Source organism: Mesoplodon densirostris, chromosome 3 (assembly GCF_025265405.1).
Source record: "Mesoplodon densirostris isolate mMesDen1 chromosome 3, mMesDen1 primary haplotype, whole genome shotgun sequence".
Classification (NCBI taxonomy): Eukaryota; Metazoa; Chordata; class Mammalia; order Artiodactyla; family Ziphiidae; genus Mesoplodon; species Mesoplodon densirostris.
This window is the reverse complement of record NC_082663.1, coordinates 161,501,306-161,562,526: the sequence shown is the minus strand read 5'-3', so window position 1 is coordinate 161,562,526 and position 61,221 is coordinate 161,501,306. Positions and strand designations below refer to the sequence as shown.

The 61,221-nt window shown below is 47.8% G+C and overlaps 1 protein-coding gene and 2 pseudogenes across 1 annotated transcript; 2 read left to right on the top strand and 1 right to left on the bottom strand.

The window, feature by feature from the left end:
- The first annotated feature begins 5,060 nt into the window (after window positions 1–5,060).
- On the top strand, window positions 5,061–5,314 carry LOC132486999 (small ribosomal subunit protein eS27-like; annotated as a pseudogene).
- Window positions 5,315–31,655: 26,341 nt separating this feature from the next.
- Window positions 31,656–34,199, bottom strand: NKX2-5 (NK2 homeobox 5). Its single transcript, XM_060092521.1, has 2 exons — window positions 33,869–34,199; window positions 31,656–32,296 (listed from the first exon to the last, which is right to left on the bottom strand). The coding sequence occupies exons 1-2, from the start codon at window positions 34,197–34,199 to the stop codon at window positions 31,656–31,658; spliced, it is 972 nt and encodes a 323-aa protein (XP_059948504.1).
- A 3,672-nt stretch (window positions 34,200–37,871) lies between these two features.
- LOC132486997 (uncharacterized) lies at window positions 37,872–56,972 on the top strand (annotated as a pseudogene).
- Window positions 56,973–61,221: the final 4,249 nt, after the last annotated feature.

The window sequence follows — 61,221 nt, the reverse complement described above, 5'->3', positions numbered from 1 at the left end:
TTTCTCCACACCCTCTCCAGCATTTATTCTTTGTAGATTTTTTGATGATGGCCATTCTGACTGGTCTGAGGTGATACCTCATTGTAGTTTTGATTTGCCTATCTCTAATGATTAGTGATGTTGAGTATCCTTTCATGTGTTTGTTGGCAATCTGTATATCTTCTTTGGAGAAATGTTTATTTAGGTCTTCTGCCCATTTTTGGATTGGGTTGTTTTTTGATATTGAGCTGCATGAGTTGTTTGTATATTTTGGAGATTAATCCTTTGTCAGTTGCTTCATTTGCAAGTATTTCCTCCCATTCTGAGGGTTGTCTTTTTTTCTTGTTTATGGTTTCCTTTGCTGTGCAAAAGCTTTGAAGTTTCATTAGGTCCCATTTTTTAATTTTTGTTTTTATTTCCATTTCTCTTGGAGGTGGGTCAAAATGGATCTTGCTGTGATTTATGTCATGGAGTGTTCTGCCTGTGTTTTCCTCTAAGAGTTTTATAGTATCTGGCCTTACATTTAGGTCTTTAATCCAGTTTGAGTTTATTTTTGTGTATGGTATTAAGGAGTGTTCTAATTTCATTCTTTTACATGTAGCTGTCCAGTTTTCCCAGCACCATTTATTGAAGAGGCTGTCTTTTTCTCCATTGTATATTCTTGCCTCCTTTATCAAAAGTAAGGTGAGCATATGTGTGTGGGTTTCTCTCTGGGCTTTCTATCCTGTTCCATTGATCTATATTTCTGTTTTTGTGCCAGTACCATACTGTCTTGATGACTGTAGCTTTGTAGTATAGTCTGAAGTCAGGGAGCCTGATTCCTTCAGCTCCGTTTTTCTTTCTCAAGATAGCTTTGGCTATTCGGGGTCTTTTGTGAAATCTGGATTCTGAGTCGTGGACTTCAGAGAGCAATGGGCTGTGCCATCCTTGATCTGAATGGGAAAGACCGTCCCGCATCTCCAGTCCATCCAGAAATCCCGACCGATTTCCCCAAACATCATTGCAAATATACACTCTTAGGCACTGATCCTCACAACTCATCAGGCATTTTGGGATCATCAGACATTTCGGCATAATATCTGGCATTTAAACAACTGTTTCACACATAAAGTGAGTATGTTTGTGTTCAACACAAAATAATGCCATACAATATCCAGTACACATGACCCTTCCTGATTTGTTTTGGTATTCATTTATTACTCATTGTCACAACTTCTCTCCTAGGTTTCTTAGGCATACAGTTTCTTCAGAAACTATTCTGCTTTTTAAGAAGTCGTTTCCACTCAGTTGGACGGGGTGTTGGATAGGCTAATGAGCGTGAACTATGACACTGAAACATTAAGGCGACTTCCAGGCTCTCCATTCTCTTCCTGGTTCCCTGCAGAGCTTTGATGTCATTGCTGGTACTGCATGCAGGTTCATCAGAGCCAGTTTTGACTCAGCTCGTGAGCTTGGGGTACACATTTTTACACGCCACCACAGCAGATCTTCAGTGAGTGACAGCTGCCATCCTCCTTCTCCTCTAGGCGAGGCTAAGCTGACACAGCCTCTGAGAAGGGCACTCTCGGCCCCAGGACCCTGCTCCTGCCACTTCCCTTCTCTGCGCTTCTCTAGAAAGGCTTTGTCTTTCAGCCTCCTCATGGCAGGATACAGGCCCACTTGCTGCTCGGGGATTTAAGAGGACAGAGGGAACTCTGTCTTACATATTTAGTAGGAAAGATACCAGGATACATGGGACGCCAAAGCCGGAAACTTCAAAGTCATGTTCAAAAAACTCCCTGTACCATCACCTCTGAGGGAATGGCCATTCTATTTCCAAAGGAGACTTTCCTTTGGTTGACCCTTTCCTGCCTTTGCCCACCACCCTGATCTGACCTGGGCTGGCTGATTGCAATAACTTTCTGTATGGTTCCCTCCCCCAGGCTCTGAGGGACTGGCTTATTTAAGGTGAAGAAACTGAGCACATTCCAAGAATGTGAAGGAAAAGGGAGAGAAAGGATGGACCAATAGGTTGGGTGAGGTCATGGAGGGGGTGAGGGGAGGGGTCACCTTGGGAAGGGGGTTCAGATTCAGCCCTAAGAATAGGTATGTGTGGGGACATCTACTGTCTCTGGTTTCCCTTTCATAAGGGGACAAGGTCTTCTGCTGAGAACAGAGGGTCCAAGGTGGGGTTTAGTGATGCTGAGAAGACAGGTAAGACAGGGACTCATGGGGTCGTGGGTAGGATGGCTGCTAGGGTTGGAGGACTACAGAGGTTCTTGGGAGCTGTGTTTCAGGAAAGCACGGTGCAATCCCTTTTTTAACTGTTTGCATATTTCTTGACATTCCTCCCATCATAATGTGGAGTCTGAGTCCCCTCCCCTTGAATATGGGCTAACTTTCGTGACTTTTGCTTCTAATAAGACTGCAGTGGAAGTGTCACTGTGTGACATCGGAGGCTAGCTCATAAGGCAATGTAGAATCCATCCGGCTCTTTCTTTCAGGACACTTGCCATTGGAACCCACCACTATGCTGTGAGGAAGCCCAGGCCACACATGAAACCCACTTGTTAGTGTTCTAGCCCAGCTGAGGTCCCAGCAACAGCCAGTCTCCAATGCCAGACATGTGAGTGAGGAAGCCTTCAAAACGACTCCAGCACCATCCACCATCTGAATGCAAATGCATGTGAGTCGCTGAGGAAGAAATGCCTGGCTGAGCCCCAACAACCCCCAGAACCACGAGAGAATTTAACAATGAATGAATGTTGTTGGATTTTGCCACTACGTTTGGAGTGATTTGTTACACAGCAGCAGGTAACTGGTGCATGCTGCCAGACTGGTCTCAGAGCAGAAGTTCCTTTTGTTGATTTTGTTCTTATTGAATGATCACTGATTTTTTCTGGTGATAAAAGCGATACAGGCTCATTTGAGAAAATTTGGAAAACACTGACGAATTCTACAGAAGAAAAAAAAATCACCGGCAAACTTCCTACCCGGAGATAATCACTGGCACATAAAAGGCACTCAATAAATATTTATTGAGTAAGTGAATGGACCTGATGGTTTGACCCACCTCCATTCCTTTTTGGGCATTTAGGTGGTTTGCAGGTTTCTAGACCGGTAGGGTCTTGACTTCTAACGTTTGCTGTGCTGAGGAAGGTGGAAACAGGGCACGCCATTCTAAAGTTTGCTCCCATCACACGTGTTTTTCCCAGGTAGGAAAGCATTTCATGGAAACTTCAGCTCCCTCCCAGCTGGGGGCACTGACTCATTCCCAGTTGGAAAAGAGATTGCAGACATCTTCCTTCTGGAAAATGGATTTACACCGGAAGGTGAGCTTTCAGGGATAATATTTACATCCATCTTTCAGTCCTGCTGCTCGTTACTCCATATCATGCTAACTTCAAACACTTCTATCCAGCAAGTTATAGGTGTTGCCATCAACTATTCTCAGGAACAAAGGTGGTTGTGTAATCCCAGGGCCTAGGAGGAATGTGGCAGCAGCTGAAACCAAATTGCTAATCATTTTCTAAACCAAAATCCTGGAAAGCAAATAGCAGAGGTACTTTTGAGCAGATAACATTAGGGATCCAGAATTTTCTCAATCCTCTGACCTAAATACATCCAGTCCCTTCTGACTTGCAAGCCTCCACTCACAAGGTTAATGTTTTTCCTCGTGTACTTTAACCTTCTCAAAATTGCTTTCTTCCCTAGTTCTTTTTTGCAGTGACATAAAATAGGTGTGAGCCGAGTCAAGGGCGGGGGGGCTCGCGGGCTACCCACAGTTATAATACTTGCCCTCTTTCTTTAAGGGTAGGGAAAGTGGGTCTAGCTGAGCACAGAGGAGGTTATTTGGTTGTGGTAGGAGATGGTCTGGGAGAAATTCCCACACTCCTTTCCCTTGGGCAGGGAAGGGAGGTCCCCCTTCCTCTGGCCTCAGGTTTGAGAGGCAAATGCCCCGTGGTAGCATCTGCTGTGTCTGCCTTCATCTGGGGATTTTCCTTTGTGGAAACACTCTTGCCCACTCTCTGGATCCAACCAGTCCTGAAACCGGATGTATCTCTGGTCTTCCTATTTAGGTCAGCCAAAAATTAACTTCTACTCTGGGTTTCTGTCGCTTGCAACTCCAAGTGTCCTTAATGGTACAGCCCCTGTGTATTGGAGGTGGCTGAGATTAAGAGGGTGAGACTGGCAGGCCAACCCCCTCCCCAGCAAGGCTTTCAGAGAAGAGCCCTCTGCATCAGTGTGGCCCCAAAGCAAAAGACCTCCCCCTGCAAAGACCCCAGGCCCCAGCGCAACCCGTTGGCCCTTGCAGCTTACTTTTCCTCTTACCACCACTTGTCCAGTTGACTGTGAACTGGTCTTACCCAGAGCTGGGATTAACATTGCCCAAAAGCCTGGGATTTGTCTCTTCTTGACATTAAGCCTGATCCTCGGCCTCATCACTGGACCCCACCTGACCACAGAAGGTGGATGAGGGATGCCTGCTTAAATGGGACCAGTAACTGAGGATAAAAAAGCTGGGTGTCAAAACCTTTACCAACTCCATTGTTGCTCACTTTGGTTGCAACTTAATCCCCAACTGGAAGCCTCCCCCATCCTCCCTGGCCCCCAGTGCCTGGGCCAGAAATTCAACCTGTTTCCTGTCTCTTTCATCTTCATCTCTTCTCCCTGGTCAGACACTAAGGCCTCCACTTCTACATTCAGCCTCTGCCTGGCTCAGGCCTCCTCATTAAATCAGTGCCACACATCAGCCCCTCTCTTTCAGAAGCTCATGCCATGCCTTCCTCAAAACCCTCAAAGCCCATGGCAGGGGTCATAACACAAACATCTTCAGGCCCAAGGGACCTGGGCCCAGTGATGTCACCTTTTTAGGTTTTCCTAGAAAAGCCAGGTACTTGAATTTTTTGTAAGTCTCTTGATTTATAGATGTTAGCTGCTAATTAAGAAAAAACAAACAAGCAAGCCAAAACCCAAAAGACAGACAAACAAAAACACCCTGCAGGGATCCTGGAAGTTGATGCTGCGCTCTGGGTTGCATGCTGCTCTCTATGGGTGTCGCCTTAAAGATCTGGATGGACTGGGCTTGAGAAAGGATCAACATGCCTTTGGCTAGAGATTTACTGCATCCATCCTTGGAAGAGGAGAAGAAAAAGCAAAATGAAGCGCTGGTTCAAAGTCCAAGTTCTTACCTTATGGATGAAAAATGTCCAGGTTGCTCAAGATTACCACGGTTTTCAGCCATGCTCAGACGGTGGTGCTTTGTGTAGGTTGTTCAACAGTGTTGTGCCAGCGGACAGGAGAAAAGGCCAGACTCACAGTAAGGTGTTCATGTAGAAGAAAGCACCACCAATGATCCACACGACTGCCTGGATTTGTGTTCTGTCACAGAAAGACTTATCAGTTCAATAATTCTAATTAGTCTACCAAGATAATATAATTACGTTTAATTTTTAAGGTATACACAACAACACTCTCCTATTTTGGTGTCAGTTTTTCAAAAAAGTTTTGATTATGGGCAAAACAAAAACAAACAAAAAACCCCTGCATGGGCCAAACAGAATATATCTCTGCACCAGACTGACACGCAGTCCATCATTTTGCAACTTCTGTGCTCCCAGAATAGAGTCCAAAATGTCCTGGGGTATCTTCCCTGGGGAGGAGACACCTGAGCTGAGCAGTGAGAGTAGATAGAAGTCACCCAGATGAGCATGGGGTGCTCCATGCAGAGGGATGAGCTGTTAACATTCCAGGAAGTGCTTCTTAACTTTTGTATGCTGAATTGCATCAGTTCCAAGATGCACATGGTTTTACTGTGAGCATCTCTGAACTCAGGATGTCTTACAGTCAACCACATGTTGTAGTTTAAATGGCAGCACATTTTCTTTCTTTGTGGTACATAAAACAGTGGTGGTCTTACAATCTAGGGCATCTTAGATTTGATGAGATATGGTGAGTTGTTTTCTTTCTTAAATGAAACAAGGTCCTCCTATACATTCTGCTCTGGGGCAGGCAGCTTCTGCGAATACGGATGGAATACAGCCAAAGGGATGGGTTACAAAAGATCATGGCTTCCGTCTTGCTAGTTCTTTTTCTCTGGCTGTCACTCTTCATGGGCCACAGGAGCCCCTGGTCTGTGAGTCAACTTTAGGGAGCCCAGATGTGTGTGCAGCCCTGATGGTGGCCCACAGTGGCCTCTGTGGTGCCCCAGAGGCCACCATGAGCCTCAGTGGCCTAGATGAGCTAGATGCTGGTCTGGGCTAGATGCTGGCTGCAGCCAAGACGGTGCTATCACCTGGACGCCAGACCATAGCTAGTCGCAGAGTGCCCACTGCATCAGATGGGAAAGGGCCACGGGGCTGGAGGGGCTTATGTTCTGAGTGCACAGAAGCAGCGGCTACAGCCACAGTGGGGCCCCCAGGCTTGGGAGGGAAGGAGGGAGGCGGGTGCCTGGGCAGGCTCAGCCCAGGCTGCTGGCTTGAGGCCGTGTCTTTACACAGACACTTCTGCCAGTGTGGCTGATGTGTCCCCTTTAGGGGCAACTGTGCCATTAAACCCATGGGTGGTCCATTAGGACAGTTCAGGGCTGGCAGAATGAAAAACAAAACCAAATCAACCACTGGTTTCCATGTCATCCTAAGTGGAATGGCAGTAGAATGCCTGTCTCTTCTCTATTTTTCAAATTGGTTATGAGAATAAATGATTACCTCTTGGATAAAAAGAACATATTAATATTCTTTCATACTCAAATTCTATATAGAAGAAGCCCCATTTACAAAACCCGTGTGAGAACAAGATGATTTCCCTTTAGAAAAATGACTAACTGCCCGGTCCTTTAAAACACAAAATCTAAAGTCTTTGCATATATAACGCCTTAGCAGACGTGTGCTAGATAATAGAGGAGCTTAAAACTAAACATTCCCTTGGCTGTTTATCTCAGAGAAATGAAAACTTACGTCCACAAAGAAACCTGTAGGCGAATGTTCAAAGCAGTTTTAATAGCCCCAAACTGGAAACAACTCAAATGTCCTTCAATGGGTTAAACAAAATCTAGGACATCCTTACAATAGAATACTACTCAGCAACACAAGAGATCAAACTATTGATACATGCAACCACCTGCATGGATCTCAGGGGAGCGGTGCATAGTGAAGAAAGCCAGTCTCAAAAGGTTGCATGCTCTGTCAGTCCACTTATATAATGTTCTCAGAATGATGAAATTAGTGAGATGGAGAACAGATTAGAGGTTGTCAGGGGACAGGGGTGTGGGGACCTGTGATTATGAAGGGAACCCGGGAGTCCATGAGGAAGTCCCTATGTGGGGATGGATCTGGTCTGTGCCTTGATTTCGATGGTAGTGACACCAGTCTGTCCCTGGGATAAAATTACATAGAAACGCACACAAAAATGAACACATGTAAAAAACTGGCGAGAATGGAATAATGTGGGTGGTCTCATTCACAGTAGTATTTCCAGGTTGGTCTCCTTTAGATGTTGGACTACTGCTCTATAAGATGTCACCACTGGGGGACGCTGGGTGAAGGGTCCACGAATCCTCTGTACTATTTTTGCGACTTCTTGTGAGTCTATAATGATTTCGAAATAAAAAGTTTTAAAAACGTCTAAATATTAGGAGTTACTGCAGACGAATATAAATCAAGAAAGGAGACTTCACACTGGTTGCTGGTGTTCATTTTACTCACTCCTGACTCACACTAAGTGCTGTTCAGAGGCAGGAGTCCAAGTGCAGAATGTCACTTAGTTTATATACTTGTGAATTTTTTTTTTTTTTTTTTTTTTTGGTACGCGGGCCTCTCACTGTTGTGGTCTCTCCCGTTGCGGAGCACAGGCTCCGGACGCGCAGGCTCAGCGGCCATGGCTCACGGGCCCAGCCGCTCCGCGGCATGTGGGATCTTCCCGGACAGGGGCACGAACCCGTGTCCCCTGCATCGGCAGGCGGACTCTCAACCACTGCGCCACCAGGGAAGCCCTATACTTGTGAATTTGACTCGTCTGATCCCCCTAGAATTCATTCTTGTTTAGGACACCAAGGACCTTCAAACAACACACCACGGAATGCAGGCAATTCAGGGTGGTGGGTAGCATGAACAGCCCCTCTTAAAACGTCTAAATGGTATCAGAATCCGGTCTTGCATCTTTATTTTTCAGAGTCCCACTAAGAAATTCACTGGAGACCAAAAGTACTTTCATAGCTGGGCAGGGGAGTGGGGGGCACAGAACAATTAAAAAACAGCAACATTTCCTGAGCCCCTGCCATGTGCCCTTTTCCCAAGTAAGGTCTCATTCACAGGTTCTATGGATTTGATGTGGACTTATCCTTGAGGGGCCACCGTTCAGCCCACCACACCCAGGGAGACTCGGCTAGCAAGTGGCAGGGCTGGGACATGAACTTAGGCTGGTCTGATGATCTGGAAGCTGGGGCGGGCGGGGTGTCCTGGCCACCTGGTAACCTCCAGTGCTGAGGCCAGCAGGGCCACGTCCACGGTGAGCTCTCAGTGACTATGTGTTCAATGATGGAAGGAACAAATGAATGAGTGAATGAATGAAGGGGGAAGGAAGGGAAGAACTCCTGCTTCCAAAGAACGAGGGTCCTTTTCCTTCTAGCATCACTGTCCACCAGGAAAAGGTCAGGGTGCAACTTGTCAACTGAAATGAGAAGTGTCTTTGTCCCTAGACTCTCAGTCCCCTTTGATTCCACGGTCATCATTTTGTTGGGGACCAGAGGTCACTGAGAGCAGAAGTACATTCCTCCTGTCTCTCTTCTCGCCTCCCACCAATGGCCATGGGTGCTTCTAACAGAGTAGCCCTTCCAGGTGTGGCCCCGGTGGCCTCTCTCCCCGTCTCTGGGTGTGGTGGCCACTCGGGGGGCCATTCAGCTCTCCACTGCCGCTTTCAAAGGCGGCCCTTTCAAGGGCACAGACAGGGCTCAGTAGTCCTGTGAGTAGTTATGAATTTGGGCGGGAACTCTAGAGAATCGCAAGCAGCTCCAATTCCCGTGCTTAGGGCCACTCAATCCCCCCGGCTTTGAAGCCCCAGCTGGGAATCTGTGTCGCTTCCAGGGGGGCAGAATTCAGGGAAGGAAGACAGATGGCTGAGTCGCTAGTGGAGGGTGAGGGACATCACCCTCAGGCTGAGGATCCAGAGCTCAGGTGGGTTTCTGTGTCCCCTTGGGGAGCTCGGAGCCTCTGGAAGAATAATCCCAGGAGCCGTGGTCTCGATGGCACCTCTGAGGGTCACGGATCCACAGGCCCATGCTGGGCAGTGGGCGGCACCCTTGTGTGAGAGCATTTGGCCAGTTCAGGGAGAGCTCAGAGGGCCAGAGGAGGATGCTAGAATGCAGGCTGGGACAGGCTATGAAGGACCTTGCTTTTCAGGCCAAGGGGCTTGGACCTCATCCTGTACTTGAGGGGAGGGCCAGGAGCTGTCAGTCAAGTGAGGTGTCCCTTGATCTGAGGGAAGTCTGGCTTCCTATCTAGTGGATGTCATTGACTGGTGGTTTTGAAACATGGCGGCAGATTGTCTGACACTTGTCCTCTGCGGGAGGGGTCTGTGTCTATGTCTACAGGCTCCACGTCCTTCCTCTTGAATCTCTGAGGGCTTGGGACTGCTTTGACCGATGGAGTACAGCAGAGGTGATTCTGTATGACTTCTGAGGTTAGGTGAGAAAAGAGAGAGAGTGAGCGGCCATGTAAAAAGTTCAACTACCCTGAGGCCACCATGCTGTGAGGAAGCCCAATCCACATGGAGAAACTAGTGTAGATGCTTGGATTGTCAGTTGCAGATGAGGCCAGCCTTGGAGTCGTCCCAGCCCAGGCACCAGATGATTCCAGCCCAGCCATTCCAGTCTCCCAGCTGGGGGCTCCAGACATCATGGAGCAGAGACAAATCATCCACACTGTGCCTTGTCTGAATTCTTGAACCACAGAAGAGTTGAATGGTGGTTACTTGATGCCACTGAGTGTGGGATAGTTTGTTCCACAGCAATAGATAACTGGAACATTATCGATAATCTGAGGAAGCCAGGGATCTTAACCTCAGATGCTTTTACTAGGGCAAGGCATGCAGTTAAAATGTGAGAATAGGGCCTAGTGATGGGACTGAGGCAAACTCACTGTGTCTTGCAAACAGAACGCCAACGCGATGGCCTTGGGTGAGCCCTGTGTGACATCTGGGTTAAACTAGTGACATCTTCATAAATGTGAATGGAGAGTTTTGGGAATGCCCCAAACTCCAACCAATGTCATCTGGGGGCAATCTCAGGGAGGCCTAACTATTGGATGGGACTGTAGTTCTTGAAGCAGAAGCCTCATCTACTGTGTTGTGTCCATTGAGAGAAATAACCTGGTGATCACCACAGCCCAGAGGATAGGAAAGGGCTGACCCAGAAGTAATCTCACAGTCCCCCCAGCTCTGCCCATCAGCGAGAATGGGTCCTCGCCTTCCCTGCCTCTGGCTCCAGTCTCACCCACAAACCCCTTTCCATGACGGTGCCCTGGTCCTGCCACCTCTGCCCCAGGTCCTTCACCAGCTTACCTCCCACCTCGGGCTCCAGGCCTCCTGATGTGTCCCTAGTATCTAGCACAGTGTCTGCACATAATAATTGCTCAATAAGGACTTGGTGCATGAGCAGGTGGCTTAAAACAACAGAGAATTATTGTCTCGAAGTTCTGGAGGCTGGAAGTCTGAAATCAAGGTGTCAGCAGGACCATCTCCCTCTAACGGCTCTACGGGAGAATCCTTCCTTGCCTCTTCTGGCCTCTGGTGGTTACTGGCCATCTTTGACATTCCTTGGCTGGTAGATGCATCCCTCTAGTCTTGCCTACTTTGCTACATGGCTGTCCTCTCCCTGTATGTCTTCACATCATTTTCCCTTGTGTACGCCCGTCTCTGTGTCCAGTTTCCCCTTCTCATAAGGGGAAGATGATAAGGACACCAGTCATATTGGACTGGAGCCCACCCTAATGACCCCATCTTAACTAAATACACCAGAAATGACCCTATTTTCAAACAAGGTCAAATTCCGAGGTACTGGAGGTTAGGACTTTGACATATCTTTAATGGGGACACAATTCAACCCATAACAGCTTAGGCAGCCTCTGAAATAAGGATCTGCTCCTGGGATGCTGATAAACCAGAATGACCATCATTAAAAACTCTACAAATGGACTTCCCTGGTGGCGCAGTGGTTAAGAATCCACCTGCCAGTGCAGGGGACACGGGTTTGAGCCCTGGTCCGGGAGGATCCCACATGCCGTGGAGCAACTAAGCCCGTGAGCCACAACTACTGAAGCCTGTGCTCCTAGAGCCTGTGCTCCTCAATAAAAAAAAAAAAAACACCACCTCAGTGAGAAGCCCGTGCACTGCAATGAAGAGTAGCCCCTGCTGGCCGCAACTAGAGAAAGCCCATGCGCAGCAATGAAGACCCAACGCAGCCAAAAATAAATAAATAAATAACAAAAAAAAATCTACAAATAACAAATGCTGGAGAAGGTGTGGAGAAAAGAGAACACTCTTACACTGTTGGTGGGAATATAAGTTGGTGCAGCCACTATGGAAAACAGTATACAGGTTCCTCAGAAAACTAAAAATAGAGTTACCATATGGCCCAACAATCCCACCTCCTGGGCTTATATCCGGACAAAACTCTAATTCAAAAAGATACATACACCCCTATGTTCATAGCAGCACTATTCACAATAGCCAAGTCATGGAAACAACCTAAATGTCCATCAGCAGATGAACGGATAAAGATGTGGTACATATATACAATGGAATATTACTCAGCCATAAAGAAGAATGAAATAATGCCATTAGCAGCAACATGGATGCAACTAGAGATGATCATAGTAAGCGAAGTAAGTTAGAAAGAGAAAGACAAATACCATATGATATCACTTATGTGTGGAATCTAAAATATGGCACAAATGAACCTATCTACAAAATAGAAACAGACTCACAGCCATAGAGATCAGACTTGTGGTTGCCAAAGAGGAGGCGGGTAGGGGAGGAAGGACTGGGAGTTTGGGGTTAGCAGGTGCAAACTATTATATACAGGATGGATAAACAACAAGGTCCTACTGTATAGCACAGGGAACTATATTCAATATCCTGTGATAAACCATCATGGAAAAGAATATGAAAAAGAATGTGTGTATGTGTTAACGAGTCACTTTGCTGTACAGCAGAAATTAACACAACATTGTAAATCAACTCTACTTCAATAAAGAATAAATTTAAAAAAGAGCTTCTGAGCCAGCAAGAAGTGGGTGGAGAACCAAGACTAGGGGGATTCACCAAGTTACTAGTGGAGCACCCACACTACTCCCCCGGGAGGGCCTCTGGGAGACCCCAAAGCATCAGCTACATTGTGAGCTTACCACTCCACCCAAAGGCGATCCCCCGTTGAATATTTTTCTGCTGTCTCTTCATAGAGGAGCACTCACTACCCTGTCATTATTTTGTTCACTGTAAGCTCCAGGAGGGGCAGTGTCCTTATATACTTCTTATTAGCGCTTATATCCCTAGCCCCCAACACAATGTCTCAATAAACATTGATTGAGTACATGGGTGAATGAATGAATGAATGAATGAATGATGACTTGTTGGAGGGGTTAAAGGTTTCCCAAAGCTCCTTTGAACCACTCTGGAGGGGCAGAGACCAAAGTAGAGGGGACCAGGGAGGTGACCACAGCCACAGGCTGTCACATAGAAAGCATCCGATATTGATTTGAGGAGGTTTCAACCTGAAAGCAAATTGCCGCCTGAGCCTTCCAGGAGATAAGGTGTCTGTGTCCAATGATAACAGTGCCCCTGGGAGCCAGGGAGGCGCTGGGCAGGGATTAGCACACACCCGGTCCCACAGACAGGCCAATGGGGGGTAAATATAGAACAATACGAAAGCAGTGCTCCCAGCCCCTTCCTTTCTAACTGTGTGATGGTCAGATATGACCAAGCGAGGGTTGTTAACTCGCCCCTTTCCAGGCCTATCGTGCCTATTCTGAATGCGGCCAAGGTGACCAGGGACAGCAGAGTGGATATGTGTCCTTGACAATCCCTCTTGCAAGAAACAGTCAGACCAGCTGGTTCCTGGCCAGTGATCAGACACAGGAAACACTGTGTCTTTCCGTTCAAACCACATTATAATAATCCACTTCAAGGATTCCCAAATCCTTTAACAACCACCATTCAGTGAGTGCTTCCATGTCCCAGTGTCCACTCACAGCATCTCCATGAGGTAGGACAGCATTATCCCAACGATGCATAAGAACCCAAGGTGCAGCAGGGGTGAAGTGTCTTGGCCAAGGTCATGCAACTGGTAAGCAGTGCTCAGGGCTGTCTGTGGCCAAAGCCTGTGTTCTAACCACACTATTCCTCACCTCCAATTCTACTGGCCTGGGATTGTCTGTGGGGAATCTCAGCTTTAGAATCTCAGACTGAAACTGCCTTAGGCCCAGCTTCCTGCTTGAGACAGAGACTCATGGACAGTGGGGAAGGAAAGTAACATTTTTTGAGAACCTGCATTATTAGTCCCATATTACAGTCAAGAAAATCAAGGCTCAGCAAGGTGGAGCAATCTGCCCAAAGGTTTCATGATGGCAAAGCTGGGATAATAACGTAGGTCAGTGGGTGCTGAAACCAATGCTTTTTCTACCATCCCCTGGCCCCTTCCAGAAAAAGACCTCCCTGCCCTTCCCCCACCCCCCGTGCTTCCCCAGACAAATCCTTGTATGTCCCACAGGACTTCTTGTTTCAGGACTGGTCAGTTACATGCTCTGCTTGCCTGTGGCCATAGGATGTGGCTGGTCCTCCCACCCAGGTCTGGGCTCTGTGGCAATAAGAGGATGGGCACAGCTGGGCTGGGCTGGCTGGGCAGCTTTTAGGGGCGGAAATAACCCCCATGCTGGCCAAGCCCAGCTGGAGAGAGACCAGGTGACCACAGTCCTCAGGAACATTTCCTATAGGCTCAAGGTAAGGCTGCTCTGCAGATAACCAATAAAGATTGAAAATCCCTGGGGTGAGACCACCACCACCAAAATCACCACCACCACCACCAACACTACCTGACCATGACCATCACCACCATCACCATGACCATCACCACCATCACTACCATCACCACCACCACCACCACCACCATCACCATCACCACCAACACCATCACACCATCACCACCACCACCATTACCACCACCACCATTACCACCATCACCATTACCACCATCACCATAACCACCATCGCTACCACCACCATCACTACCATCACCACCACCATCACCATGACCATCACCACCACCATCACCACCACCACCATCACCACCACTACCACCACCACCATCCTCATCATCACCAGCACCATCACCACTCCACCGCAGTTATCAAAACCACCATTCCTATAGGAATGAGCAAACAGCAAAATTACCTGGATATGGAAAGAAGTGAATAGATCAAAAGAAAGGGCCTACCTGGAGGAATTAAAGCAAATATCTCCTGGGCTGGCAGTCCAGTGGTTAGAACTCAGCACTCCAGCACTTTCACTGCCGTGGCCTGGGTTCAATCCCTGGTTGGGGAACTAAGATCCTGCAAGCTGTGCAACATGACCAAAAAGAAAAAATTAATAAATTAAAGCAACTATCTCCCTTCAAACATAATTACTAGAAAAAACAGAAAGAAATGGGTGTGGGGAGCAGGGGAAACACTCTCATTTATCTTCTAATAAGATTTGAGAAGATACAGCCTCTGGAAAGCAAAACTAAGCAGTCATGAAAAGGAATCTGAGAATCAGGAAAATATTCCTGGGGGTGAAAATTATGATGATCAGAAATTTAAAATGTCATGGAGGAAGTGACAGGAATATGGATCCTACAAAATATCGAATTGAGGAATTAAAGAGAAGTGCTCCCAAAACACAGAGAAAAAGATTGAAGGAAGGACATGAGTGGGAGAGAGCACAGGAAACATGGTGAAGACCCCCAGAGACCCATCATCCACCAGTTTATATGCACTGGAAGGAGAAGCAAGCATAAAAGAAAAGTTGGAACAGAAGCAGGAATCAATGAGATAACAGAATGCTACTTCTCACCTGAAAAATACTTCACTTATCAAAGGTCAAAAACTATGAAAAAAAGAAAATTAGGGCAAATCAATCAGCGTCTGAATATACCCTGGTGAAGTTTTTAAATTTAAAGGATCCCGCCCATTAGCCATTGAAAAAATTTGGTTCTTAGGAGGGAAAACTGGGGTCGGTGTCAGACTGCTTCCTTAGAAAACAGTGAGCAATGTTTACAGAACATTGAAAGGAAAATATTATAGCCCAAGAATCGCATATTCAGTCAAGCAATTTTTCAAATTCAAGGGCAACATAGAGTCACTTTCAGACATGCAGGAACTCAGAAAGTATCCTCTTTGTCTGAGTTGTATATTGATATTCTGTTTGATGTTTCACAAGCTGGCAGAGCTTTCATAATTAAAAACCAATTTAAGTATATCATCTACATACCCTTCCTGAAACAAAATTACACGAGATATTCCATTTTTAATTCTGTCATTTAATGAGTATATAAAATAGAGGACACAAAAACTAGGAAAATATGGTGTAAAGCAAATGGCAGTCAGCAGTAAAATTGAAATTAAATCTAAATACTTGTTGATAATGTAATCTTGATGTTAAGTGCAAATGTCAAATGTAATTCTTGAATAATGAGAAGAAAAGACTAAATAAGAGTACACTCAATTTCTTACCCTCCATAGATTAGAATCAATAAATCTGTTTCATTCTGGGCATTAATAGAGAAAAATAAGTTCGTGTGTCATGTTTGTGAATTTGATATAATGTACCTACTTAGCAAAGTGTGGATATAATGTGTAACTTCCAGATCACCAGAGAGACTGATCAGAATATTAAAAGACAGGAAAACAATTTAAATAAGTTAGATTCTCTAAAGAAAAACAGAGATTCAGATTAGGTTAAAAAACATTTGGGTCATTTATTTATTTTAGATCAGCCCCTTATAAATAATAAACAGTATGACAGATCTAAAATCAAATGACGTGGAAAGTTGAAAATAGAGATGGCTGACAAGGTGTATCAGACTTCTCATACGCCTCACCTGTCTTCAGGTCACCCCAGTCACACCTCTGTGAGCTCCACCCAAATTCCTGTGGGCACAACCCGACAGTGCAGCCTCATGCCCACACTGTGTGCCTCTCACCTCGGGTCCTGGGATTTCCCTGTTGCTGCTGAGGTGTGAGATGCTCGAGGACCACTTGGTCCCTATGCAGGCAAAGCTGAAAAAGCAGGGAGCTGATACTCTATGGACCATCCCTCCATCAATGAGAGACCAGAGCTGGCAAATCATTCTCTTCCCTTCCCCATGTGGTGTCCGGAGGTGCAGTTGTGCTTACAACCTCTGGAAGACAATCCCACGAGGTCAATTGATCAACTGTGCTGGTTACCAGATGGTGACCAGCTTGGAAACCACGTTCCCATGACCTCACCCTCCTTCCTGACCTCACCTCCTTTGCCCCACTCCAGCTGGTCTCCTATTGCATTGCAAAGTAGTAAGCTTTGACCTCAGCTCTGCTTTCTGAGGAACCAGGCTAAAACCTGAGGGAAATGCAAGGAAAAACAACATCAATATCAGACAAAGTAGATTCAGGCATTGAGGAGTAAATGGTACAAATTCATTCATGTTGGAAAATTCTACCCATCACAATGAGGAGCAGTTGAGTATAGTTGTTAAGTGGTAGACTCTGGAGCCAGAACTGCTTGGGTTCAAATTCCAGCTTTGCTACTTCTCTCCTGTGTGACCATGGTCAGTTACTTAACCTCTCTGTGCACTTCATTTGTGAATTGGGACATTAATTAAACAATATATTAGAATACTGTGTGGCACATAGGAAGCGGAGATATATGAGTATGTAACATTTATGAATCTTTGTATGCCAAAGAACAAGCCATTAAATATACAACACAAGAACTCTCAAAAATACAAGAATTTGGCAAAAATCACAATTTTTGTGAAAGACTTTAACAAAACTTTCTTAGGGGTTGTTTAACAAAGTAGATAAAAAATATAGAGGATTTGAGTCATACAGTTAACATGCTAAAAAATAATATTACATGCTTCCAATTCAAGGAGAAGAAAAAAAAACTTAAAGCACGTAAGAAGCAGAAATTAATAACAAAAAATTCATAAGTTAATCAAAGTCCAAAGGAGGTTATTGGCAGTAAAAAAGACAGAGGGAATGGATGAAAAATGTACAGGCACTCCTTTTTTTATTGCATGTGCTTTATTGTGCTTTGCAGATATTGTGTTTTTTCACAAATTGAACATTTGTGGCAGCCCTGCATTGTCAGAGGATGGTTAGCATTTTCTAGCAATAAAGTATTTTTGAATTAAGGTATGTAGTTTTTTTTAGACATAATGCTATTGCACACTTAATAGACTACAGTATAGAGTAAATATAACTTTTTAAAAACATCTTTATTGGAGTATAATTGCTTTACAATGGTGTGTTAGTTTCTGCTTTATAACAAAGTGAATCAGCTATACATATACATATATCCCCATATCTCCTCCCTCTTGCGTCTCCCTCCCACCCTCCCTATCCCACCCCTCTAGGTGGTCACAAAGCACTGAGCTGACCTCCCTGTGCTATGCAGCTGCTTCCCACTAGCTATCTATTTTACGTTTGATAGTGTATATATGTCCATGCCACTCTCTCACTTTGTCCCAGCTTACCCTTCCCCCTCCCCATGTCCTTAAGTCCATTCTCTATGTCTGCATCTTTATTCCTCTCCTGCCCCTAGGTTCTTCAGAACCTTTTTTTTTTATGCATGGGGAAACCAAAACACTCCAATGACTCACTTCATTGCCATATTCATTTTATTGCAATAGTCTAGAACTAAACCCACAATATCTCTGAGGTCTCTGTACTGTATGTATCAGTTAGCTGTTGCTGCATAACAACTATCCCTCCCCAACCCCAAGAATGGCTGCGAACAATAAACATGTATTATGCTCTTGAGTTTATTGGTCAACTGGGCGGTTTTTCTGGTCTGGGTAGGGCCCACTCAGGCATATGCAGCCAGCTACATGTCATCTAGATGAGCTCTGCCAATCTTGGCTAGCCTTGCTCACGTGTTTGGGGCCCCACTGGCTGTGGGATGGTTTGAGATGGCCTCAGCTGGATAAATGGGCTCTCTTCACAGAGTCTCTCATCCTCCAGCTGGCTACCTCTGGCTCTCTCTAATGACAGTGTCAGGATTCCGACAGGGCAAGCAGATCTCCTGAGGACAAGGTCAAAACTGGCACACTGCCACTTCCACGAGATTCTAAACAGGCTGCAAAGCGAGCCCAGATTCTAGGGGTAAAGAAATAGACTCTACTGCTTGATGGGAGGAGCAGCAAAGTCACATTGTAAGGGACATGGGTATGGGGAGAGGTGGATAATCGGGGCTATTTTACAATCACTCTACTACAGACATCAAGGATGTAAACACAGAAGTTTGTAACCCTTAATGTGTTCACTGCTGGGGCTGAGGAGGAGAACAATGTCAAGGGTGATCCTGTAGTTCATTTGTTGGGAGGACAATTCTTTCTTTTTGTTTTATTGTGGTAAGATATACATAACATAAACTTTACCATTTTAACCATTTTTATTTTATTATTATTATTATTATTTTTCGGCAGTACGCGGGCCTCTCACTGTTGTGGCCCCTCCCATTGCGAAGCACAGGCTCCGGATGCGCAGGTTCAGCGGCCATGGCTCACGGGCCCAGCCGCTCCGCGGCATGTGGGATCATCCCGGACCAGGGCTCGAACCCATGTCCCCTGCTGTGGCAGGCGGATTCTTAACCACTGTGCCACCAGGGAAGTCCTTGATGGTGCCCTTTGATGCACAAATGTTTTTAATTTGGATGAAGTCCCATTTACCTATTTTTTTTCTCTTGTTGCAACAATTATCTCTTAACCTGTTGTTTAGGCGTCTTCTGTTAACGCTGCCCATTCCTCTAGTGGTGGTGTTTCTGGAACTTGTTAATTCAGAGTGGGGGCCATTCTCCAAGGGGATCTTGGTGTTGAAAACACCTGACTTCCCAGTGCCCTCTGTAGAGGGTGATGCTCCCAAACAGCTCAGAACAAAATCCAGAGTGTTTCTGGTAAAAAGATTCGGAACATAAAAAGGAGTAAGTGTCTGGGCATGGGAGCTAATTGTTGGCGAGGCCTCACCTGTGGCAGCCTCTGCGGCCCACCCTACACTTGACTCCGGACCACAGGCCCCAGAGGCTGCGGATGAAAGAGCAGAGAGGATGAATTCCGGCATCTTCATGTCAGCCCCCAGCTTGGACAGCTGTGAGGGGCAGGCCCCTTGTTCCACCAGGGGAAGATGGCCCAGCCATGTGGCTGGCGGGAGTCAGGGGAATGATTAGCTTTCTTCGAAAGGCAGTGCTTAAACCACGTTCTCTGGCGTTGAATATGATTCCTGCAGGACCAAACAGTGCATTTCTTTGAGGGAACACGCTGTCAGATTCGAAGGCCATCATTCTCCAGTGAGGCTGGGTGGCTCTCTCTCTGTCTGTAAACACTTTTAAGGAGGGGCTTGGTTTCAGTTCTAACAAGATGAAACTCCTTGAGCTTTACACTTAAAAAGATTTTTTTTTAAATTGAAGTATAGTTGATTTACAATGTTGTGTTAGTTTCTGCTGTGCAGCAAAGTGATTCAGTTATATATGTATGTATATGTATATACCTATACATATATATATCTACATATATATATTCTTTTCTATGTTCTTTTCCATTATGGTTTATTGCAGGATTACACCTTTTTAAAAAATTAAACTATAGGGGGCTTCCCTGGTGGCGCAGTGGTTGAGGGTCCGCCTGCCGATGCAGGGGACACAGGTTCGTGCCCCGGTCCGGGAAGATCCCACGTGCCGCGGAGCGGCTGGGCCCGTGAGCCACGGCCGCTGAGCCTGCGCGTCCGGAGCCTGTGCTCCGCAACGGGAGAGGCCACAGCAGTGAGAGGCCTGCATACCGCAAAAAAAAAAAAAAAAAAAAAAATTAAACTATAGTTGACTTACAATATTACGTTAGTTTCAGGTATACTACATAGTGATTTGACATTTGTGAGCTTTACACTTAATGGAGACAAGGTGGCACAGGGGATTTGGACCATAGATGCCTCCAAGTAGTTTGGCGTTGTCAGCTTTTGCTTTTCATCTGTGTGTTTTCTTTTAATCAGTGCAGCTGTGTTCTGTCCAGCATTCCTACTCTTTTAATAAGGGCACAGGGCTTCCCTGGTGGCGCAGTGGTTGAGAGTCCACCTGCTGATGCAGGGTACACGGGCTCCTACCCCGGTCCGGGAGGATCCCACATGCCGCGGAGCGGCTGGGCCCGTGAGCCATGGCCGCTGAGCCTGCGCGTCCGGAGCCTGTGCTCTGCAATGGGAGAGGCCACAACAGTGAGAGGCCTGCGTACCACAAAAAAAAAAAATAATAAGGGCACATACATTCTCAGCCCTGGGATGCACCTCTAGATAACAGTCATTCATTTGCCACGTATTTATTGGGCACCTACTGCGTGTCAGGTAGTGATGAATCAAACAAAAGTAGTAGAGTCCAGTGAATTAAAGAATGGGCTGTGGACCAGCCTGTCTGGGTGCTGAGTTCAGTCCTGGCTCTGCCCCTTGCTCCTGGTGTCCTGTGCACTAAGACTCTGGGCCTTATCTATGAAACAAAGATAAGGATGGTGTCCAGCTACAGAATTATTGTGAGGATTCAGTGTGATGTTGCAAGTGCATCCTGACACTTTGTAATTGCTCAGTAAGTACTGGCTGTGATTGCAGAGTCCCTGCCCTCATGGTGTTTACAGTCTAGAAGGGAAGGCAGTACACAATGTACCTGCAAACGTGTAGCAACAGACTGTAAAGGCCGCTAAAATAGAGGACACGGGACCACCCAGTTTAGACTGGGACTCAGAAAGTTCTTCTCTGGGAAAGCTGCATTCAGGCCGAGTCCTGTGGGAAGAGGAGGAGATACAGGCTACAAGTGAAGCGAGGGGCAGAAGGAAGAGATCTGTAGGAAAAGCCAATGTGGCAGGAGCTGGTGACCAGGAGTGAGCGACAGGACCGGAGCGGTGGGCAAGGCCAGTTGCCCAGGCAAGGAGTTCGGAATCCCCTACAAGCAAGGGGGATGGACCCCTGGAGGGCCTTGTGCAGGGAAGGGACAGCATCCGGTTTCTGGTCTTTGATAGATCACGCTGGCTGCCGAGTGGAGAACAGACTGTAGGGAAGTACATTTGTTTTCTATTACCATAAACTTAGGGGCTTAAAACAGTACAAATTTATTATCCCACAGGAACGGAGTCGGATGTCCTAAAGTCGAGGTGTTGGCAGAGCTGCATTCCTTCTGGGAACTCCAGGGAGAACCTGTTCCTTACTTCTTCTAGTTTCTAGAGGTTGCCTGCATTCGTTGGCTCCTGGCTGCATCGCTGCAACCTCTGCTACTATCGTCACATCTCCTCTGACTCTCGCTGTCTGGCCTCTTATAAGGACCCTCGTGATTACGTGATTACATGGGGCCCACCCAGAGAATCGAGGATACCCTCCCCGTCTCAAGACCTTTAACTTAATCACATCTGCAAGGGTTTTTGCTTTTTGTTGTCGTTTTTTTTTTGTTTTTTGTTTTTGTTTTTGCACATTCACAGGTTCTGGGGATTAGGACGTGGACATCGTTGGGGGCCATTATTCTGTTTAACACAGGGAACAAGAGTGAAAAGGAGGAGACCAGCTGGAGGTCACTGTGGTCACCCAGGTGAGACATATGGTAGCCTGGACCAAGCTGGGAGCAGTGGAAGTGTAGCGAAGTCTGGGGAATTAGACGAGATTTACTGGTTGCCCTGACAGAGGAAGAATGACAGATGGATCAGTATTCTGGCTCCTAAAGCTTTTCATCTGGAAGTGACATGTTAATACTGCTTCTGCTCACAAGTCACATGGCCACGCTAACTTTAAGGTAGTGGGGAAATGCAGTCACGTTCTGTGTCCCACAGGAGGACAAATAGAGTGAGTGAACTGCCCTCATGGCTGCCCACCTGCCGCCATCTATGGGCCGTGGAAGGAAGCATCCCCAGCTGGCTTCTCATTACCCTTGAACTACACTCCCACCTCCTGCCATGGCCTTCTATTAGTTAACTGCATCCACAATAATGCTGTGAAACAACCCTGCCCACCAGTGCAATGGCGTGAAAACATCAGCTTTTCTTGTTCACACATCTTTGGGTTGGCTGGAGTTTGGCAGAGGTTGGGGGCTCGGCCCATAGGTCACGTCCAGGTGTCTCTCTTCCTCCTTGGACCAGCGGGCTGGCAGAGCAGTTTCTTCCCATGGTGATGGCAGAAACACAAGAGAGCAAAGCACATGTCAGCCTCTGCCTGTGTCACATCTGCTAACATCCATTCATCAAAGCAATTCCCATGGACAAGTCCAAAGTCAAGAGTCAGAGAAGTTTGGGTATGGGTGGAAATACTATACAGGGGAATGGAGACTTATAACCGATAAATCAATCGGTCCCATGCCTATGAAGCTGACCTCTCTGACCCCACGTCATATTCCTCCACCCACCCACTTAACCACCCAAGTGCTCACTAAGCTCTGACCACACTTGTTGTTTCTTGAACATGCCAAGGTCATTCCTACCTCAGGGCCTTTGCACAAGCTGCTCCCTCTGCCTTGAACTCCCTTCACCAGATCTTCCCATGGCTGCTGCATCTAAACCTTCAAAACTTAAACATTGCCTTCAATGTGTGGCTTTGCCAGACCACAGAGTCTAAAACACCTCTCCCCCCTCCCCCTCAGCTACCCCTCCAGCCCCCTCTGTCATATCACCCAGCTGAATTTCCTTCTCAGTACTGATGACAATCTCAAATGGTCTTACATATGTATTTATCTGTTTATTGTCTGTCCCCCACCAGAACTGAAACTCATGATGGCAGGGATCTTACTGTCTGGCGGGCTCCCCAGTGCCTTGCACATTATTTAATACGTATGTATTGAATGAATTTCACGGCTGCCAGGGAGGAGCAGAGGAAGGGGGTTGGAGAAGGTGACAAGTAATTGCAAACGGGCGTATTGTAAAATTCTGTTTCCAGAAGTGCATTTCTTTACCTTGAAAATCAAAATAAATAAATCTGTTCATTCAGGCAGTGCACATTTATTACCTGCCTGCTATGATCAGCTTCTGTGCAGGGTGAGCACACAAACCGTCTTTCCCACATGGAGCCCACCGTTTACCAGTGGAGAGAGAATTACAACAGGACTTACAAATGCCGTGACTGTTACAGAAAAGAAGTACAGGAGATGATGAATCTGTGGGTGTACTGCTTCCCACCTGCAGGCTTTATTCATTCACTTATTCAATCATTCATTTGTCAGATGAGAGCACCTACTATGTAGCATGTTCTTTGTTAAGCACTGTGGGCATAGAGATGAATCAGATACAACAGTGATTACCAAGTTATAAAGTTAATTCTCTAATAGTGGGGGATGCTCTCAGAAAGGGGGGGCCATATGACATGGGTCTTGATGGATGAGTAGGAGTTCACCAGATAGAAAGGAGGAACTTCAAATACAAGACTATAAGAGAATGTTCTGTCCTAAGACAAAACAGGGGATGATCATTTTCTAAAGAAAACTCATGCCAGAAAAAAAGGCTATTTAAAATAGGGTACAAAATGTGAAAACAAATTATAGAAAAAAAAAAAGGAAAAATTAGTTTGGGACTTTGTCTTGAAGAAAATGAAATGAAAAATTAGGAAAATAAATTCATCTTATAGTCAATAAATATTGTATCTACAGTTGTTTTAATTCTTTTTTTTTAATTGAAATAGAGTTGATTTACAATGTTGTGTTAGTTTCAGGCATACAGCAAAGTGATTGTTATACATATACATATATCCATTCTTTTTCAGATTCATTTCCACTATAGTTTATTACAAGGTCTTAAATATAGTTCCCTGTGCTATACAGTAGGTCCTTGTTTTTTTATCTATTTTATATATAGTAGTATATATATGTTAATCCCAAATGCTTAATTTATTTCTCCCATCCTGCCCCGCAGCTAGCCCTTTTGGTGACCATAAGTTTGTTTTCTGTGTCTGTGAGTCTATTTCTGTTTTGTAAATAAGTTTATTTGTATCATTTTTTTAGATTCCACATATAAGTGATATCATATGGTATTTGTCTTTCTCTGTCTGACTTACCTCCCTTCGTATGATAATCTCTAGGCCCATCCATGTTGCTGCAAATGACATTATTTCATTCTTTTTTACGACTGAATAATATTTCATTATATATATATATATATATATATATATATATATATATATTTTTTTTTTAGGTTGCTTCCAAGTCTTGGCTATTGTAAATAGTGCTGCTACAAACATTGGGGTGCATGTATCTTTTTGACTTAGAGTTGTCTTTTCTGGATATATGCCCAGGAGTGAGATTGTAGGATCACATGGCAACTTTATTTTTAGTTTTTTGAGGAAACTCTATACTGTTCTCCATAGTGGCTGCATCAATTTCCATTCCCACCAGTGGTGTACGAGGGTTCCCTTTTCTCCACAGGGGATGCAATTTTCTTTTCTTTTTTTTTTTTTTTTTTTTGCGGTATGCGGGCCTCTCACTGTTGTGGCCTCTCCCGTTGCGGAGCACAGGCTCCGGATGCGCAGGCCCAGCGGCCATGGCTCATGGGCCCAGCCGCTCCACGGCATATGGGATCCTCCCAGACCGGGGCACGAACCCGTATCCCCTGCATCGGCAGGCGGACTCTGAACCACTGCGCCACCAGGGAGGCCCAGGGGATGCAATTTTAAATAGGAGCCTCATGATAAGGTGACATTTGAGTAAAGACTTGAAACAGATGAAGCATCAGCCAGGCAGATATCTGGGGGAGGTCATTCCAAGAAAAGGGAGCAGCCAGTGCAAAGACCCTGAGGCAGGAATGTGCCAGCCTTGTGTGACAAACTTCCCCTAAGAAGCTGAGGACAAAGGAAACTTCTTTGGGGCGAGTGGCAGAGTTAATGTGAGCCAGAGCAGCAAGTGAGATTTCTGTAGGCTGGAGTTTGGGTGGGGTAGGGTTAGTTGGGGTGTGCCGGAAAGAAGAGGGTTTGGTTTTAGAATTCAGCTTGGCTGCTTCTTAAGTGTGGAACAGGGTAAATGACAAAAACCTTTTAAGTCTCCTGTGGACAGAGGGCCACATGGAAAGCTTGGCACCCTGTAAACCCCTATGGAGGTTGGTTTGCCCCTACTCACCTTCCTGTGGGGCTCCACGGGGGAGCTTAGGATCTGGGCAGAACAGATAGACTGTCTCTGAAGAGTCCCCCCAAATTCATCTTCTCTCCTATGCAGTGCTGGCAGGTACTGGGCTGCATAAGCCACAGGGGTGGTTTTGTGGTCTGGGCCAAAACAAGTGTGTCCCAGAGTACCTCTCCTAACCTCCCCCCTCCTCTTTCCCTCCCTCTGCCCCTCTCCGCCCTCCCAGGGTCCCCAGGCTGCTGGGTTTGTGCTGTAGCCACTGGATTCCAGCAACCACACAGAGACCCTGAGATGAACAAGCAGGGCCTGGAGAGGGGAAATCTGACTCCAGTTTCTCCCAGGCCACCAGGAGAGGAGCCTGAAGGATCTGGGGCCTCTGGGAAAGATGTAGTTCTCCAACTTGCCAGATGATGAGGATCACCTGTTTACAAATGTGGTTTTGCAGGCAATGTCCCCAGGGAGGCCAATCCAAGGGAGCTGGGGCAGGCATGGGGTTGGGTTTGTCCCAGCCTCCAGCAGTTTATGTCTTCAGGCAAGTTTGGGAACTGCTGAGAGTGGTTCAAAGAGCCCGGGCTCGGGCTTCCCTGGTGGCACAGTGGTTAAGAAACTGCCTGCCAATGCAGGGGACACGGGTTCGAGCCCTGGTCCGGGAAGATCCCACATGCCATGGAGCAACTAAGCCTGTGCGCCACAACTTCTGAGCCTGTGCTCTAGAGCCCACAAGCCACAACTACTGAGCCCATGTGCCACAACTACTGAAACCCGTGCACCTAGAGCCCGTGCTCCACAGCAAGAGAAGCCACCTCAACGAGAAGCCCGCACACCGCAACGAAGAGTAGCCTCCGCTCGCCACAACTAGAGAAAAGCCCACGCTCAGCCCAAGATCCAATGCAACCAAAAATAAATAATAAATAAATAAATATTAAAAAAAAAAAAAAGAGCCAGGGCTTCTAGTGGAGCCATCTAGATTCCCATCTAGGATTCCCCAGGCCACACTACCAGAGTGACCTTTGGTAGTCAATGTCCTTAACCCCTTTGGGTTTCAATTTCCTCCTTGGGAAGTGACAGAACGAGATTTGCAGGTTCAGCACTTAGCCTTGTGCCTGGCACAAGGGAAGCAAGAACAGATATTAGGCAATCGTGCCCACTGTTACCTTCGGCAGCTGTGGGTTGGAGCAGGGTGGGTGGTGGCTCTGGGTGACCGGCCTACCAGGCCTGCTCACTTCCTACCCGCCTCTGCAGTAAGCTCTCCTGAGAAGCAGCAGAGTGGTGCAAGGGGGACAGATGGGCCCCCTGGAATCCCAGCTGCCTTGCTTCCCCACTGTGAGCTCTGGGGTGGGCCACTTCTACATGCCTCAGTCTCCTCTTCTGCCCTCAGTGAGAAATAATCATGCTTACCTCATATGCTTGATATGCCTGGCACCTAGAAATCTTTGAAGAATTGTTAGCTAATATTATTACTGTACCCTGTAATCAATTGACAGACATTTTTTAAAACATCTTTATTGGAGTATAATTGCTTTACAATGGTTAGTTTCCGCCGTATAACAAAGTGAATCAGTTGTATCCCCATATCCACGCCCTCTTGCGTATCCCTCCCTCCCACCCTCCCTATCCCACCCCTCTAGGTGGTCACAAAGCACCGAGCTGATCTCCCTGTGCTATGCAGCTGCTTCCCACTAGCTCTCTATTTTACATTTGGTAGTGTATATATGTCCATGCCACTCTCTTTGTCCCAGCTTACCCTTCCTCCTCCCCGTGTCCTCAAGTCCGTTCTCTAGTAGGTCTGTGTCTTTATTCCCATCTTGCCCCTAGGCTGTTCATGACCTTTTTTTTCCCCTTAGATTCCATATATGTGTTAGCATACAGTATTTGTTTTTCTTTTTCTTACTTCAGTCTGTATGACAGACTCTAGGTCCATCCACCTCACCACAAATAACTCAATTTCGTTTCTTTTTATGGCTGAGTAATATTCCGTTGTATATATGTGCCACATTTTCTTTATCCATTCATCTGTTGATGGACACAGGTAGTTTCCCTGTCCTGGCTATTGTAAATAGAGCTGCAATGAACATTATGATACATGTCTCTTTTTGAATTATGGTTTTCTCAGGGTATATGCCCAGTAGTGGGATTGCTGACAGACATTTCTGTGCCTCCTCTTTGAACTGGGGATGAGATGTTACCTTGCTCTTGGGCTCCAGAATCAGACTGCCTGGGTTTGAAACCAAGCTCTGGCACTAATGAGCTGTGTGACCTTGGACAAGCTACTCCTCCTCTTTGGGCCTAAGATTCATTTTTCATCTATTTCCTCAGCAGAACTCAGAGGTGTAAAATAGGACTAGATGGGTTTATTGTGTTTTTTGGGTCTTCGTTGCTGCTTGCGGGCTTGCTCTAGTTGCGACGAGCAGGGGCTACTCTGTTGTGGTGTGCTCTCGTTGCGGTGGCTTCTCTTGTTGCAGAGCAGGGGCTGTAGGCGCGCGGGCTTCAGTAGTTGTGGCCCAGAGGCTTACTTGCTCTGCGGCATGTGGGATCTTCCTGGACCAGGGATCCAACCTGTGTCCCCTGCATTGACAGGCAGATTCTTAACCACTGCGCCATCAGGGAAGTCCCGGGTTTATTGTAAAGAGCTAGGATAGTGTTCATACCGCAGTAAGCTCCATGAGTTATAAATGAAATCTAAGCCACTGGCCGCTTTTTCCAGGAGCCCAGTCTAGCAGGGAGGTCAGCAAGACCCGGAGCTGCTGGGCCGTTGGCTCCCGCAGTGGAGCGTGCGCGGCCTGAGCCGGGAATACCTCCCAGAGGAAGCAAGGGGCAGGCCCACGAAGGGCGTGCCTGCCAAGGAGCAGCCAGGGTTCCCGGCTGCTGTCAAGTCGTAAAGTTCCAGGGAACCCTGCATGTTCTGCGCATGCGTTTAGATACAGGTATTGAAATATGCCACATGACATCGATTTAATGGGGAATCTATACAAAATAAAATGGGAGCTATTCTGATTTGGCCAAACCTGTGTCTGTTCGCTGGGAATAACGCTAGGAAGCTAGAGGACTTCTGGGCAAGAGCTCGGTGGAAAGGGGAGAGGCGCGGTGGCCCAGCCTCTGTGCTGGGGACCCTCAGCCGGGGCTCTCGTCCGCCGGCTGGTGCAGGGCGGCGCTGGGCTTGAGGGAACCACTCCACCTCAGCCTGCGGAGCCAGCTTCTTTCTTTTTAATGTCACGGTTTATCATCTCATTAATTTTTAACCGCGGCGGGTGGCTGATTTTTAAAAAAATTATTAAGTATAACTATTTCCCTAGGTGAGCCCCTGGCACCCCGAGCATGCAGAGTCCGCCCGTACCGCACTAATCTCCGTGGCCTTTGCCACCTCGGAGGTCCCCAGCATTTCTCACTTTTCTGTCCTGGTTGAATATTCTCACTCTGCATGCTTCGTTTATAGAATACTTGAAAAACAAAACGAATACTGCCGGTTTGATTTGTGAAGGGATCGCTATGGGAAGGCGGGCGTCATTAGTTTAAGATAGTAATGACCCTTAGACACTCGTCCCCCTGGCCCCCGGACCCAACACCCTCGGCTGGCGAGAGCCTTGTGCCGCTTCCCAGGGTTCTGCGCACTCCATAATGAGCCTGGATACCGAGCCTGAGATCCTCACCCCACTGGTGAGAGCGTAGGCTCGCTCGGGGCGGGGAGCAGCGGCCCGCTGCATCTTGAAGAGCGACGTGAACGGGCTCTCGGTTCTTAAACACGCCCACCCCCACCCCCGCCCTTCAGTATCTGCCCGGTGGGTTTCCCAGTTCCGCGCTTAGGGAATATATGACCTTGACCATTACCGTAACCTTTGGTCCTCAGCTTCCTGGCTTGCAAATTAAGATGGATTAGATTAGAGAACCCCGGTAAGCATTTAGCCCGGAGTCCTGGCTTTCGGTGAGCCCAAAGCCAACCAGCCATTGTTATCCGTTTGTGAGAGACCTTGGGGTCACTCAGCTGGTCCCTGAAGGATGACAAAGAGGGAGACGGAGGCATCATAGAAAAACCATAGCAGTATAACGTTGTGAAAAAAATTTTTTTCTCTCTAACGTTACTGTAGACGAGTGTAAGATGAGAAAGGCCCACGGACATGCAGGACCCCGGGGTGGGGGGCGGCTGGACACTAATTAAGGGTGAGAATGTGGGTGAGCTCCAGGTCGAAGGATTCCCTGGTTGTGTGAGTTAGGCCGCCTGCTGGGGCTGCCTGGTAGGAAAGGGCTGTCTGAATTAAGAGCTGGTCTGGTGGTCTGGCACAGTCTCCGGGTGCCCTTCCATGAGATGGGACCGCGGTGTGCATCTCGGAGACGGGCAGAGAGCGCTGAAAGCTCGAAGTAGGGTCGTAGGCTCAGGAGGCGGTGTGCAAGTGCTGAGCTGAACACTTCCCCTCCCCGCAGTCCTCGGCTTGGACTTTACAGCAGAGAGATTCAAGTCCGAGGGCCCTGAGCCAAGTTCTGAGGCAGCCTTTCCCACTTCCTTACAGAGCACAGCCCATAACCCTGCAATGGTCGATTGCATACACCCCAGCATCCCTCTATCACAAGCTGCGTCCAGCTCAGCTCTTAGCACTTAGAATCTCCTGGCATCTCCCCCTATCCCCAAAGGCAGTGGGGTGAGCCTGAGGGATAGAGGACGGTACAGGCACTGGCAGAGCTGCCTGCTCCCTGGCTTGACAGAAGGATGGCCCCAGGCCCGGCTTGGGGACTCTTCTCCAGCCTAAGAGGCTCACTGAATTAGGATATGCCAGGAGCAATGTTTTGTCTTCCACCAAGAGCTCTGGGACCAGGCAGCCAGGCCTGTACTTTCCAGGCAAAATTCAGAAAAACCCACATTCCACAGGAACACAAAGTCCCTGACTCCCTCCCTTTTAAAGAATTGAATTAGCTCCTCTTGACTTTGGAGGCTGGCGGTAGATGAGCCGGAGGTAGAGGAGCTTGGAAGTCAGGTCCGAGCCCCTGAGGACTGGCGGGATCTGAGTATTTTTGTTATTTTTATTTTACTGATGAAAAAACAGGGGAAGGCAGCAAGAAACTCCCACAGTGAGCAGGTTTTTAGCTGGATTTCCCTGAGCCTCAATTTTCTCCTCTGTAAAATCTGTACAACAGCATTCGTTGGTGAGGACTAGTGCAAAATTCGTTAAATGCTGAGAGGCGGTCAAATGGGGGAGAAGGGTTCCCTGACTAGTGAATTCATGGGGCCTAGCCACAGAAGGAGGTGAGCACGGTCCTCCAGACGCCTCTTTGTGGTCCAGGCTCTGCACTCTACCCAGCCAAGCAGCTGGTGAGACCGGGCCACTGGACCCCAGTGGCACTTCCATTTGGAGTGTCTGAGTATCGCTGGGCTGGGGAGTTCTGAGGAGCTTGACAAGGGTTTTGGTTCTGGGCTTTTCCATCTATAAAATGGGCTGCAGCATTTTTCTAAGCAGGATGAGTTCTGGTGCCTTCCAATCTCATAGGGCCTAGGTGCCTTTGCCCTCCATTTAATGCCCAGTACCTGGAACAGTGCCTGGTACATAGTAGGGTTAAGGAGGTGAGGTTGGGACCTCTGGGTCAGTGTCCTCAGTCTCTGAAGTGAGACCCAGAAGCAAACCTCATTTCTACCAGTACTGGCTATTTACTCACAGGCAAGTCATTAAACCTCTCCAGGCCTCAGTCTGCTAAACTTTAAAACAGGACCTCCCTTTGTCGAATTATTGAAGGTTACATGAGCAATCCCAGAAAGCACCTAACATGGGACCCAGCATAGGTTAGTCTTTATCTATCATTGTGATCAACTTGCTCAGTGAATACCCATCCCTACAACTCAAGGCCGGCTGCCTCTGCCCTCCAGCATTCAGTTTCTGAAGCGCCGCAAGCTGAATGAAGCACACAGGAGGATCAGCGCACTCTCTTTAATGGGAAGGAGATTCTCATTTCTTACAGAAACAGGTAAAAACATAAATACAGGGGGTGGGGGCAGCGGCAAGGCAGCAAGGGCCCGGGCGCCCGGCCCAGGTTCGAGGAAACGCGGCCGGATGTTAGGCCTGCCGCACCCGGGCTCCCAGTCCCAATTGGCCGTTCGGCAGACTGGGGATGCCCGTGGGCTCTCGGAGGGCACTCCCGGGGCGACGGCTAAGGCACCAGGCTGCGGGATCACTCACCGCAAGCTCCGTAAACCCGACCACAAACTCTCCCTCGCGTGGGGACAAAGGCGCACGGGGCAGGTATAGCTCCGAGGCCTCCGTGGGAGTGAATGTGACATCCGAGGGACGCAGGATCGTGTCGGGAGCCCTCCCTCTCCTCGAGAGTCAGTGCCCCCCTTTAGAGGTGGGACCGGTCGGGGGCGTCCCAGACCGGTCCCTTTCCTACCAGGCTCGGATACCGTGCAGCGTGGACACTCCTGAGTTGCCCTGCGGAATCCCGGGGCTCTGCACGGCGTTCAAGTCCCCGACGCCGAAGTTCACGAAGTTGTTGTTGGCGGCCGCCGTAGCCGACTGCGCCGGTGGCGGCCCGGCGGGGTAAGCAGCGGTGCAGCTGTAGCCAGGGCTGCAGGCCGCGCCACCGTAACCCGGGTAGGCGGGGTAGGCGTTATAGCCGTAGGCGTTGAGGCCCACGCCATAGGCTGGCGCGTAGGGCGCCGAGTCCCCGAGGCAAGGCTTGCCATCGCGCACCAACACTGGCACCGCGATCCTGCGCGCTGGCGGCGGCGGTGGCGGGGGCAGCCCCACCAGCTCCAGAGTCTGGTCCTGCCGTTGCCGCTTGCACTTGTAGCGCCGGTTCTGGAACCAGATCTTGACCTGCGTAGACGTCAGTTTCAGCACGCTGGCCAGCTGGTCGCGCTCCGGAGCCGACAGGTACCTCTGCTGCTTGAAGCGCCGCTCCAGCTCGTAGACCTGAGCCTGCGAGAAGAGCACGCGCGGCTTCCTCCGCCGTCGCGCCCGGGGTCGCTCGGCGCTGTCCGCCTCAGGCTTCTCCAGCTCCACCGCCTTCTGCAGCGCGCACAGCTCTGAGGGGGAACAGAGAGGCAGAGAGACGCTGGGTCACAGCGACCCGACCCCCGAGCTCCTGCCGGGTGATGAGCCCCAGTGGGTGCCACCCCGTCCTGCCTGGAGCCCCCAGCTTGACTGCGGCTCACTCTGCCGGCTGCACTGGGCGCCGCGACTGCTCGGTTTCCGCTCGACAGTCAACATTTGTTGATTGCCTACTATGTGCCAGGCACGGCTCTAGGCACAGGAGAACAAAACAAGACAGATCCCTGCCCTCGGGTTGGTTCACATTCTGGTGAAAGATATGGACAGTGACTTAACGACTTCAGGTTCCAAAGAAAATAAAGCCAAGTGATGCGCTGGGGTGAATTAGATTAGGACTACTTTGATTTGAGAAGTTAAATGAAGGAGACCTAGGCCTCACCCCAGGGTCGGTCACACTCTCAAAATTACGGGAACCGAAGAAACAGAAGGCCAAGAGTTGTTGGTTTGGTGATCTATCAAAGGCTCCCGTGCAACTGCTGTGGAGATTGTGCAGCGCCCAAAAAGCAGCGGGTAGGCAGGTGGCCTTGGATTCCAATTGAATTCGAATCGGTAGCGACCAATTCAAGCTGCCGTGCCCTCCGGCAGCTGTTCCTGGGGCCTTCCCTCTGCAACTAAACAAACTTTTGTAGGATCACAGAAAGCCCCTCTGGGCTCTCGGCGGTCCTTCAGCCAGTGTCCTCGGCCTTCCCGGGTTTATGTGGACCCCGCGTTGGGCCACCGTCTCCCCGACGCGCCCTTTCCACCGGCGGGCAAGCCTCCCCCCGGACCTCGGGATGCGCGCGGCGATCCGTCCGACTTCCCCCAGTCACCTCCTCCATTGCCCCACGCCTTTCGTCGCGCGGCATTTTCTAACTTTTTCCAGGAGAGAACCTCTCGGCCCTGGCCGCGTGGGAAAATTGTTATGGAAAAATAAAGCTGCTAAGTCAGATTCTTGAGAGTCCGGAGTATCCCATTTTAAATTCAAGATCCTTGTTCTCAAACATTCCACTCTCAGGGCACAAAGGAGGAAAGGCCCCAGCCACCCCGGGTAACGGGTGGGCTATAGAAGGACCTGGACCTGCTCCAATTGTGTGCAAAAGTATGTCTGGCGTGCAGCATTTTGATTTCTGTTTAGCGGTTTTCGTCAGATCCTCAAAAAGACCCTCAAGAGATTTTAAAAAAAACCGATATACAGAATCTCTCTCTCTCCCTCTGTTCTGTCTACCACAAACGGATCGCTCAACTTCAACTTCATAACAAATCCAGGAGCAGGGCTGCCGCCGCCTGGGGCTTTGTTAGGCCGCAAGAAAGTATATATATATTTCTCTCCTGTCTCTTGTTTCTGATCGTCACGATCCAGCATTTCCTCTAAACCTCCGACTGGAAGCGTGGGGCGGTGGGGGGGGGGACCCTGGCGACAACCTCGCTTCTCATATTCGGAGCCCCCTTTGCTCGACCATCCGCCCAGGCACTCGCCTCGCCTCTACCCAAGCCAGAGTTTCTTGGCCGCGAGGTTTGGGGACGAAAGCAACCCCAGAGGGGAGAAGGAGCTTGTGTTTCTTCCTCACCTTTCTTATCGGCTCGAGGGTCCTTGGCAGGGTCAGGGTCGCCATAGGCACGCGGATAGAAGGCGGGGGCGGCTGAGAAGGCAGGCAAGCACTTGGCGGGCGAGGGCGCGGGGCCCAGCTCGGCGCGCAGCTCGGGGAGGCCGGGCGCTGCGGCCTCCGGCCCCGCGTAGGCCTCGGGCTTGAAGGCGGCCAGCATGCAGGAGGCGGGCGCCAGGGTGGCCTCCAGGCGCGCGGAGAGCTCCCCGGCGGCCAGGCTGCGCTGCTGCTGCTCCAGATTCAGGATGTCTTTGACCGAGAACGGCGTGGGCGTGAGCGCGGGGCTGGGGAACATGGTGGCAGCGCGCGTCTCACAGCGCCAGGTGGGCGGCAGAGAGCAGCGCTGCCCACGGCCCCCGGCAGCCTCCCTGCATGGTGCCCGTCGCGCGCCCGCGCACCCGCCTTCCAGCGCTGGATGTGGCCGGGCGGCAGGTAGTGCGGGGCGCAAGGGGCAGGAGAGGCGGGACCAGGCCGGAGGAGGGGGGCTCAGCCTGCCATTGGGCCGGGGGCCTCGTTGACAGGAACGATGAGCACTTTCGGGTCACCTAATATAGTCATACGGCTCAAAAAAAAAAAAAAAAATCCCGCTCAGCTTTTTAAAGGGCCCGCAACGCGTTCGGAAGACTCCTTTCGCTCGTGCAGCCTGAGATTTGTCCAAAACATTAGCCTGAAAATCCTACCAGGATGGATGCTCAGGAAAGGACCCGATTATTCTCCGAATCCGGCCTTTAGGCTGGGTTGGGTGTATCTGGGATTTGAAGAAATGTTCCTCAGCACCTGAAACAGAATAGGGAAGTGAAGGACTGGGTGAGGGCTGGGGGGACTGAGTTATTTCCAGGAGTCGGAAAGGCTTTATTTATTACTAACGGTATGGTGTGTCCGACTTGGAAGAGTCTGAATAAGAAGAGAAGCACTGGGGAAAGGGTTTGCTCTGGGGCGATGGCAGGAGGGGGCCATTCTGGACAATTTTGGGATTCTGTGTAGTACCCCCTTTGCCAGGAGGCCAGGCTCTGGGGGCTCCTGGGTGAGTCAAGCTGAAAAGCAAGGTGGGTGGTTTTAGGAAGGAGGGGCACCGCCTACAGTAGTGTAAGTGTACAAACACAACTCCAGGGGGCACCAGTCTCTGCCAGTCTCTTCCCAGAGAGATGACCCTCCCCTTAATAATGAAACAAATCCAGAATCCCAGCAGAGAAACTCAGCTTCCCAGAAGAGAGCTGTCTTCTAGGGCATCCTAGCTCCCAGTGGCCTTTTCTCCTATTCTTGAGGGCCCGTCATTCCGGCCTCCCTCTTTCCCCTGCCCTCCCTTCCTAGCAGCGAGGCCCCTAGGCCTTTGTCAGCACAAGGGTCTCAGGTCCCAGCTCAGGTTTAGGTCTCAGGCAGGCGGGGCTCCTCTGAACTCAACGTGGCCAAGATGTCTCTGGGCCGTCTCCGAGTGGGGCGCCGCGGCGGCGGCCGGGCCAGGCGCATGGCGGGTAGGGGCCGGGGTGTTAATTTTTAGCCCAGGGTCAGTAAAGTAGGGATCTTCTGTCAGACAAACATGTAAGTGTTTTCCTGGAGCAAGCTACCCGGTCAGATCCTGCGCTAGCCCGCCTCATCCCTCTGGGTCCCTTGGGAGAGCTGATGAAAGCTTGGGGGGCTTTCCCTTCACCCCCAGAAAACTGTAGAGAGGCGCTCTATTTTGTGTACAATTTCAGGGAGGATCCGGGCAGACAGAATGGCCCCAGGTTATGGTCTCCGCCTTATCCTATCTCTAGCGATGGCGAGGCTTGTCAGGGGAAAAACGTCGACTTCCCACGACCCTAGCTTCTGCGGGGAAGTCCGGGTGGAGTGCGCGGACTTTCTGAGAATGGAGACTTGTAGGGCTCGGCTCCTTGCGGAGGGCGAGTTGGGGACCAGGGAAGAAGCGTTTGAACCAGAAGAAAGGCACACAGGGCCAAAGGCAACCTAAGGACAGGGCTCAGGGCCTTAGATTCCAGAATGCGCCTTCAAAGGCGCCCAGGAAATGCACGAAGCAGGTCCAGAACGTGAATCTTAGGGTGCTCAAGCCTGACGGTGAACCGTCGGTTAGGGCCACCGGGAAGGGCGCCAGTGGAGTCAAGCGTAGGCCTAATGTTGGAACTTTGCCAACCCCTCATCAAATCCACACTCCCGGGACCTGTGGCCTCCGGGCTAGGGCGAAGGAGAGCGGAGCCCCGCGCGGCTGTCGCGGAGGCTCGGAGCACTCCGACCCGGCTTCCAGGCGCCAGCCGCCGCTGCCAGGCCTCCACCACCGCGGCGGAATCTCGCTTTAAGTCTTCGAGCCGGGGACCACGGCCGGTTCTGGGACTGTTAGCTTGGTCTGCGTAGAGATGCCTTTTTTCAAATGTGGGAAGTTCGCAAGCCCCAGGAACCCTCCGCACCCGCCCACTTCCCAACCTCCCAACCCGAGTTCTCCCTCGACGGAGCTGCAGATCAGTGGCCTCTCTTCGGCTCTACTCACCACGGCTTTTGGCCAATGTTATAGTAATTGCCTTCAACTAACCTAGCTTGGGGGCCCGCCTCGCCTTTCAAGAATGTTTTTGGGGAATGGGAGAGGATGCCTATCGCCGAGGCGGTGACGTCTGGCAAACGAGCCACATCCGATTCAATTAAACGTCTCGCTGAAAAGAGCTCGGAGCGAGGGTCCTGGGAGCGCTGTTAAGTGAATGGGCTGGCCGGGCGGCTCGCGATGACAGTTTGAAAGATTAGTGTGAGCCGACGCCTGAAATATTACCGTTTAATGGGGGACATCGAGGCTGCATCCGGGATCTCTGTTTTTAGTGTGTGTGTGTGTGTGTGTGTGTGTGTGTGTGTGTGTGTGTGTTTTAAGAGAGTTCTGGAGGAAGAGAATAATTCAGCATTTCCTCTGCAAATCAAAGCGGTGAAGATTTATCACTTATTTTCGGGTGTGGGTGTTCCTAGGGCTGACAGATTTGTGGGTCAGGTGTCATGAAAAGGGGAGGAAAGAAAACCCTCCATATTTGGATAAAATCAGTAAGTTTTCAATTGCCCACACCCTCTGTGAATCCGGTAATAATTTCTCTTGGATCTAAAACAGGCCTTAGTGTTGCCAAAAAGAGGAAAACCGGATAAATACGAGCAAAATCAAAATTGGGGTGACCCATGCTGGTCTCTACAGAGAAATGTCCAAGAGCAATTTCTAATTTTCTTTGCAGTCCTCACAATTTCTGAGTCAGTAAAAGCATTTTTGTTTTCTTTAAGTGAAGTTGCAGTGGTTGGGGGTAGGGAGGGAGGAAACTTGATTCTCCAGCCCCACCAGGGATGCATCTTCCTTCCCAAGGGCGACTGACCTAACCTGGCCGCCTCTCTAAGCCGCACTTTGGCCAAACTAGCAGGACAAACAAACAACCTTCAGTCCAGAGAAAGGCAGAGAGAGGGAGAAAGACAAAGGAGCAGAGAGGAGAGATCGAAAATCTATCTCTTTCCTTGCCTTTTAAAGAGTCGGTACTTTAAGATGAGCCAAATTCCAGGATGACTTGAGAGCATTCTACGCACATAAAATATTATTAATTGAAAGCGATCGGAGCGGCCCGAGCCGGCCCCCACTTTCCTGCAATCAGCAGGGTCGGCCGCAAAAGGTATATATGATTAATTGAAAGATAAGCTGGAACTATCACCGGGAATGTCATTAATGCGCCGGGGAGACGTCCATTGGAGACAGGCGGCGTTATCCTCGGCTTTATCTTCAACAACGCCTCGCTCTCGGCCCGCGCCGGGGAAACAGATGGGGGTTTCTGTCTGGGACGCTCGCCCCGTGTTTATATTTTGGGAAGAATCGCAACTCGTGGGAGTCCCCGGCAGGCCCCCTGATAAATGAACATTAGCACTTTTTCGGACTACTGTATCAACAAAGGGGCTACGGCGCGGCAATAATTGGCGAGAAAGCAAACAGAGGGCCGAGAGCGCGCCTCTGCTCTTCGTCCGGCTGATGGATGAGCAGCGGCGGCTGCGGCCCGGCTCCCGGCCCTCGCCCCGGCTCTCCGGCCTGGCCGCGGGGCCCCTCAGCCGTCCTGCCTTCCTTCAGGGCCGGGGCTTGAGAGTGGGGGGCGACTCTTGGGGCTGCCGCTCTCGCCCTGGGCTCCGGAAGAGCCCAGGCAGCCTCCGCGGCACCGGCTTTTTCCTGTCCGGGACTCGCCTTATTCGGGTTGGCTCAGCAGGTACCAATTTCTTGCTCTCCCACGGCATGAGTCACACGCCCTCGAACGTCTTCGCGCACCCGCTTATCTCGATGGCTTCACAGAAGAGAAAGAGGCTCAGGAAGGTGAAGTGACTTGCTCAAGGTCACACAGACGGAAAGTGACAGTTTCAGGATTCGAACACAGGACTGACTGCAGAGCTGTGAATATTTTCTTTTCTTGCATGTCGCTGAGTTCTAGAGTCATACCAGCTGGAGAGGAAGCAAGACACACACTTCCCCCAACACACACTCCACGCAGCTAGAGAAGAGGACCAGGTTGTTGGACTGGGGATGCTGGGTTCACCAAAACCTTCATCGACACGGGGGCTTCTGGCATATAGTTCGTCTGAGTGAGAGAGAGAAAGAGAGGGAGAAATGTAAGATTCCACCACCCCCTCTTCCTCCACTTCCTCCATAATCTCTTCCATTCCGTCCTCTTCCTCCTCCGACCCCTCCTTCATCTCCTCCTGTCCGCCCCCCCCTTCTTCTTTGGTAACAACTTTATTATTCATCCATTTAAAGTATACAATTCCATGACTTTTAGTAGATTCACAGAGTTGTAATCATGACAAGATGAATTCTAGGACATTTTCATCAGCTCCAAAGGAAACCTGTAGGCTTCAGCCATCAACCCCACACCCTCCCCCATCTCCCACCTCCCGAGCTCGAGGTAACCACTAATTAATCTACTTTCTGACTCTGTAGATTTACCTATTTTGAACATTTCATACAAATGGAATCATATAATATGTGGCCTTTTGTAACTGGCTTTTTTCACGTAGCATAATGTTTTCAAGGTTCATCCATGTTCATCAGTACTTTGTTCCTTTTTATGGCAGAATGATACCCTATTGTATGGGTATACCATATTTTGTTTCTACATTCAACAGCCGATGGACATTTGGGTTGTTTCCACCTTTTGGCTGTTATGAATAATCCCCCAGTCCACTTCTACCCTAAAAACTGAGCCTTTAGAGGTCTGGGGAGGATGCTTCTCCCACCTCCCGCTATAAGTAACCCTATCCTTCCCTGAAGCCTGGCTTCATGGGTATGCCAACTGTGTAGCTTCACGGGGCCTGAGCTTACAAGGGGCTTGTGTTCTGTTGTTGCTGTCTGGAAATTCTTAATAAGTTTTGAACAAGAGGCTCCACATTTCATTCATTTTGCACTGGGCTCCACAAATTATAAAGCTGGTCCTGCTTTCTGGGCACTTTGAGCAGAGCCCTGGAAATACTATCTTCATGTCCCCAAGGCTCCTGTAATCTGCCAGGCTTGTGGCTTCCTTTGCCCCAGGGTCTAGCCTCCTCTAGCCAGCTGGGACAGGCAGGAAGTCCCCTGAACTGCTTTAAAGGCTGTCTATCCAAAGTTGCTCAGCCATAAGAAGGGCCTGGAGCCCGCATAAGTGGAAAACAGCAGGCAGATCCACCTGGCTGGTGGATTTGTGTGTATATATATATGAGTGTGCGTGTGTGTGGTGGGGTGGGGGAGTGAGGGGAAAGGCTTAGAAGAGTGGGCCAGAACTCTCCCCCAGCCTCCAGGTGACTCATAGCCTAGTCACTACTGGATACTTGGCCTGATTTCTGCATCTGTTTACCCACATTGACTGGGTGTCCACCTTGCATCAGGTGTTGGTGTTTCACAGCCCAAGACACATAGACCCTGAAGGAGGCAGAGCCGTACCAGAATGAGGACTAGACTGTGAGCCAGTACTAACTAGTACTAGTACTAGGTTCTTGTCTTGCTTCCCACTGATTGGCTGATCTCAAGCACATCCTTTTTCCTTTCTGGTCACTGGTTTCACATTTGTCTCCCAGGTGGTTTTAGGTGTACCTAAGGTACCTTCCCAGCTGTGCTATTCTGGGAAACATCCCATGTTGTTACCTGGACTCGCCTGGGCAGTGGGGAGGGGTGGAGAGTCATGTTGGAGGTTGTCTAACCTACAAAATGAAACTGGATAAGATGGGAAATAAGGTCCCTACCAATTGTGATATTATGCTCTTTTGGGGAATGTGGTCCATACAACAACACATATTCCAAATAAAGTGAATATGTGTTACCCCACATACATTTAATTCCAGATAGCTTAAAATTTTAAACTTAAGAAATGAAACAGAACAGTACTATAGATGACTAGGACAATAATTTTAGAGTGTTCATAATTTGGAAGGGTGAATAAGGAGAACTACAGATGTAGAAACGATAAAAGATGAATTGTATTACCTGATGGCATAAAAATAATTTGTGTACAGCAAAACAAAACCAGAATAGAATCAAAGAGAAAATGGCACACAGTTTAAGTGCTAGAAATAATGACCAAAACACTAATTTCCACAATATGGAAAGACCTTCCATGAATCAATAAGAAAATGACTCAACAAAACAATTGACAAATTGGCCAAGACTAGCAGAACTTTGCTGGTAGGAAGGAAGGAAGGAAGGAAGGGAGGAAGGAAAAACAAAAGAAAGAAAAAGAAGGAAAAAAGAAAGGAAGAAAAAAATTAAAAACCATGAGGCAAAGGTTTTCACTCATCAGATTGACAAAGATCACAAAATTTGATAATTACTCTGCCTATTCACTCTTTCACGTTGTTGATTGGAATTGTAAACTGGGAAACCTCTTCAGCAATTTAGTACTGTTGCAATTAAAAATGCATAAGCCCTTTGAACAAGTATTTCCACTTCTAGGATGATTCTACACACACATATATGTTTAGTAAAGTATTTTCATTGCAGTTTTAAATATTTTTAAAGAATCAAAACGCTAAAAAAAAAAAACCCAATATATCTATCTTGGAAGCCTGGTTAAAAAAATTATATAGCCCATGGAACAGAATACTAGCAGCCATGAGAAAGAATTAGTTACATTTATATGTATTCTTAGGGATACTTTTTGAGACACATTAAATATCAAATCAAGATGTAGAGTTTGTGTTTTAAGAATGGGCATATGTACATATATGTAGGTCTATGAAAAGTTTTTGAAGAGTAAACAAAAGGTAACGAAAACTTCTGGGGAAAAGTACTGGGGGAGGGGGGAATCAGGAATAAAACATGACACTTTAGTACATTTTTTAGGATGATTTCCTTTTTGTTGTTGTTGCTGTTCTTACCATATGCACGTATATTGCCATAAATAGATTTTTAAAAAAACACGATCAAGATAAACTGCAAATATAGTGAATCAAGTTATGCCTTTAAAGACGGGGAAGAGAATCCTGAGCTGTGGAAGCATCTAGGCCAGAATTCCCTGGAGTACATGTTAAAAATGGATATTTATGGGCCTCACCCCTCATCTTGGAGTTTACAATTCAGTGGTGTGTAAGGCTTGAAACTTCAATGAAATCTCCAGTCTCCGAGAAAGAACTGGAGCTAAGCCATCAGTGGTAGGAAGACTGAGGAGGGTGGTCAGTGGTGCTTCAGAGAGAGGGGAGTGGGGTGGCCAGCACTCGTCCAGCACTATCCAGGGACAGGACTTCAGTGGTCCTGATTACCACTCAGCAAATTGACCCTCATGATTTCCCCCTGACTTGTGCTTTGGTCCAGGGCTAGAGCCCAGTTCTGGGGTCACTGGGAATGCAGCTCCCTACATTAATCAGTGCCTTGGCTTGCTGCTTGAAGGTGCTGTGGGTCTGGTGGCTGTGAGTGGGGCAGTAGATGAGGCTGGTGGGAAGGCCTGGTAACCCCACCCAGGTCCTGTCCTCAGGCCAGCAGAGGAGTCTGGCAGGTCCTAGTTTTCCTGGCCCCTGGCCTTGGACCCACTGTCCCTCTGTCTCTTGAAGGTCAGCCTCCAAAACTCTCTCTGAAATAGCTCTGAGTCGGAACCAGATCTGGAATCTGTCTTAACAAGGCCAAAGTGACTCTTCCCTATCTTGCAGGGTGATACATGGAGGTATGTCATATCTGGTTCCCCCAAACAGAGGTGGGACCCTTGTAGTTACTGGTCTCCATAGGGAGATGGGCCGGGCTCTGGGGCCTCTCTGGGCTCCAGGGATCCTGTTGGCCTGCTTAGCCTCTGGGAGGCCCTGCTTCCACCTCTGGGAGGGATATCGGGTTGTCGAGCACTCCAAGTTCTGGCCTTCTCCAGGAAGTGCAAGGAGCCACCGCATCTTTGCTCCAAGCGGGATAGCTCTCATGGGAGCTGGACACGACGGCCAGGAAAGCCTCCTGTGGCCTTGCATGGAATTCTCCTGTGGCTGGCCTGCCCTGGGAGTCCTTCAGTCCTCAAGGAGATGACAACCACCCACACCCACGTAACACCAGAAAAGTTTTAGGTCCTCATTTTTCGTTGGTGTCTGAAACATAGGAGCAAAAGAACAAATGAAACAAATATGAACATTAAAGATATTTCCCCTTCCCAAATATTTTCTGTGCTTGGACAGTGCACAATTTTTCTTGTCCCTACAAGGGGGTGTATGAGCATCTTCTGTTCTTGTTTTTGTTGGTTTCCTTAACAATTGTTTTGTATTCACATCACTGAATATCCTAATTATACATTTTGAGTAAGTAATACACTGTAAAAACAAAACAACAATAAAAACCCAAAATAAACATGTAAAAAGGGAAATACAATGTAAAGTATTCCAGGCCTCTCCCCAGCCACCCAGTTCCCTTCCCTAAAGACAAAGTTGTTTCCAGGTTTATTTATTTTTAAAATCAACTTTATTGAGGCATAATGTACCTAGAACAAAATGAACACAGTTTAAGTGTACAGTTCGATGAATCTTGACACATGAATAAACCCGTGCAAGGACCACCACAATCAAGCTACAAAAACATTTTTAAAAAATACAAAAACATTTGCATAACCTTAAAAGGTTTCCTTCGGCCCCGTCTCAGTTTATTCCCACCACCAGCCAGCTTAAAAAAAAATATCCTTCTGGGGACATTTCCTGCAAATTTAAGTCTTATTTATTATACATTTGTTTTTGTTTTTCTGAGAGGAACTACCTTCCGCTGACTCCTTTGCATTTTTTCCCGTCCCCTCCTTTGCACTTTTGACTTGACAGTTTTTGTTAATAGTATCTTTGTGTAAGCCACTTTCTCATGCTTTGTGGTGTATGTTTCTATAACCGAATTTATCCTGGGTCCCTAGATGTCACCCGCTTTAAAACACGTGCTAAGGTTTGCCAGATCGCTTTTAAACTTCCGTTGTCGTTTGGTGTTAATTTCGTGCTTTCTCCTCTGTCCCAAAGTCCGCCCCCGGCTGCAAACTGCTCCAGCGAAAACAGCGAGGAGAGGCGGAGAGAAACAAGACGCTGCAACTTGTCCCTCAGGATCCCGTCGCTGAAGGTCACAGCTAGAAAAGTCAGGTGACATTCGAGTCGGATAGACAACGATTCGGAAAACGGTGAAGAGGAAAATGGATTTTCTAGGGCCGGTGAACACCTGCCCGGTGGGTGTACAGCTCGGGAGCCACGGCTGTGGCAGAGCCCTTGGCGTGAACGCGAAGCTTTGGGAAAAGCCGAGCTGGGCAAACGGACGCCTGTTTTTGCCCAAAGCGCGGGGGGCTCGCGGGGTCTGCAGTGCTGCAGCTTGGGCTGGGGTCGTCGGCCGTGGCTTTCCGGAGAGAGCTTCAAGAGTCGCGCCCAGATCTGTGCGGCCTCCCTGGCTCGGGCCGACACCGCGGCCCCCGGAGCTTCTACCCGGGATCGCTGCGGCCTGGTCAGTGTCGAATTGAAGCTGGCAATGGGCGATCGAAACTTCCTAGGCCCGCCACCTTTCCTTCTTCCGCAACTTCCTTCCTTGTCTCATCTTCCAGCCTGCTCTGCGAAATATAGCGACGTTTCCACAGCCCGGCGGAACGCACTGAGAATGCCTAGGGTGCAAACTGTTGCATAGAAAAAAACCATTCGATTCCGTGCAATTTGGTTCAGTCGATATTTCTTAGGAGCCTCCCCGGGGCATGGCGCAGGAGACCCGGAGGTCAACAAGCTTCGGGATTCCGGAGCAAATTCGGTGTCCGTAGCGGGATATCGCTGATGGCATTCAGCGCTCCCAACAGATTGGCGAAATGAGGGAATGCAGGCACGAAATGAGCGCACTCTAAAGGGCCGTGTTGACGCCTCCCCATACTTAAGTGTACACATGACAGTTGCAGACATTCAAGCACTTAAAAGGAGCACAATGGAGCGTTCACTTTTGGGGCGTGTGTCTGTGGAATACGTTCACAGAGACCAGTAACCCGCTTCGAATGCGCTTACTGGTGCGCTTTATGTTTGCTGAAACGACACGGGTACACATACACGTACTTTAAGTGCATAGTCACTTTATTGGTGTGTGCTTTAAGTGCACACGGTCAAAAAATACTTCAAGGGGTAGCAAATCATGCTGTGAAATTCCGCTTGCCCTCCTCTCCGCTCTTGCCCTCCAGAGCCGTTCTTGGCACACACGAGGGTATGCCCTCTGCGGTGTAAATGTGTCCCTGCGCCCTAACTGGGCGTCGCCTGTGCGGACCCTCCGTTGTGTGTGGAGAGCTGTGGCCTTGTATCTCTAGGTAGGGAACATCTTTTGTCTCTCTGCAAGAAGCTTTCCTCCGGGAAAGATAAAGTAATCGATAGGGTCTTTTAAATAGCTCCGCGTTTCCTGTCGGGAGAGGAGTATCAGCGCGCGCACCAAATCTGCTCTGGTATGTCACCTTATCTCCCGTCCCCGCTGTTGTCCCCAAACGCCGCCTGTCAAGGGAGACGCCACCCGCATTAGGACCCAGACTGGGGCCCTTCCGCTCGGGGTCACGCGCAGCGCCCTCTGCTAGGCCCCGCCGCCCCTTCGGGGGTCCCGGAGGGTGGGGTGAAGAGGCGGGGGCCAGGATGAAGGTGCGGGGGGCCTAGAACTCCCACTCGGGCCCAGGAGGAAATTAACAGGCTGAAATCGACCCGTCTGGGGGAAGCCTTGTGGTGCAAATCACTCGCGGGGGAGGGGACGGTTTCTTTTTTCTTTTCTTTTCTTCCAAGGAAATAGTTGTGGAGAGCAGCGCAAAAAGCGACCCTGTGGGCAACCTTGCTTGCCGGCGTCCGGAGGAAAATCGGCTTTGTCATTTGGAGAGGGCCGCCAGGGCTTCAGGAAGCGCCTGCCCGGCGCCAGGTTACCTTTCGCACTGCGGTAGAGTGAGGTTTCGCCAGCCTCCGGGTGACCTGTGCGGGGAGAGGAGAGAACTCCCAAGCCCTGAGGGTCGGTGGGACCTCCAGATCCGGCCACTGGTCTAGCCTCTGGCGGGGTCACCTGTCCAGCTTGTTGCAAGTTGGAATCGGAGCTGCTTGCAGCCGGGCCTGAGGACAGGGCGCAGAGGAAAGATGCAACCCAGGCTGGTCTTCCAGCCTTCGCAAAGGCCCTGTGGCTGGCCTCGGCTTTCCCTTCCCGTGGTGAACACTCAGCAGAGATCTGCAGGCCAGGCTCCGCGCCGAAATGTTTTTTTTTGTTTGTTTGTTTTTTTTCGGTACGCGGGCCTCTCACTGTTGTGGCCTCTCCCGTTGCGGAGCACAGGCTCCGGACGCGCAGGCTCAGTGGCCATGGCTCACGGGCCCAGCCGCTCCGCGGCCTGTGGGATCTTCCCGGACCGGGGCACGAACCCGTGTTCCCTGCATCGGCAGGCGGACTCTCAACCACTGCGCCACCAGGGAGGCCCCCGAAATGTTTTTGGATGTGGTAATCTGCCGGTAGGCCCTGGGCCTTCTTGGATGTCTAAGCACTGCTAACCTAGTCTCCTCATTTTTCTTTATGTATCAAAGTAGGTTTTATCCAGATTTTTTTTAAAGAAATATAATCCGATAACAATAACAAACACATTTCAATCCCCTTAAGGATGCACACAGCCACCAACCATCTAGGAAGGTGGGATTCAGACTCCCTTTATTTCCAGCCTCATAATTCCTTACAGGGTTCCTTTTTTTCTGGGAAGCTGGAGGGGGCGGGGGCAGGGGGGATTTCTTCTTGGCTTCAATACAGACTTGCTCCCTTCCAACTTGCCCAGGATCATCAGGATTACTCCACCTGCTGAGAGAGGACCACCCACCAAACCCATACAGAGGAAAATGCAGGCCTTGGGAAAATTTGGGTTCTCATTTATCAGGGTTTACTTATTCAAATACAAATTATTATGGAGAAATTAAGTAGGGGAAAACATCACCTTTCTCCGTCTTGGAGAGGAGCAGGCATTTCTGAATCTTCCCATTCTTTCAGAACTCGGTCTAGGTCTTCCTACTTCCTGCAGGCCTTTCCATTTTATTTTATGTGTAATTTAAAAAAATACTGAATTTGATTATTATGAAATTGGTTGTGGCAGTGGAGGGGAGACTCTAGCTGTGTGTCTTGCAGGGTGGGTCATATGTGCCATGTGCTATGTTGGAACTAGTAGAATGTGAACTGGACACCGCCATGCCGTCTGTTTGAGTTACACTGGTGAGCTAGTTATTCAGCCCTGGGTAGATCTGGAGATGGCCCACTTGGAAGGGGAGAGCTGCTTCCCCCCACTCTTCCAGGGCAGTGGCCCTCACAAAAAGCTACTCTGAATGAACACTTCTGTAGAAGTAATCCAGGGTGCTTTGTTTCTCTTCTTCTAACAGAATGTGTGGGGTGAGAGTTGGGGAGTTGGGACATTTAGAGCGAGGAGTGGTGAGAACAGCCAAGGGTAGATCAGGTGTGGACCCTCAGTACCCCGCTGTCTCCCTAGATGTGGCCGTCATCTTCTAGAAGCTCTAGGTACTTTTCTTTAGGGGAAGCTGTACTGCTTGTCCATGAGAAGTGGTGAGAGGGGATGTGGGACCAGGCGGCCCTGGGAACAGTTCTCTGCCAGTTCCTGGGTCCTGAGCAGTGATCCTGGGCAGTGACTTTGGGAGATGCTCCTTGGGTTAAGGGAGTGAGCTTTCTTTGTTCCTGTGACAAACCCTGGGGTGTCCTACGCCCTGACCCAGTCCAGCAGTGCACTTGCTCCCCCTCGCTGAGCACGTATGTGGCTCTGAAGCCTTCCCAGTTTTCGGAAACTTTTTATTCCAGCATCACATGGAAGTGAACAAAGTAAAAGTGAACAGCCCTGTCAGTTTTCACAAACCGAACACGGTTGTGTAATTAGTACCCAATTCAAGAAATGGGACATTACCAGTACCTAGAAGCCCCTTCCCCTTTCCTCCAGGATAATTACTATGCTGACTTCTAACAACATAGATTAGGTTTGCCTATTTTTGAACTTCACATATATCTAATCATATAATATAGACTCTTTGTCTGGCAATTTTTACTCAATATATGTTTGTGAGATTCATCTACATTGTTTGTAGTTGTAGTTAGCTCCATTTAATTTGTAACACCTCATTGTATGAAAATACTACTACTGACCCATTCTCTCTCTTTTAGTTGAAATATAGTTGGTTTACAATATTGTGTTAGTTTCAGGTGTACAGCAAAGTGATTCAGATATATGTGTATATATATATGTTTGTGTGTGTGTGTGTGTATTCTTTTTTTGGGATTATTTTCCATCATAGGTTATTACAAGATATTGAATATAGTTCCCTGTGCTATACAGTAAATCTTGTGGTTGTTTTCTATTTATTTTATTTTTTTGTGGTACGCGGGCCTCTCACTGTTGTGGCTTCTCCCGTTGCGGAGCACAGGCTCCGGACACGCAGGCTCAGCAGCCATGGCTCATGGGCCGAGCCGCTCCGCGGCATGTGGGATCTTCCCGGACCGGGGCACGAACCCGTGTCCCCTACATCGGCAGGCGGACTCTCAACCACTGCGCCACCAGGGAAGCCCTGTTTTTTATTTTTATTTATTTATTTTTATTAATTTTTATTGGAGTATAGTTGCTTTACAATGTTGCGTTAGCTCCTACTGTACAGCAAAATGAATCAGCCATACATATACATATATCCCCTCCCTTTTGGATTTCCTTCCTGTCTAGGTCACCACAGAGCACTGAGTAGAGTTCCCTGTGCTATGCAATAGGTTCTCATTAGTTATCTATTTTATATATAGTAGTGTATATATGGCAATGCCAATTTGCCAGTTCATCCCACCCCCTACCTTTTCCCCAAACAAACCATAAGTTTTTTTTCTACATCTGTGACTCTATTTCTGCAAATAAGTTCATCTGTACCATTTTCCTAGATTCCACATATAAGCAATATTATAAGATATTTGTCTTTCTCTTTTTGACTTACTTCACTCTGTATGACAATCTCTAGGTCCATCCATGTTGTTGCAAATGGCATTATTTCTTTCCTTTTTATGGCTGAGTAATATTCCACTGTGTATATGTACCACATCTTTATCCATTCCTCTGTTGATAGACATTTAGGTTGCTTCCATGTCTTGGCTATTGTAAATAGTGCTTCAGTGAACATTGGGATTCATAGATCCTTTCAGATTATGGTTTTCCCAGATACATGCCCAGGAGTGGGATTGTTGAATCGTATAGTCATTCTACTTTTAGTTTTTTAAGGAACCTCCATACTGTTCTCCATAGTGGCTGTACCAATTACATTCCCACCAACAGTGTAGGAGGGTTCCCTTTGCTCCACACCCTCTCCAGCATTTACCATTTGTAGATATTTTGATGATGGCCATTGACCGGTGTGAGGTGATACCTCATTGTAGTTTTGATTTGCATTTTTCTAATAATTAGTGATGTTGAGAATCTTTCCATGCATTTTTTGGCCATCTGTATGTCTTCTTTGGAGAAATGTCTATTTAGGTCTTCCACCCACTTTTTGATTGGGTTGTTTGTTCTTTTGATATTGAGCTGCATGAGCTGTTTGTATATTTTGGAGATTAATCCTTTGTCAGTTGCTTCATTTGCAAATATTTTCTCCCATTCTGGAGGGTTGTCTTTTCCTTTTGTTTATGGTTTGTTTTTATTTTCATTACTCTAGGTGGTGGATTGAAAAGATCTTGCTGTGATTTATGTCAAAGAGTGTTCTGCCTATGTTTTCCTCTAAGAGTTTATCTATTTTATATATGGTAGTGTGTATCTGTTAATCCCATATTCCTAATCTACCCCTACCCCCCTTTTCCCTTTGGTAACCATAAGTTTGTTTTCTATGTCTGTGAGTCTGTTTCTGTTTAATAAATAAGTTCATTTGTATTATTTTTTAGATTCCACACATAAGTGATGTCATGTAATACTTGTCTTTCTCTGTCTGACTTCACTTAGCATGATAATCTTTAGGTTCATCCATGTTGCTGCAAATGGCAATATTTCATTCTTTTTTAGACTCTTTCTCTCTTGATGTGCTTTCGGGTGGGTTCCAGTTTCTGACTGTTATGAATACTGAGTGCTGCTATGAACACCCTAGCACATGTCTTTTGTTGAACATATGTTGTTGAACAACATATGTGAACAACAAATATGTTGAACAACACATTCCTATTGGGTATATATCTAAGAGTGGAATTGCTGGGCCAGAGGATATTCATAAATTCAATTTTAGTAGATTCTACTCAGCAGTTTTCCAGTTTACAGTTGTACTAGTTTATACTCATGCTGGCAGTGTTGGAGAATTGCAGTCACTCCACATCCTTGGCAACACTTGGTATAATCAGTTTTTAATTTTAAGCCATTCTGATGAGAGTGTAGGGCTAACTCAGTGTGGTTTTATTTTGCCTTTCCCTACTGACTAATGAAATTGAGCAACTTTTCAAACGTTTATTGGCTTTTTGAATGTCCTCTTTTGCGAAGGGCCTGTTTAACTCTTTTGTCTTTTTCTTATTGGTTTGTGGGAATTCTTTACATATTTGGATACCAGTGTCTTGTTGGATATTTGCTTACTGTGAATATCATCTCCCAGTTTGTGATTTGCATTTTTACTCTCTTAATGCCATAGCATCCATTTTTGGCTCTGGCCTTGTGACGTGGTCCTGACCTTGAGGTCGTCGCACTGCTGGTTCATATGTCTGGGGCGTCTGGGGCTGAGTAGCTTCTTGGGTTCTGGGCAACCAGCCCTGCCATCCATGGTAAACTCCTTGAAGACATAACACATGTTTGATTCTGCTTGTTTTCCTCATAGTTGCCAGAGCATTGTTTCTGCTAAGAATATTTTAGTCACTCATTAAATAGGGGAAACTCCAATAAAACCCTTTGGATTTGAAGGAGAGGGCAGAAATCACAATTATGTATCCTTTTTTATGCATTGTGGTAGATAAAATATTTACATAGCAATTTAAGTGAGATAATTTAAACTCCATGGGTTTTTAAAACATAGACAATGTAAATGTAGAGATGTAGATGAGGTATCCTACACCCTCTTAAGGTCCCAATCCTAGTCTCGCCTCCTGATTGCTGCAGCCCAGGAAGAGCCCCTCTCTTAGAACATGAGGGAAACATGAGTATAATTGTGTACAATCCTTCTGGAAAGCAATTTGGGAATTCTCATTTTATGAATCTTTGCAAATATATGAGGTGAAAACATCAGACTATAATTTTTTTAATTATTTTGATTATTTTCAAATGTTTGTAATCCATTTGTATTTTTCTTTTTAAAAATGTATCACCTATTTGCTTTATCTGTTTATCTACTGAGATCTTCATTTTTTCTTACTGATTTTTATGAGCTCTTTATATTAGCTAGTATCCTTTTGTCATTTTAGTGTATGCTACCAGTATTTTTACCGTTTGTCTTCCTAAAGCCTTCTTTTTTATTTTAAGTCACCTGATGATAATATATAAAGGAGATACTCAAACACTGGTGGGGTTTTGTTTCCCTGTTAGGACTGGCCCTGGGCCAATGGCAGAATGAAGGCTGGGTGCATCAGGGCCCCAGGCCACTGAACCAGCTGCCCTGAGTCAGTGGGGATTCCATAGGACAAAGGTCGTTGCTACTCTGGCCTAAAAGACCATGAAGAGCCCATAAATGGCTGACATCAGAGATTGGTCAAACCTGGAGGGCTTCCTTCCTTGAAATTTCCATCCTGGGCCCCAAAGCTGGTGAAGATAGGATGTGGGATGGAGGTGGGAGTATCATTGGCTACTTCCAGGACAGAATGGAATTCAGAGCAGGTAGACCAACAGAAAGAGGTGAGGAAAGAAGGGTCCTGGAGTTTGGGCTGGGGGTGGTCTTGGGGAGCATCCAGAATAAAGGAAGGCATCAGAAATGCCAGGCAATGAGTCTTGTGGGCAGTGATTTGGAGCTCAAGCTTTGGAGTAGTTCTGTTTGCATTAACCTCCCTGAACCTCGATGTTCCCATCTGTAAAATGGGAATAATACTCATACTTCTTCAAAAGATGACTGTTTGGGAATTAAAGATAGTGTAGTAAAGCAAAGATTGTTTGGCCCTTCTCCCATGGGGGGTGGGGTAGGTGGGTATGTCCTTTCCCTTTGAATGTGGGGCCGGTTTGACACTGCTTCAATCAATATAACTGGTAAAATACTATAGAAGTGGCACCACATGACTTCTGTGGCTAGATCAGAAAAAGCCATGTAACTTCTGTTTTTCTGTTTGATGGAACATTTGCTCTTGGAGCCATGAGGTACCACATAAGAAGTCGGACTACCCTGAGGCCACCATGCTGTGAGGAAGCTCAAGCCATAGGAAGAGACCACGTGTAAGTCCTCTGACTGACAGTTCCGGATGAACCAGCTTTCTAGTCATTCCAGCTCAGGAGCCAGACCTGTGAGTGATGCAGCTTCCAGATGATTCCAGCACCCAGCTGTTCCAGTTTTCATAGCTGAGGCCCCAGACTTCATAGAGCAGAGACAAGCCATCCCTGCTATGTCCTGTCCAAATTCCTGACCCACGGAATCATTGAATATAATAAAATGGTTGTTTTCATATCACTAAATTTTGGGATGGTTTGTTAGGCAGCTGTAGATAACCAGAACATTGTTCAAGCAAAAAGATTTAGCATACTGTTTGCTTGGTAATAGGTGCTTACTAAACAGGGGCCCTTAATAGTATTATTGGTGAGGGAGTTAACCTGGAATGGAGAACACAAGGCTGTTAAGGGAAAAAAAGCAGACAGGCCTGCTGTCGGAAAGTTGATCCAAGATGATTTCAGGCCTTCCACCTGTACTGTGTCTTCATTTTGGCTCCAGTGTTAGACCCCTTCCCTCCATATTTCTAAACTGCAAATAACTAGAAAAGAAGGTGGTTGAAGGGCCTTAGCATTTTCTCTTTTTGCACCCCCTGTCCTCTTTTTTTTTTTTTTTTTGCGGTACACGGGCCTCTCACTGTTGTGGTCTCTCCTGTTGCGGAGCACAGGCTCCGGACGCGCAGGCTCAGCGGCCATGGCTCAGGGGCCCAGCCGCTCCACGGCACGTGGGATCTTCGCGGACCGGGGCACGAACCCGTGTCCCCTGCATCGGCAGGCGGACTCTCAACCACTGCGCCACCAGGGGAGGGCCTCCCCCACCTCGTCTTTTAAAAACATTCTAGAGTGGCTTTGGCAAAGGTTGTGAGCTGGAGTGGAGCGTGGGGAATGTAGGGGTGCGGAGCAGAGGGGGTGTGAGAAACCGTTTTGTTGCTCCAACTGTAAAGCCATAGCACTACAGGAAGCATAAAAATACTTGTGCAGAGTAAGAGTAAACCCTTGCCTCTGGGCGCTGCTTTTCTGTTTAGGAGGTGCCTGTCTTCCCGTGCGTTACCTTGTCTTCAGGTATTTGAGGGCAGAGAATACATTCTAACACACTTCCAGGCAGGCTGTGGGTGTACAGCAAATGCTTTCGGATGGATCATTTGAAACCCCACCCGGCAGTGACTTTGGATGAAGTCACGGGAAGGAGATCTTTCCGTGGTTGTGAGTCAGCCTTCCAGTGCGCCCTGATCAGGTTCACCTGCTTATGTCTCCCTCCTCGGGGGGCTCAGGGGAGACAACTAAGGGGTGTTACATCTGGTGGCTCAGACCTGCAGAAGGGAAAGACTTGGATGAAGCAAACACGGTCAGATTTAGAGCTGCAGCAGAAGTGTCGGAGATGGTGTCCAGGCCCCGGCAACATCCTGGGCGGGGTGGGGGTTGGGGGGGTGTCCAGGAGAACTGGGCCTGGGCCTGGGTGCCGAACCTTCTCGGGTTTCCATGGTGAGCGCCACCCAGCACTCTTTAGATCTAAGAGGCGTCTCCCTCTGAAGAGAGATAAGGCAGAGCAGCACCAAGAGAACATCTGGACAGAGTGTCACCGCGGCGCAGGCCACGCCCCGCTCCCGGGCTTCCTCCTCGCTCTGGCTTCTCTTGCACCTCACCTTGACCTTCTCACTTGCCGAGGCTGCCCCACACACGGGTCCGCCTGCCCGCTCTTCATTCTGCTGGGCTGCCTTAGCTGCTGGTTGCTTTTCCTAGAGGACCGGAAGAGAGGGAGGGAAGTTGAACGAGAAAAGAGAGATTGAGAGCGAAGAGAGATGGCGATGGAGGTGTCGATGGGGGGTGGGGGTGGGGGGAGGCGGGAAGCGCGGGAGAAACTTTCAGGGAAAGGAGTTTCCAGGTGTGACCGAATGCCCCCAGCCTGGCCTCCGAGGGCTGCTGTGAGTGAGGCGAAGGAAAACTCTCCTTTCTCTCCTTTCCCTCCTGTCTCTCCTCTGCAAGGAGACTGACAGCGGCCAGGTGTCAGGGAAGGCGAGTGGGCATCAGATGATTTTTTTTTTAGATTAACACTTTAATATCCATGCTTTTCAAGGTGGAAGTGAAAGGTATTACATACTTGACATTGTGATTACTTCTCTTTTTTCTGATTTTTGAATTTTATTTTATTTATTTTTTTATACAACAGGTTCTTATTAGTCATCAGTTTTATACACATCAGTGTATACATGTCAATCCCAATCGGAGTGGGCATCAGATGATTAAAGGACATTTAGCTTTGATGAAAACGTTCATCTGCTTGGTGAGAGGGCCTTTCTTTTAATCGGCTAAATGTGGCTGAGTGGGGGTGAAGTAGGCACTAAATCATTTTGTGTCAGAGGGAACTTTTCTGTGTGAAGCAGGGGTGCGAGCACCAGCGGAGGAGTCCAGTGGATAATCTGCCTCTCGCTAGCTTTGCGAGCCCGCCAACTCCTTCCCTTCGTTGTGAAGATGGGAAGAGTAACTATACTAGCTTCTCGTTGTCGTGAAAATGAACCGTGACCCTCTGTATTCACTACCTAGCTCAAGACAAAACAGGGAGGGTAAAAGTTAATTTCTCCCTCCTCACACACCCCCAACTCGCTTAACTTCCTGTCTTTTTTTAATAGGATAATCACACCTGTCAATTTCAGGTTATTGACCAGAATAACCGGAACCAGGGGAAAGATATTATACACATGTAAGCAATAACTTTTCACTATTGGGTATATGCCTTTGAAGAAATTGCCTCCCCAGGGGGGCAGGGAGGGGTGGGCAGCCAACCAGGCTGGTGGGGAAGGTGTGAAAGTTGCAAGGATTTACTCTTTGTGAGAGGAGCTTGAAACTGTCCTGGGTGTGGCACTTCACTTAGAAAGAGCAACTTCAGGGTACAACTCTGAAGATCCTACTGTTGACAGGAAGTTGAGATTCAGAAAAAAGTGCTAAAGATATACAATAAAAGGGAAGAAGACTTTCCTAGTCTAAGAGAATATAACAATTTTCTGGAAGAAGTGGAAGAAATTGTTTTTAACTTGACCAACAAGGTGGATTTGGACAACACCAAAAAGAAAATGGAGGGCTTCCCTGGTGGCGCAGTGGTTGAGAATCCGCCTGCCGATGCAGGGAACACGGGTTCGTGTCCCGGTCTGGGAAGATCCCACATGCCGCGGAGCGGCTGGCCCGTGAGCCATGGCCACTGAGCCTGCGCGTCCGGAGCCTGTGCTCCACAACGGGAGAGGCCACAACAGTGAGAGGCCCGCATACCGCAAAAAAAAAAAAAAGAAAATGGAGATAGACCAAAAGGAAACCAAAGATATCATTCAGAAAAATAAGTTAAAGCTGACTTGGGAACAGGAAGAACTGGAAGAAGCTTTAGAGGTAGAATGACAGGAAAATGAACAAAGAAGACTATACAAAAAGAAGAACAACTGCAGCAGATTCTGAAAAGGAAGAATAAGCAGGCGTTTTTAGATGAACTGGAGAGTTCTGATCTCCCCGTTGCTCTACTTTTGGCTCAGCATAAACATAGATCTACCCAGTTGGAAATGCAACTTGAGAAACCTAAACCTATAAAACCAGTGACATTTCCCGCAGACATCAAAATGGGTCAACATATTTCATTAGCACCTATTCAAAAGCTTGAAGAAGCTCTATATGAATACCAACCACTGCAAATAGAGACCTGTGGACCACAGGTTCCTGAGCTTGAGATGCTAGGAAGACTTGGGGCTTCCCTGGTGGCACAGTGGTTGAGAATCCACCTGCCAATGCAGGGGACATGGGTTCGAGTGCTGGTCTGGGAAGATCCCACATGCCGCAGAGCAACTAAGCCCGTGCGCCTGCGCTCTAGAGCCCGCAAGCCACAACTACTGAAGCCCACGTGCCACAACTACTGAAGCTCGCGTGTCTAGAGCCCATGCTCCGCAGCAAGAGAAGCCACTGCAATGAGAAGACCATGCACCGCAATGAAGAGTAGGCCCCACTCGCCACAACTAGAGAAAGCCCACGCGTAGCAACAAAGACCCAACACAGCCAAAAATAAAGAAATAAAATAAATTTATTTTTAAAAATTACATTTGAAAGATTATGGAAATGGCCATGAATAATAACACAAAAATAAAATGTACAACAGTTAGTACAAAGGATAGGAAGAGGGAAAAAATTTGCTGTTGTAATGTTCCTACACTATACATGAAGAGGTATAATAGTATTTGGAGATATTTAGTATAAACCCTAGAGCAACAGCTACAAATGTAAAGCAAAGAGGGATAGTCAGTAAGCCAGTAGCAGAGTAAATAATGAGATCTTTAAAAATACTCCATTAACAAAAAGGAGGGCAGGAAAAGAGAGGCAGAAAATAAAGAAATGGTATAATTAGGAAACAAATAGCATGGTGGTAGATTTAATCTTAACTGTTATCAGTAATTACATTAAATGTAAATGTTCTAAACAAGCACTATCCCATAAAGCTTTTTGAAATGGGGGGGGGGGAAGGAAATTGCCTCCCTGTGCCCTCCACCCCTTTTAAACAGTGAATTGCATGTTTGGTTTGTTTTAAGAGAAGGAAAAAAAGGATGTAAAAAACAACAACAAAAACCAAATAGACACAAGGTCTCACCTTAAGGGAAAACCTTCACCCAGATGTCCCAGTCTCCTGGATGGTGGAAGTAGAAAGAACCACCTTTTGCATTCCCACAATAGGAACAGGGGCTGAGGGCAGGTCTTGGTCCACCAGCCTGAGTCTTTGATTTGGAGCGTTAGAAGCAGGGCTAATTCTGGACAAGGCAGTCTTTACCAAGAGATGGCCTGTTTCTAAGTTGCGGGGTCTTTAAGCATCATTCAGTACGTACAGTGAAAGAAGATCATCTTCCTGTAGGGTGGGGCAGGGGAGTTCTGAGTGAATGTCCTATCTTCCACCAGTTTTTTGCAGCACGATTCTAGGTGGAATCAGATTCTAGCCAGGAATCTGGCAGTGGAAATTTGGCTAGAAGAGAAGGATGTTCCTTTGAATCCTAGTTGGGCTTAGGAATCCCCTGGAGTTCTTGTTTATTACAGATTCTTGGGCCCCACCTCAGAAACTCCTATTTTGCGGGGCTCAAGAGTCTGCTTTTTAAACAGGCTCCCCAGGCTATTTTTGATGGCACAGGTTTTCCTGTGTGCACATTTACAGAGCTTCAGCCTAAGTATTTGAGAGCAGTGTCCTGTCTCTCCGATGTGACAGACGCCTCAGGATGCACCGTGGCTCCCGTTTCTAGGTGGAGAACAAACAAGGCGGCCCTCAGGAAGCTGGCTTTCAGCGGCTGGGCAGGCTACTGCAGCCCCATGGCTCTTGAGGCTGGCGGTGGCCAAACTTAACGAAAATGCAGACACTCTTTGGCTGATTAATTGATTTTATTCTTATTTTTATTTATTTATTTCTGATGCATTGATTTTAATACTGTGTTTCCACAAAGCTCATTCATAGATTTTGTTAGTTTCACATCTCATATTCTGGCTGCTTATTTTTAAAAATTTCCAGTTCTTGTTGTTTTATAAAATTATGTAAGTACTGAATATATCCTCACTGTAAACATTTCAAAATCCTAGACAAATCACTCCATTTTCCTAATCCCACTTCCCTCCCCAGAGATAACTTGTTACCTGGTATGTGTCCTTCTAACCCTGAGCTGTTGAATAATACCGTAGCCATAAGCCACATGTGGCTTTTGAGCCCTTGAAATGTGGGTCCTAAGAATTGAGATTGCTGTAAGTGCAATTTTGAGGATTTAGTACAAAATAAGTAAAATAAGATTAATAATTTTTATATTGATTTACATCATATTTTGGATACATTGGGTTCTATAAGATAAATTTCACTTTGTAAAAATATGGATCTTGAACATTTTAAATTACATAGTGGCTCACATTATATTCCTATTAGACAGTGTTGTTCTAGACCTTTCATACATCTATACTCACAAGTACAAAGAAAAGACAACTGGGATCATTCCTGTTGCATTGATCAACCATTTGCTATTTTTCTCTTACCAAACTGCCTTGGAGATCTTTCCATGTTAGTACATATAGATCCACCTTTTTCTTTTAAATTGATGGAGAGTATTCCATATTACAAGCCTTGATTGATTGATTAAACCATTTCCTATTGATAGACATTTGGATTGTTTCCATGTTTCCCTGTTACAAACTAACGAACATTGCTGCTCTTTCGCTTTGGCTTTTTAAATTTTATTTTTGAAATATATGTTATCTCTGGCTTTTTTTTTTTTAATCCCCACATCTTTTGGCTTGCCGGGCTACCTGTGGCTTTCCAGATTCTTATTGAAAAGCATAGGTGGTGACAGGGCCAAAGGTAGAGGGACTGCCTAGTATATTGTCCAAACAGGGACTTCTGAGAGTGAAAGGCAGTGATATCAGTAACAATTCTGGGACAACAAGAGGAACAAACTGGGACTGTCCTATGCAGAGTAGGGCATATGGTCACCAAAGCCACAGGAGTCCCTGCGTGTATCTTTACAAGATAAGGATGGGAAGCTCATCTAAACCCTTGTTTCAAACAAATGCTGGATGGTAGTCTCCAATTCCTTCGCCTCTTTCTGATAATGGGTGGGCACTGGGACCATCTTCTGAGGCTGGCAGTGGGGAAAGGATCAAAATTTCCAAAGAGAAAGGTTCAGTGAATGGGGAGACCCATCTGCTGGAGGCCCCGCCTTAAGGAAGCTCTTTGTATAAAGTAGATGGTGGACAAGTCAGCGGAGGGTTTGCAGAGGTTGATTTCATTCTTGACCACTCAGTGCTAACTCAGGGACAGTCTGAGCTGTTGTGACCTCAAGGTGAAACAGCCCAGATCTTGTTACTGGTTCCTTCAGGAAACCTCCACTGTCTTCCCTCCCTCCTTTCTGTGACTAATTTCTGAAATCTCTGTAACGGAGAAGGCATTGGATGAAGTTTCCCACTCTGGGAGGGCTGTGGGTGCCAGACTGGGGCGGGGGTGGTGTGGTGTGATGGTGGGTGAGGGGTAAGTCCTGTGCACTCACATGCCATCCCTCAAGAGCAGGAAGGGAGGCCCCCGGATTGGGTGGCGGCAGCTGGTGGGGTGTTGGGATAATCTTGCTGATGACTGGGTAGATATGAACCTCTTGTGTTAGTGGATTCCAGAAAGCAACGTGCTCCTTGATGAAAAGGCCATGGTCATTGTCTTGTGGGATCGGCCTGGCCTGGCTTTGACAGTTCTCAGCTGCTCCATAAATCTCCCATCAGTTCCATCTGGCCAAAAAGATGTCATCACCATTTTCTCATAGCGACAAAGAGTAAAAGGTAAATAATGAAGCAGTTCTGCCACCCCTGTGCAAGCCAAGGAGGATGAACTTAACTTTTCCAGTGGAAGGTGAAATCAGTGTCGTGTTGGGTTGTTTATGCTGTAGGATAGTTTATACTCATATATTAGAGATTATTATAAGGAGGTTGATTATGGTTCAGGTATTATCCACTATTCTGGGCGCCCAGATACTTAATACCCAGAACAAGGAGTCTGAAAGTTGCAAGGAACCTTAGCAGTCATCCAGTTCAGTTGTTTTCAAAGTTTTGTTTTAAAGCAATGGAACCTTTATTGAAGATGATCATTTTATGAAGAATCCCAATTCATAAAATAGAAGGACTGAGTGCAGGGGAGTCCTCCTGTCTTCATGGTGGCTCCTGTTTGGAAACTGCTGTGTTTAAATTCTCTTTCTAGTTCCTAAATGCCCCAGCAATTGGTTGTTAGTGTCTTGCCTCTTGCTGGCATAACTCCGGTGAGAGGGCCTCGCTACTCTGGGAGAAGCTGCCTCTACAGTGCAAAGATCGGGCCAATGATCAGAAAGATTACTTTAATGCCAGTAAAGTCCTCTGACCTCCTCCTCTCCCAAATCTGTGCCCCCGCCCTCCAGTGGCCCATTTAGTCCCTGCCTTGGAGATGGTGAATATCTCAGGCTGCTGAGCCATTTTTGTGCTGAACAAAGATGGGTCCTTTTGTTGGATCATGTGGTTTATCTAAGAATCAGGAAAAGTTCACGTTGTCTGGAATTGAGTGGCCACTGTCGGGGGTCACACATCTCCCTCCTCCATCAAGAGCTTGAGGACCCATCTGGCCCTGGGCGGGAGGGTTCCTGAAGCGGGAGATGGGAGAGACCCTGTTCTTGCAGTTTCCCCTCCAGCCAGAGGCTCCCTGGTACACAGGGACAGCGCAGCCTTCAGTGTTCCCCTGTGTAGCACTCTTGAGGTATTCAGGTCACAAGCTGTCTCAGTAATTTCCAGAATACACAAAAACAAAACACCAGAGCCACAGTTATCAGATAGGACACGAGGGGAGCTTGGGAACTTGACTGTGTCCTGCCTCCTCTGGTTTTGCCTGAAGGCTGCAGAGCACGGGGTGTGTGTGTGTGTGTGTGTGTGTGTAGGTGGGGGTGGGTTTGAAAGACAGGGGTTCTTATTGCACTCTACGTGCTTTCTGCTGGCAGTCACTGGTAGCAGTGTTGTCCTATTCTGCTTTTTAAAAAAAATCTTATTTATTATTTAATTTTATTTGTATTGAAGTAGAGTTGATTTACAGTGTTGTTTCAGGTGTATGGCAAAACTCCTAATTTATCCCTCTCCCCTCCCCCTTCCCCTTTGGTAACCATAAGTTTGTTTTCTACGTCTGTGGTTCTATTTCTGTTTTGTAAATAAGTTCATTTGTATCACTTTTTAAAAAAGGTTCCACATATAAACATATCATATGATGTTTACTATTCTGTTTCTTGATCAGTGATGCAAATTTAAGTTCTGGGCTGAGGATAAAAAACTCTAAATGGCGGGCCTCCCTGGTGGCGCAGTGGTTAAGAGTCCGCCTGCCGATGCAGGGGATACGGGTTCGTGCCCCGGTCTGGGAGGATCCCATATGCCGCGGAGCGGCTGGGCCCGTGAGCCATGGCCGCTGGGCCTGCGCATCCGGAGCCTGTGCTCCGCAACGGGAGAGGCCACAACAGTGAGAGGCCCACATACCGCAAAAAGGAAAAAAAAAAACACAAAAACTCTAAATGGGCTCTGCCAGTATTTTTTTTAGCCTTAAAAAACCATTTTATTTAATATGAACTTCCCTCCCATTTCTTTCTTTTAAAAAAATTATTTATTTATTTGTTTTTATTTTTGGCTATTATGGGGTCTTCGTTGCTGCGTGCAGGCTTTCTCTAGTTGCGGTGCGCGGGCTTCTCATTGCAGTGGCTTCTCTTGTTGCGGAGCACAGGCTCCAGGCCTGCGGGCTTCAGTAGTTGTGGCACCTGGGCTCAGTAGCTGTGGTTTGTGGGCTCTAGAGCGCAGGCTCAGTAGCTGTGGCACACGAGCTTAGTTGCTCCGTGGCATGTGGGGTCTTCCCGGGCCAGGGCGCGACCCTGTGTCCCCTGCATTGGCAGGCGGATTCTTAACCACTGCGCCACCAGGGAAGTTCCCCCCCCCTCATTTATTTCAGCTAGTATCTTTTAAATAATATTTATTTATTTATTTATGGCTGCCTAGGGTCTTAGTTGCGGCATGTGGGATCTTTCATTGTGGTGCACAGGCTTCTCTCTAGTT

Bases quoted from the DNA above. Each gene is read 5' to 3' on its own strand.
- NKX2-5 (XM_060092521.1), bottom strand. From the start codon at position 34,199: ATGTTCCCCAGCCCCGCGCTCACGCCCACGCCGTTCTCGGTCAAAGAC. The intron at 32,297-33,868 runs GTGAGGAAGAAA...GTTCCCCCTCAG, and splicing joins CCCTCGAGCCGATAAGAAAG to AGCTGTGCGCGCTGCAGAAG.